At 51.4% G+C, this 66937-nt stretch overlaps 7 protein-coding genes across 16 annotated transcripts in view; 3 read left to right on the top strand and 4 right to left on the bottom strand.

The window, feature by feature from the left end:
• LMAN1L (lectin, mannose binding 1 like) overlaps positions 1-197 on the top strand; it is a 9660-nt gene extending 9463 nt beyond the window's left edge. Inside the window, exon 15 of the mRNA XM_061181427.1 lies at positions 1-197. This exon is cut by the window's left edge and continues 17 nt beyond it. Within this exon, the coding sequence (XP_061037410.1) occupies positions 1-197 (197 nt within the window).
• A 76-nt stretch (positions 198-273) lies between these two features.
• Positions 274-3642, top strand: CPLX3 (complexin 3). The gene is made up of 3 exons (XM_061181907.1): positions 274-437; positions 1616-1703; positions 3418-3642. Exons 1-3 carry the CDS (start codon positions 274-276, stop codon positions 3640-3642), a joined length of 477 nt encoding a protein of 158 aa, XP_061037890.1.
• A 4175-nt stretch (positions 3643-7817) lies between these two features.
• Positions 7818-14739, bottom strand: ULK3 (unc-51 like kinase 3). 3 transcript variants are annotated; one of them, XM_061181905.1, is made up of 16 exons: positions 14570-14739; positions 13746-13886; positions 13541-13661; positions 12881-12985; positions 11968-12111; positions 11706-11788; positions 11008-11163; positions 10731-10836; positions 10505-10545; positions 10185-10287; positions 9984-10048; positions 9819-9897; positions 9703-9743; positions 9289-9336; positions 9046-9112; positions 7818-8925 (listed from the first exon to the last, which is right to left on the bottom strand). In XM_061181905.1, the coding sequence occupies exons 1-16, from the start codon at positions 14669-14671 to the stop codon at positions 8909-8911; spliced, it is 1419 nt and encodes a 472-aa protein (XP_061037888.1). In that variant the 5' UTR covers positions 14672-14739; the 3' UTR covers positions 7818-8908. The 3 variants fall into 3 exon arrangements, with proteins under 3 accessions (XP_061037888.1, XP_061037887.1, XP_061037889.1); XM_061181904.1 differs by having other exon boundaries at positions 9703-9897; XM_061181906.1 differs by lacking the exon at positions 14570-14739 and having other exon boundaries at positions 13541-13584; positions 13746-13825.
• Positions 14740-15381: 642 nt separating this feature from the next.
• Positions 15382-37594, bottom strand: SCAMP2 (secretory carrier membrane protein 2). Of its 2 annotated transcripts, XM_061180058.1 has the most exons (10): positions 37417-37594; positions 25572-25640; positions 25035-25133; positions 24353-24481; positions 22938-23055; positions 22279-22407; positions 21423-21582; positions 20198-20299; positions 17166-17283; positions 15382-16909 (listed from the first exon to the last, which is right to left on the bottom strand). In XM_061180058.1, the coding sequence occupies exons 1-10, from the start codon at positions 37471-37473 to the stop codon at positions 16775-16777; spliced, it is 1116 nt and encodes a 371-aa protein (XP_061036041.1). In that variant the 5' UTR covers positions 37474-37594; the 3' UTR covers positions 15382-16774. The 2 variants fall into 2 exon arrangements, with proteins under 2 accessions (XP_061036041.1, XP_061036039.1); XM_061180056.1 differs by lacking the exon at positions 24353-24481.
• A 4477-nt stretch (positions 37595-42071) lies between these two features.
• Positions 42072-49391, top strand: MPI (mannose phosphate isomerase). Of its 5 annotated transcripts, none has more exons than XM_061180049.1 (8): positions 42072-42117; positions 42602-42729; positions 43663-43863; positions 44924-45065; positions 45401-45583; positions 47302-47475; positions 48163-48371; positions 48680-49391. In XM_061180049.1, the coding sequence occupies exons 1-8, from the start codon at positions 42102-42104 to the stop codon at positions 48896-48898; spliced, it is 1272 nt and encodes a 423-aa protein (XP_061036032.1). In that variant the 5' UTR covers positions 42072-42101; the 3' UTR covers positions 48899-49391. The 5 variants fall into 5 exon arrangements, with proteins under 5 accessions (XP_061036032.1, XP_061036035.1, XP_061036033.1 ...); XM_061180052.1 differs by having other exon boundaries at positions 43647-43863; XM_061180050.1 differs by having other exon boundaries at positions 42101-42193.
• A 1156-nt stretch (positions 49392-50547) lies between these two features.
• FAM219B (family with sequence similarity 219 member B) lies at positions 50548-56219 on the bottom strand. Of its 2 annotated transcripts, none has more exons than XM_061180054.1 (5): positions 55993-56219; positions 55702-55789; positions 54918-54995; positions 54429-54477; positions 50548-52940 (listed from the first exon to the last, which is right to left on the bottom strand). In XM_061180054.1, exons 1-5 carry the CDS (start codon positions 56189-56191, stop codon positions 52773-52775), a joined length of 582 nt encoding a protein of 193 aa, XP_061036037.1. In that variant the 5' UTR covers positions 56192-56219; the 3' UTR covers positions 50548-52772. The 2 variants fall into 2 exon arrangements, with proteins under 2 accessions (XP_061036037.1, XP_061036038.1); XM_061180055.1 differs by having other exon boundaries at positions 50548-52937.
• A 7155-nt stretch (positions 56220-63374) lies between these two features.
• Positions 63375-66937, bottom strand: part of LOC133085046 (cytochrome c oxidase subunit 5A, mitochondrial) — a 10870-nt gene continuing 7307 nt past the window's right edge. For both annotated transcript variants that reach the window (XM_061181901.1, XM_061181903.1), the window contains 2 exons: positions 65867-65989; positions 63375-63540 (listed from right to left, as the gene is read on the bottom strand). In XM_061181901.1, the coding sequence (XP_061037884.1) occupies positions 65876-65989 (114 nt within the window). In that variant the 3' untranslated portion in view covers positions 63375-63540; positions 65867-65875. The remainder of the gene's footprint in view (positions 63541-65866; positions 65990-66937) is intronic.

Below are 66937 nucleotides of genomic sequence, written 5' to 3'. Positions count from 1 at the left end.
TGGCATTGAAGGAGGCACGTGGGGGAGGCGGGAGTGAGGAGCGGGCACGTGGTCCAGCCTCCTCAGCCCCGTGCATGCCCCCCGCCCCCTGTGAGGAGGGGTTTGGGGAGGTGGAGGCGGGCCCGGACAGGGGCGGGCGGTGGGCGGTGCAGAGCGTGGGGCTCCTGCCGCAGGCAGGAGCTGTCCGTAAGACCTAGTGCTGAAGTAGGCGCAGACGTGCCTGGGTGCCCGCCGCGTGGTACCCGGCGCCCGGTGCCCGGGCCAGCGAAGACCATGGCGTTCATGGTGAAGACCATGGTGGGCGGCCAGCTGAAGAACCTCACTGGGAGCCTGGGGGGCGGCGAGGACAAGGGGGACGGGGACAAGTCGGCCGCCGAAGCGCAGGGCATGAGCCGAGAGGAGTATGAGGAGTACCAGAAGCAACTGGTGGAAGAGAAGTGAGTGGGATCCCTTCCTGGCTCCAACAGCCCTCCCCACCCCCCAAGGGCCGCCCGGCCCACGCTTAGGGCAGTCTCAGACCCCGAGCCCCTCCCCTCCCCTACTTTTCTAGACGAGGTGAGAGGCAGGGATGCGCCCTCTAGGCTGCCCCCAGACCATCCCATCTCAAACCCAGAACCCCGCTCCACATTCGGGCCCAGAGGGAGTGGGGGAAGGGGAGATAGGGGCCTGGGACAAGGTGAGGGCACGTGCATTTCTGACGAAACAAGTAATCCCTTAATCCGATCTGGTCCCAGCCGTCTGTGTCTTCCAACTGGAGCTCTTCTGAGCCTGAGGCTCTGAGAAAATCGGTGCAGCTGAGGCGGAATCAGTCATGGAGACAGATCCTGAGATGGGGTCACTCATAGATAATTGAGGCTACGTGTGTGAGGACGACGCTGGGACAGAGAGGGAGCTGGAGTGGCGTTAGGGGCTGAACTCCACAGCTAGGCTGTTTAGGTCAGATCCTGGCTTCGCTTCTTTTTATCTGGGTGACCCTAGGCAAGTTACTTAACCTTTCTGTGCCTCGGTCTCTTCTTCTGTAAAATGGCAATGGTAATAAAACATGCCTTATATACTTATGAGGGTTAAATTACTTAATGCACATAAACTGCTTAGCGGAGCGCCTGGAACATGGCAAATCATTAAATGTTAGCTATTATTTCACTTAATCGTGGTAACAGTTTTGTGAGTTGCAAAGTCTTATCCCCATTTTACAAAAGAGGAAGGTAAGTGACTTACTCAAAGACATAAAGTGGTAGTGGATCCAGGACGCGAACCCATGTCTGTCCCGAATACTTTGCCCCACACGACACAACCTGTCAGGAAAGGAAAAGACCAAGTCGGAGACTGCGAGGGACATATGTCAGGGTCCGCAGAGACAGCCAGCCAGACACCCCCGCCCCGCTAGCTCCCGTCCAGCGACGGGTACGGAGGCGATAAAGGGCTCTGTGATAGCTGGCAGAGGCAGTAAAGATTAATCCCGGCTGGTCAGAGCGCCGAGCACCCAACATACAAGCCCGCGGGCAGGAGGGATGCAAACTGCGCCCAGGACCCAGAGACCCTTCCCGCCCCTTCCTCGCAGACCCCGCCCATTTTCTCAGCCCGGGCAGTGATTCCGCCCCCGGTGCCCCCACAGGATGGAGCGGGACGCGCAGTTCACGCAGAGGAAGGCAGAGCGGGCCACGCTGCGGAGCCACTTCCGAGACAAATACCGGCTGCCCAAGGTAAGCTTAGGAGCCCGGGCTGTTAGGCACCACCGGGACCCCTGAGCTCTGGGCTCCGGACTCCTTTGTCCCGCTCCCGGCGCCGCAGCTCTCAGGGAGTGTTTGATTAAATCATGGGTTCTCTCACTCGTTCATTCATTCACCGTTAACTGGAGCCCACCAAAGGCCAGGGCTTGGCGCTGAGGGGTAGTCCAGTCCTCGGGGAACTGATAGGTTTGTGTTTCTGGAGCCAGTCCAGGCCCCTTCTCTCCTCCAACGCCCACTCACCCAACCCAGAGTCAGGCCTAGGCAGATGGAGAGTTGGAAGGCAGTAGATTTTACCACAGGTAAAATCTCTTGGGGCTTCTGAACACCCAGAGAGGGAGGTGGGTAGAAAGAAGGCAGCACCTTCTGTGGGCCAGGCACTTGACCTTCACACCCTTACCTAACCCCTCAGTAACTCTGCCAGGTAGCTACTACCCACATCTGCAAATAAGGAAACTGAGGCTCAGAGAGATTAAGGGACTTGGCTAAGGCCATACAGCCAGCGAGTGATGGAACTGGGATCAGAGATCAAGCCTCTGCCTGCTGAGCCTGCACTTGCTCCCGGACCCCTGGCTGCCTTCCAGAGTATGAAGTCTGTCTGCAGAGAGCAAAGGAACCCCTTTGGTTGGCCAAGCAGCCAGGAGGATGTCTCCCCTAGGTATTGCAGCATCAGATGACCATGTAAGTGTTCTACTCCTGTTGCCTAAGGAGGGAACCGAGGCACAAGCCACTCCCAGTGCCCAGAATTGTGCTAGACTCTGAAGAGAAACAGAAGCACAGGCTACGGTACACCTGACCTTGATCTTGCACTTGAATTGGAAGATCAGATATGTGAATGTCACATTCACTCACTCAACAAATGTTTACTGAGCCCCTGGCTGCCTCTGACTCCCCACAGCACACTAGTCTTTTGAAAATCTCTCTAAGGGAGAGTTAAACTCAGCTAGGAATGGAGTCATTCCTCCAATGCTTGCACTAAGCATATAAGAGACACAACTCTGCCATCAGGGAACACTGAGTCCAGTAGGAGAGAGAAGACTTGGCTGTAACTGAGTAGGACATAAAGTGGAAAGCCCCAGGGCCCCCAAAGGGACAGGGAAGTGCAATCACAATCAGTAGGCAGGTGCTGTGCAAGGAGAGCACAGATGTTGGACTCAGGGACATAGGTTTAAATCTAGCTCCCTCACTTCCTAGTGGTGTGACCTTGGGCAAGTTACTTAAGTTATCTGAGCCTCAATTTCCTTTTTTGTAAAATGGAGCAAACAATACCTACCTCACAGGGTTGTTGTGAGAATTAAAAGCACTCAGCTCAGTGTCAGCCACAGGATAGGTGTTTGGTGAATGGAACCCATCACTGTGATTGGTAACATCCTTCAGTGTAGTTAATGATAGTCAACACATGACTTAGCTGAGTCTGACTCGGAAGGATTTTCATGTTGTCATTACTCACTATGCTAGTGTCTTACCTTCAGCATCTCAGAGTGAAGTAAGGTGGTGTAAAAGTGCAAGGTCTCCATATCCAAGCATCCAAAGCTTGATCCTGGGATGGGGGAGGGGGACTGAGCTCACTGGAACATGGAGCTCCAGAATCTTGGGGCCTGGAACCCAGTCCAGGCCTCCTCCCTGCCACTCAACTCTGGGTTCTCACAGACCTCCAACCCCACCCCACCCCTTCTCCTCTTCCCTTCAGAACGAGACAGATGAGAGCCAGATCCAGATGGCAGGTGGAGACGTGGAGCTGCCCCGGGAGCTGGCCAAGATGATTGAGGAGGACACAGTGGAGGAGGAGGAAAGGGCCTCGGTCCTTGGGCAGCTGGCCAGTCTCCCTGGCTTGGACCTTGGCTCACTTAAGGACAAGGCCCAGACCACATTGGGGGACCTCAAGCAATCAGCTGAGAAGTGCCACATCATGTGACTACTTCCTCTGGGGTTGCCCACTGGGGTGACCAGAGGGCTGGCCCCACATAAGTGCTAACAGCATGCCTCAAATTCCAGGGACCCATATCCCATCTTGGCTTTGTTTCCCTGCCCCAGGCCAGCCCCAGGACCCATCTCATCCATGGCTCCAATCTGCCTTCTGCTTTCTCCCTCTCCACTGGGAGCAAAGTCCCCATTCCTCACCCTACCCCTCAGGACCCACCCTCCCTACTCAGCCTGGGAAGGCCTCCCAAGATTGTAAGAATAGGCCTGACCCTCTCTGGCCATGGCCCCAAGTTCCTGAACATAGAAGCACACATAGAGGGACACACAGAGTGACACAGAGACCCTGGCATGTGCAGAGGGATATGCCACAGATGCATCCTGGCACACGCAAACACAAACACAGGCCAGCTCCCCTGGGTGCCTAGCTCCTCTAGACACCGACATTCAGATGCGCTTAGAGAGGGGCTTGAGGCAGACACCCTCAGCAGTCAGGAGGCCTGAGTTCAAGTCTCCACATTTATTCTCCTTAAAACCCAGTGCCCTTTCTGGGCCTTATTTCATCATCTATAAAATGGGAATGGACTGGGTGATTTCTAAGACTTTCTAGCTTGGCCTCCCTGGCCCCTGAGAGTCAATCCCACACCCCTCGTTGGGTAGGGCAGCAGCTGCAGCCATAGTCTCAAGCGGCTGCCACTGTGGGCTCTGGCTCTTGGAAGCTGAGTGATGCTGTGTGAGGGGCCGAGTGCCAAGGATGAAGCTGGCACTGAACAGCAGCCCAGGTGGCTCCGGGCCTTCTCTGAGCCCAGGGCCCAGCCAATTTCTGTTCTGTTCCTGTAGAACTCTCTCTGGATTCCATAGCTGGATTTCCTCTCTCAGCTCAGTGAAAAATAAAAATTCCAGATGACCTGCCTATTCTCCCACTTCTTACTGCCCTCCAGGAATCTTGGGTTTCACAGGCCCCTAACCCTGCCCTTGGAGGGGTGTCCTCTGCCTCCTCACCCACAGCTTCACAGGAGTGCCATCTCCTATAAGATAAGATATTCAAGCTCTGCCCTCTCAGGGCCCTGAGCTGGGGCGGGGTCCCCGCACTGACTGAGCACCAGGTTCAGCCTGTGGCCAGATGAAATAGATCTGGGCTTTGAGGAGGCTGTGGCAGCCATCTGGATGGGCGGCACCTCAGGAAGGCAGGGCCTCTGGGTCACTACCTGAGACTGTAGGAGGGGCTGAGGCTCAACCACAGCTGTCTCTGGCACCTGTGCCTATATCCCCCTCCACACCTTGGAAATGGAAGGTGTAACAAAAAGAAGGCAGGGCAACTGTGTTCCAGCCCAGGCACTGCTGTGTGACTTTGAGCAGGTCCCTTTCCCTCTCTGAACCTGTTTTCCCCCCTGTGAAATTAAGAGCCCCCACCCCTGCGCAATAATAATACCTGTTTCAAAAGGTGACAATTTGTAAAGCCCTTGGCACATGATGGACCATATCAATAAATGGTAACCCATTCTTTAAAAAAAAGTGAAGAGTCGAAATCTCATCCTCTCATCCTGCTCACTGGTGTGTGTGTGTTGGGGGGGGGGTGGTGTCCAGGAGACCAACCAGGAGGGTCCACAAGCAGGCCATCCCAGGGGCCGGAGAGGAACAAGGTGCTACAGGCTGACCCTGGTGCCCCCACTTGACACCAGCCTGTGGAGAAGCCAGCCAAGATTTACAGGTGGAAGAGCCATCCGAGGGTTTGGTTTCAAGGGCAAAGCTTCTGTTAGGGCTCCTTTTTAAAATAAGAATGAGGAACATAAAACCTGTGCGATAGGTAACGTGGGGAGGGACAGGTGGAGGAGAGAGGACGAGGAGTTAGGAGGGTGGAGGCAGGGAAGGACGCAGGCCCAGGAGCTGGGCAGTGCTGCTCAGGCTGTCACGCTGGGCCTTCTCTCTTGAGCATCCCAGGGGAAGGGGTCTGGGCCTCTGAGCTGCTCCTAGGCTGCCCCCCGGGGTAGTCACTGGACAAAAACCCCTCCTGATCTTCCTGGAGCTGGAGGAGACCAAGTCCCGGCCCCAGGCTGTGTGTGGGGGGCGGGCATGGGCCTCCTTGGCAGCGTCAGCAGCAAGGCTCACATCAGCACTCCACCCTCCGGGGCCTTCTGCCTAATGGGATTAGACAGACCCCTTTCCCCTCAGTGGGTTGCAGGACCAAGAGCAAAAGAGGCAGGAATGCGGGCCATGGGGAGGCTGGGGGGTGAGCACTCACTGAACCCTCACAAAATGGGCTGGTTGGGGCCTGGGGTTAGGGAGCGGGAGGTTCCTTCCTCACAGCCTGAGAACCCTGAGCAGCTCTGGCCTGTCTGCACGTCCCTGGAATCGGGGTGGGGGGGGGGTAGCGGAGGCTCTGGGGCAGGAGCTGGCTCTGGGGCTCAGGCAGAGATGGGCACAGAGGGCAGGCTGAGGGGTCCCAAGGCTCTGCTGGCCTCCCCGCCTCCCGCTTCCTTCCCCTGCTCTTCTCCCAGGGTTGGTCCCTTGGGAGAAGGGCCCAATGCTGGCTGGGTTTGGGGGACTTAGTGGAGGTAGGAGGACAGGGCAGAGTGAGCGCCCAGATGCTGGGGGGGCGGTGGGCAGCAGGGGGTGGAGGGGGCCTGCCCTGCCTTAGGCACTTCCTTTTTTTTTTTTTTTTACAGACCTAGTTCTAACTGGTAGTCGAGAACCATAGCTACATCACAAACATTACTTGGGCACTTTCAAAGTTTTAAGGGTGAGAGACAGAAACAACTCTCGCTCCTAGGAGAAAAAACATATTATTAAAAAGCAGATTACCATATTTCCCATAGGCCTCTGTCATTCAAAGAAAGCCCTAGGGAGCCCCACCTCCTCTGGCTGGGCTGCCTCCCTCCTTAGCAGGTGGCTTAGACACATCTAAATGTCTTGCCCGGGAAGGGCCCTTCCCCAGGGCCTCCTCCACCGGCCTCAGCCTCCCAGGCCTTTCCTGTACCCAGTGCCCCCATGGGGGCCCACTCCTCTCCACATCCACATGTATCATAATACCAGGCCCCTGTTCCCAGCCAGCCAATGCAGACATCACAAACAAACAACTGGGGTCTGAGGGGCCAACCTTTCGTCCCATCATCCTTCTATTCAATTAGTCTTTCACAAACCCTGTCCTCCTCATTCCCACTCTCCCTCCCACCCATTCTTCTCCATTCACCCACCCAGCTGGGCCATTCATTCTCCTCCTTCCTTCCCCTCATCTTACTCACTGGGGCTTTTTCGTCCAGCCCATTCCCCATCTGAAAAAAGCATTTATTGAATTCTGTGTGCCAGGCTCATGTACGGTGACTCATTTAATCCTTAACATTCCCACGGGGCATTTATCTTCATCCTCGTTTTACTGAGAAACAGGCTAATCAATGGGTCCCAAGCTTCAGGGCCAAATGGCAAGGCCAGAATTTTAGCTATGCCTCCTGCCCTCTGGGCCACTGCTCTACACTGCCTCCCAACAGTCAGGCTTCAGGGAAATTAGGTCCCTCCTAACGTTTCCTTCCCTGTACAGCAGCCCTTTAAGGTCTGCATGGAAGGCTGAGCAGCCTTGGTGGCTGTTCAGGGGGTGAGCTCCCCTTCCCCTAAGTCCCCAAAGATGCTCCTGAGTGCCATTCAGGCCAAGACCGCATCAGTGGCTGGGGTGAAGGCTGCTGGAAACCACCCCAACTTGGGGGGCCTGGGGAGCTGAGCATGAACACAGGACACCCTAGAAGATGCCCTTTCCCCGATCTAGCTCACTGCCCACTTACTGGCCCAGGGTAAGAGGGGGTAGCGGCTGGGGTGAGGGAGTGTGCAGTGCAGAGCACAGAGGGTAACAGGACTGCACTCTTGCCATTGAGCCCTCTTCCACGTGCAGAGGAAGGGCCTTGCCTGGGCTCCCAGGCCTGTGCTGGTCTCCTGGGTGGTGGAAGGACTGGTGGCTGGTCCACCTGACTTTCCCGGATCTCCCAGGGGCTAAGGGCAGGAGGCAGATGTGGCTCTCACTCCCCCACCCTGGGGTCTCCCCCAGCCCTCCCTCATGTCACCCAGCTTTTCCTGGGGCTCCTCTAGTCCCAGCCTGTGAACAGGGGTTACCTCCAGTTTTTCCCAGGTCAAGAAGAGAAGAACAAGTTTAGAAAATAATTTAATAGAAAAACAATGAGTTACATTCTTTACACCCAGCCTCCTACAGGGAAGGCAGACAACTCTTGCCCCAAAGAGGCATTTAAGGGCAGAAGGGTTAGAAATCACTAACACCCTCTCTGACTTTTTAGAAAAGAAACCCCTAAATAACTCTAGGTGTATATATTCTTTCCAGATTAAAGTCACTTTGTTCTCCTGAAAGCCCACGTAGTGGGTTGAGGAGATAGTAGCAGTCCCATTGGAGAGATGGGGAGACCCAGGCCCAGAAAGGGGAAGGAGCTTGCCCGGGGTCACACACTGGAGTAACAGCAGTGTCAGACCTAGAATCAGGTCTCCTGAATCACTGGGTCCCCTGGAGACTGACAGGCCAGGCAGTCCCCATGCCTCCCCCTCCTAGGCCAGGACCAGCTCTGAGGCCAGTAAGGGCATTCCCCACAGAGGGATGAAGGTGGGAGGGATGACTGAGGACCCCTCCCCTTGTACCCCCCAGGCCAGGGCAAGAACAAGGCATGGGTTTCTCAAATTTGCCCCACCTCTACAAAAGATATTATTTTCATGCATGAAGGATTATCTTAAAATACTGAGAGGGTGGGCAGGGGTCAGCTCCCAGGAAGACTGGTGAGTTCTGCGGGGCTGAGTGCATATGGTGGGATGGGTGCTCCCTGAGGGGTCTTGGAGTGCCCTGCTCCAGTGCAAGGAGGGAAGTGAGTTGCAATAAAGGCTCCCAGGAAGGAAAGGGGTGGGCACAGGGCACAGCTGCCTCCTGGCAAGGAGGGGAAAGAGAACAAGTGTCCTGCAGAGGGCTCCCTGCTCGTCTCAGAGCAAAAACAGAAATCAACAGGCTCAGGGCTCAGCAACCACCAAATAACAAAAGTCACGTGAAAGAAACACTCTTCTCCCAGAGTCCTCCCCACCTCAGTGCTCCCAGTACACAGAGTGGGTAGGGGGTTAAGAATCTTTCAAGTGGTGCTGGGGATGCTGGGATGTGGGGCGTCCCAGAGTTGCCCATCCAGGAAGCCTGCTCCGCAGGGTGGCAGAGGGCCACAGAATTCGGAGAGTCAGCTGGGGCGAGCATGTCCCCAATTCCCAGTGACCTGTCCAATCATCCTGCAGGGTCACTGCAGAGTACAAGCTGTGGAGGGGAAAGTAGGGAGTGTCAGTCTCAGGTCTCTGGCAAAAGAGGCAGAATCCAGGGCTGCCCCAGCTCTCACCCCTCCTTGCAGGGAAGGTCAGACCCCAGGGCAGGACTCACAGCTACGAACAGAGTCCGACAGCCCCTCTTTGTCCAGGGTCTCAGCTTCCCAATGAGACTCCCTCATCTGCGGAACATAAAGGGCAGAGACAGTGATGGAGAGGCCTTCAGACAGAGACGAGAGGGAGACATACACAGCGGGGAGTGGGGGACACACAATGGGGAGCAGGGGACAGACAGCCACAGGCAAAGAGGAACAGAACACATATAGCTTCGCCCCAGTGTGGGCCCCCATGTGCCCACCTTGACCTGCTCTTTCAGGTATTCAGCTCGAGCCATGAGATTCTGAACCTGCCAAGAGAAGACATGCCCATGGACGTGGGGCAAGGAGAGGCCTTCAAATTGAGCTCCTCCTCACTCCCGATGCTCTCCAGAACCCTCTGCCTCATTAGAACAACCTGCCTCTGAGTCCTTATCTGCTCCTTCCTCCAGGAAGCCTCCCGATTGCTGCTGAGTTCCCAGATCCTGCCTGTCCCCTTGCCCTGACCTGAGCACCCAAGCCCTGATGGAGTGCGAGAGGCCACCAACTTATTAAGTCTGTGTGGTCTAACTCCCAGACTTGGAGCACCCTGAGGGAACCCAAGGAGGTCCCCACAAATGGGAGCGGGGCAAACGGGGAAGAGGAAGCCCCCCAAGCCTCCCAACCCCAGTGGGCACCTCAGTGTGAAGCAGCTCCCGCCTCCGGCCTGGGGGCTCCGCTGCAGAGAGAGGGAGGGCACGTGGTGAGGGCAGGGCAGCCAGGGGCTGAGGGGAGTATGGTGATGGGGCCTCACCTGCCAGCAGTAGAAGCAGCTCCCCGAGGCCGTGCTGGTACAGGGCCAGAGCATCCTGCTCCCCGCCAGCCTCGTCCTCCTGCAGCCACAGGGACACCAGGTCATTTAGGGGCATGACTTGGATTCCTCCCTGCCCTGCCCGGACCCCTCCCACTGGCTACAAACCTTAGCCATGGCAGCTGAAGCCACTTCCAGGGCAGCTAGGAGGCGTGGCTTGTCCCGGGCCATCTCTGGGATGAGGTGCAAAGGCTCAGGGTGAGGGGAGCAGCCTGCTTTCTCATCTCAGGATGCCTACCCCAACCTGCCTCCCCCTCAGGCTGGAGGGGAGTTGCTGGGAACTGGTGGTCAGCCAGGATTGGGGCCTACCTCTGAGCAGGTCTCGGGCAGAGGTCCCCTGCCTCAACAGGGCCCGATTGGAGGAGGAGACGATGACCTTGAGCTCCTCAGCCCGGGACACGTACTGTCCTACCTGCAGGAGGGCAAGGGGCCGAGGAAGGGCTCTCGCACCTTGCCTGCCTCGCCAGCACCCACCTCCAGGTTCTCCCTCAGGGACCGCCCCAAACTGTAACGTCAGAGGTCAACTGAGGCTGGCCTGACCCCCTTCCCAGGGAGAGAGGTTCCTCTAAGAGCCAATCCCCAGAGGCCCTGGGATCCCTCACCCATTTCCTCAGGGGACTCTCATTCACCTTTGCCTTAATTGCCTCCTTCCGGTGGGTGTCCACTTCATCTGCAGAAAGTGCGGGTTTATATGAGGAGTCTAGAGCGAGGAGACGCCTGCCCCACACCAAACCCTCTGGAATCCCCCAAAGCACTAAGTTCCAGATTTACCCTCTGCCTTGTCTCCCACAAAATTCTGGAAGGGGAGCTGCTTCTGGAAGACCCCACCCCTGCTGCACCCGGCCTGGCACTCACAGTGCAGGGCAGGCACGAAGAAGTCCAGAGCCTTGCAGTAGAGAGATAAGGCGGCCGCGGCGTCCCCCTCCTGGTCCTTCTTCACGGCCTGCACCACCAGGGTGGTCTGGGGGACGGACAGATGAGAAGTCATGCCCACCTCCCATACTCACCACAAGGGGCAATGCCCTGAGCCCACCCTCTGCCTCTTGCTGGGCAAGTCACCTGGTCACCACTGAAAGGGGTAGATGAAACCCCCAACCTGCCCTCAGCCCACCCATCTCCATTGGTTGCTCACTGCTCGTGCCAGGCTCTCCCCACTGGGCATGTGCTCCAGGTCCACCCAAGGGTGGGCAAAGAAGTCCTGGAAGGAGATGCGGCGGCTGGGGTCCCGCTCCAGGAGCCGCTGCAGCAGGTCCCGGCATTCCTGGGAGAGGGCGGGACGCAGGGGGAGCTGCGGGGGTGGGGGAGGTACAGATCACACTGGGCTCCGGCACCTCGGCCCCCAGCCCCAGGCGCCGGTCAGGACCACCCTGTCCTGGGACGTCCCAGAGATACACATTTGACAGATAGAGAAAGTGAGACCAGGAGGAACAGTGATGGGTCAAAATGTCGCAGTCAGTGAGAGCCAAGCCTCCTCCCCCAGGGTCCCGTCCACGCCCTCACTGGAACCCGTAGCCGTCATGGAACCCTGTTTCCAGATCCTTTTCCTCTCTCTGGAATATGTTTCTGGGAAGGCTGGGCCTAGGTCTGCTTTGGCCTTCTCCCCATGGGGGGCCTGTAGCGGGCTGTGGGGCAGTCCCTTTGCTCCCTGTTGTGGCTGATCTGGGTCCCTGGAACTGAACAGAGCCGACTTCCAGGCTAGAGTGTGCCCCAGCTCCACGAAGGTGGCCTGGAGCCCACACCCCAGTCTGTGCAGGTGGCAGTGAGGTCTCCTACCTCAGGGCCCTGACTCTCTCCGCCCCGCAGCAGGTGCTGAGGCCCTGCTAGACCTACCTCAATAACCCGGTTGCTCCGGATCTTCTCTTCCAGCTCCGAGAACGACCTGGAGGCAAAGGGGGGCTGCCCGAAGAGGGCTTCTGTGGAAGGGAGGCAGAGGGGAGGCTGGGAGGGGATAGGGTCAAGCCTGGCCTGGCCCACTCCTGGGGAGCGGCCCCAGACCAGGAGAGTCAGCGTTCTCATTAAAACCCTTCAGGAGTGGCCCAGAGAGGCCTTGCAGTGCAGGCCTCCAGGTGGGGGCAGGGGACAGCGCTCTCACCATACAGGATGACCCCCACGGACCAGAGGTCCACACGGGCGTCGTACTGCCGTTGACACACCATCTCGGGAGCCATGTAGAGGGGAGAGCCACGGAGCACGTGCTTCTCATCCCAGGGGGACATGTGCTGTGCAAAGCCAAAGTCTGCAGGCAAGAGGCCAGGCAGCAGGGCTCAGATTCCAGCTGCTTCTGCTCCTGGCCTTCACAGCCTCACGCTGGGCTCCAGTGCAGGGCTCCTCCCACCCCCTAGACTCACCAGGATTCATCCCTACTTTGCTCACTTTCCTACTTTGCTCACGCCGTTTCTCTCATTATAAACCTGGAACACACTCCTACCTCTGTGGGAGCATATATCCTACCCATCCTGCACAGCCTCCTCAGCACCTTTTTCCCAGAAAGCCCACCCTGATCACACCAGCGATGTGGATAAGGGTCCACTAAGGGGTTAGAACTCTCCGTCACTGTCCCACCGAGCTCAGTGGGCCTCTCTGGCCTCCAGTTTCAGGTTAATGGGCCTCTCTGGCCTCCAGTTTCAGGTTAAGGGGCCTCTCTGGCCTCCAGTTTCAAGTCAGTTCTCCTCCAAATTTTATCAGGGGCCACAACCACTGCTTTCCCACCTCACACTCTCCAACACTGCCACCACAGATTGAGTCATATTTTGAGCCCCAATCTTGGTGACAGATAAAGTACTAACCCTGGTCATGCTCTGAAACCTGACTCTGGTCACACACTGAGCCCTGACCCCATCCATGACACTGCTGGAGTCAGAGCATGGGTAGCCTGAGAAAGGCCCTACCTTTTGGTGACGGGGCCCATCCCTGGACCTCCCAGTCTGTCACTGTTTGATGACTCAATAGAGGGCTCCATGAGAGCCACCCTCCAAACCTCCATGCCTTTTGTTCCAGACTCACACCTGCCAGTTTAAGGTGGGGCTTCTCCAAGGAGCTCAGCAAAATGTTCTGTGGCTTCAGGTCCAGGTGAGAGACGTTCCGTTCATGCAGGAACTGCAGGGCACTAGCTGGGGAGTAGGACCCATGCAGAGAGACAGGTCAGAGAAGCCCATCTCCCACACCCTCTCACCTCCCCAGCCTTATATCTGCCCCTTCAAGCCTGCACAACCCCAGTTTTGACCTGGCTGGTCTACCAAATGCTTTACATACAAGCACCACGCTCCCCCTTCTGCTAAGAATTTTCCCCACCCCCACCTCAAGTGACCTCCTTCCTCCCTTGTACCCCTTCACAAGTCTCCCCTCCTCCTAGAAGCTTCCCTAGATGCCCCAGCCCTTTAGGTCCTTGCTCTCTTCCTTAGCAAAGCACTTGGGTCTTTGGTATGTTCTATGAGGTCTTTGCATTACATTCCACGTGTGGAAGCCTGTAGTCCCCACAGATGGGGCTCCTCCCCATCTCTCTCACAGCATCCTTAAGCCAGGGATGGGCACATAGGAAGGATGGGCCCTAAAAATCCAAGCTGGGATGGGAGACGACTGCTAAGAGCTCTAAGCCTGGGGCAGGGGTAGTGTGAGAGGGCAGAGATCATGGGAAGGGGTGTCAGGCTGGGGTCAGAGGCTTTTACCCAACTGCTGCATGAAGACCCGAGCCACCTTCTCAGGCAGAATCCTGCGGGTATGGATGAAGCGAGACAGGTCACCTCCTGCACAGAACTCCATGATGAGGTAGATGTTGTCACTGTCCCACTGTGGTTAAAGGCAGAGTGGAGGCTTGAAGAGAGTGTCTCTTCTCCAGCCCCCTTTAGGGGTAGCCCCATCCCAGGCCCACACCTGGAAGTCTTTCAGCTGTACGATGTGGCGGTGTCGAATGCCCTTGAGGATCTCAATCTCTGTCAGGAGGTTTTCCACAGATGCCTTGTTCAGACTCTTCTTGGCCACGCACTTTATGGCTACCACCTCACGAGTATCCTTCTGTGGGGAAAGGAGATTTGAGGGCTCTGCCTTGAGGGTACCAGGGACTATGTGCGGCCAGAAGGGCTCTGGTTCCCTCTGCCCCTCTCCCCCTCACAGGGCCTACCCACCCACACTAGCATCCAGGCTTCCCAGCTGCCCCTTCTCAGGCCAATGAGGCACCCGGATTCTGGAATCCCGGCTTCCCCACCAGCCTGGTGTTCTCTGCTCCACAATCCCTTTCATTGTATTCTAGAGTGCCCCTGCTAAAGCATGTTATTCACTGTTCTAAACTGCCCACTCTGCTTCCTAAGTGGGTCCAGCTTTCTAGAACCCTGCCCCAGACTCCTCCTAGCCCACAGGTATCCCCCCTGTTTTGAGCCTGTTCTTCAGCCACGGACACCGAGGCTCCATCGAGGTCTCCACCTGTCTCTTCACACAACAGGGGTGTGTGTATGTGTGTTTGTTTTGAAGGCCTATTGGTGGCGGTCACCACCCACCTCCTCCACGGAAGGTCGGCCTGGGACAGGGCAGGCCGTGGGCCCCTAACGGCTCTCACACCCTCTCTAACCCTTTCTAGTTTCCCGGCCCGGCACCCGCCTAGGCTTGCTCAGGGTCTGGCGGGCACCGGGGCCAGGCCCTCAGAAGTTCTTGTGCCCCCGATTCCTGCCTCGCACAGAAGCCCCGGGGCGCCCCGCACCCACCTTGGCGTAGGCCTTGTACACCGTGGCGTACGTGCCACTGCCCAGGCGCTCGGTGAGAATGAAACCGTCCAGCCGCGGGGGGCCCCAGCCAGGGCCCGCCATCCCGACCGCCCCGCGCCCGCTGCCGGGAGCTTCCTGGTTCCCGGCGCCAGGTTCCGGCCAGGAGCCCAGAACGGACAGCGCGCGGCTGTAGGACAGAACTCCACGCTGCCCCCAGCGGAGCCCGCCGAAAGTGCAGCGCGGCGGGTGGGGCGGGGCGCCGGCTCCCCACCGCCCCCGAGCCCCGCCCCCTCCAGGTGCTCCAGGGGCTGCTCCTGGGCGCCTCCACCGCCTCCACCCGCAGTGGAAATCACATGACCCGCCAGTACCCGCAAGATCTGTTTGGGGATACTGAGGAGCTCGCGGGCCTAACGGGAGTTAGTGGAGGCCAGCAGACGAGGTCACCTGGGGAATCCCATCCAGGCTCAGACAGCAACCTAGAGATCGCCCACGTGAAGGGGCGATGAGAGAAGCCCGGCTGAGCAGGTGTGTAAGACGGGCAGGGAGGGTTCAAAGAGGTCCCCTGCCCCCAAGACCAGCAGCTCTGAAAGTGAAGTACTGGGACAAGAAAGTACCATGGAAGACAACAAGCAATCTCAGTATGGGGCTCACCCCCAGGGATGAGGGGCTTGGCCTGTCACAAACCAGCCAGGGAGTAGAGTAGCCAGATGCAGCATCTTCACTGTCTCCTCTCGCCTATGGCTGGTGTGCCTCAGCCCCTACCCTATGGGCCACTCCCATCCTCCCAAGTCCAGCAGACACGACGACCAGTGTTGTCTGAAAATGTCTTGTTTTTATTTAAGGACAAAATTGAGACATAACATATACATTTGTACACGGAGAAAAACATACCAGAAATGAGTTTATAAAACCTTGGTCACTGCCATTATCATTCAGTGGCTCTGGGGCTGTGTAAGCTGGCAGCCTGAGGGCTGTCTCTGGGTAGCAGGTTGGCCAGCTTTTTGAGAAGTCCCCTCAGTCCACCCACCAACTCCTACCGCCTCTGGTGGACAGGGTACAGGTTTTAACCGTGAACTCCTAAGCACCCATCACAGTGACACACCTCCTTGGGAATCCCCAGGACTAGTGGAAGGTGACCTAGACTCTACTTGGGAGTATGGGAGAACCCTAGAGGATTAGTCTGGAACCCTCAGAAAGGTGGCCTGAAGGATGCAGTTCTGAACTGATTCCCCCTGCCCTCCCTATGAGTCATACAAGCTAGATATTGCTGATGGTGGGGGGCAGGGGTGGGGTAGAGTCTGAGGCCAAGGGAAAAGGCAGCTATCTCTCCGGAAGAGAAGAAATCAAAACAGACAGGACCAAATAAACCACAACCAAACAGTCAAACCCACCTTCCTAGAAGACAGCCAAAGGCTGGCCAAGACAACTTTGGGTCGGCGTCCTCTATTCCTCTCAATTCGCAAATCCCTACCAACCCCATTGCACATTCAGTAAGTCTAAAGAGGGAAGGGCCCCAGAGGGCACACTGGGAGGGTGCAGGGGGCCTAAAGGGCTATGAAACTGTTTGTGAGAAACATGAGGCAGGAAAGAGGCTGGGGCAACCAGGCCAGAGGCTCTGGAAGCCCGGAGACCACCCCAGTGATCTGAGGAACAGAGTTCAGACTGCAGCTCATCTAAAGGGGAGCCCTTAGGAGGCTACCCAAGCCTGGGCAGGAAAGAAGGGCAGGACTGTGGGAGCCACGGGCTGGGTCTGTGACACCAGATTCAGGCCAGGCTTCCTGGGAAAAGAGTGGAATCTCAGGACTCCGGCAGAAATAAAACTCCAGCTGGGGTGGGCCCAGGGCAGCCAGTGACCCCAAGTGTTTACATGTGTGTCTGTATGTGTGTAAGTACATGTGTATGTGTGTAGGGAGAAGAGAACTTCAGTCCCGCTGCTTCCAGAGACAAAAAAATCCTACCAAACCACCACCAGAGAAGGAAAGACAGCTGTTTTTTTTCCTCTTGTGTAAAAAACAGTCCCCGTCCCTCCCTCCACTTTCCTCAGGTGGAAGGGAGAGCTGGTTGCTGAGGAAGGAGGAAGAGCCACGGGCAAGACCCTCCCCAGGTCTGTGCTGGGCATAACCACTGCTTAAGGCACCCACGGAAAGTGCAGCTCAGAAGGCAGGTGAGAGAAAAGGCCAGGGCAGAGGAAGAGAGTCAGGAGGACTAATTCCCCTGGAAGGCTCCTCGGGCAGCAGATGAGGCGGCGCTGCGGAAGGTCCTGTTACTGAAGATGCCCTGGGAAAACTCCTCTTGGGCCTGCTGGAAGCTGGCCCCCGTCCGGCGGTACAGGGAGTGCACCTGCGGAAAGAGGCTGTGGTGAGAAAAGCCCCGCCTTGTGGGCCACCAGGAATCAAGTCATCCAGGTTATATTCCCAAGGGAGCCACCACAAACCCCAGCCTGCCTGACCTCCCACCCAGAACCCTGGAGGAAGCTGCTGGACCTTTGAGGACCCAGGATGCCCAACTGCTGTAGTGATGAACACCCCCATGGAGAAGGCAGGAGAGAGGTGCCTGCTTCCTTGGGTTTGCAGCTGGCCCAGCACCCACCACTCACCCGCTTCAGGAGGAAGAGTGAGAGCACAGCACAGAGGGTGAAGAAGCCAGCCACCACCATCATGATGATCGACACAGCCAAGTCTTGCTTCAGTATAGACAGGGCTGCGATCCAACCACTGCAAGGGAGGAAGAGGCCGGAGGGGGTGTAGTGGGATTGGGCCCCAGAGCTCCCCGTGAGGGGCTCTTCTCCAAATGGCCACTGTGTGCTGAACACCGCCCAGGCATCTCCCTGCAGCACAGAGCCCTGTGGGCCAGAAACCCTTGGCCTGTGAGAGGCCAGGCCTCTGTGAAGGCCATCAGGCCCCACACTGCCCATTGGGAATCTTTGGGCCATGTGAGGTCTGGAAGGGAGGATGTGGCTGCTGCCTTCACAGTCAGGAATAGCCCTGGGTAGAGTCTTTTCCTGCTGCTCTGGGGGTTAGGGGGACATGGAAAGCCTGGCTGCTCACTCCTGAGGGCCCTCCCTCTGGGAAGGAGGACCACTGGCCAACCCACTACATTCATCCCCTCACCTCAGCTCCTCCCACTGCAGCTCAGGGACAGCCCCTCTGCCTCCAGCCAGTCATGTCTCCTTCCTGAGCCCCAGTGTCCTCATCTATAAAGGGGATGTCCTCACATTTTCTGATTTAAAAACTTACTACAAAGCTATAGCTATCAAGACAGTACGGTACTGGCAGCAGGACAGATGTATAGATCAATGGAATAGAATTGAGAGTCCAGAAACAAACCTATATATTATCGTCAACTGATTTTTTTTTTTTTTTTTTGGCCGCGTGGCATGTGAGATCTTAGTTCCCCGGAAGCGCGGAGTCCCAACCACTGGACCGCCAGGGAAATCCCAATCGTCAACTGATTTTTTGAGTGTGCCAAGACCACTGAATGGGGAAAAAATGGCCTCTTCAACAAATGGTGCAGGGACAACTGGATATCCACATGCAAAACAATGAAGGGGGACCCTACTTCGACCACATACAAAAATTAACTCAAACCTAATAATAACTAAAACTATTGGATTTCATCAAAATTTAAAACCTTTGTACATCAAAGGATACTATCAAGAGTGAAAAACACACAGAAAGGAAAAAATTTATATCTGATAAGCAGCTACAATGCTGAATACATAAAGAACTCAACAATAGACAACCCAATTACTAAATTAGCAAACGATATGAATAGACATTTCTCCAAAGAAAATATACAAATGGCCAAACAAGCATATAAAAGATGGCCAACATCACAATCATTCAGGAAACAGCAATCAAAACCACAATGAATTACCACACTTCTCGATTGGCTATAATAGAAAAAAGGAAAAAAAAGAGGAAAATAACAAGTGCTGGTGAGGATATGGAGGGACCAGAACTCTCATACATTGCTATTGGGAACGTGAAATGGTTCAGCCTCTGTGGGAAACAGTTTGGCAGTTCCTCAATAAATTACACACAGAATTACCATATGACCCAGCAATTCCACCCCCGGATACATACCCAAAAGAACTGAAAACAGGTACTCAAAAACCTGTACACAAATGTTCACAGCAGCACTACTCACAACAGCAAAAAGGTGGAAACCCAAATGTTTATCAAGCGATGAGTGGATAAACAAAATGCAGTATCTCCAAAAACAATGGAATATTATTTAGCCATAAAATGGAATGAAGTAATAACATGAACCTTGAAAACATTATGCTAAGTGAAAGAAGCCAGGCACAAAAAAGCCACATGTTGTATGATTCCGTTTATATGAGATGTTCAGAATAGGCAAATCCAGAGAGACAGAAAGCAGTTCAATGGTTGCCAGGGGCTCAGGGAACAAGGGAACGAGGGAATGAGGAATGACTGCTTAATGGGCATGGAGTTTCCTTATGGGGTGAAACAAATGTTCTGAAACTAGACAGCGGTGATGTTTGCACAACACTGTGAATGTACTAAATGCCACTGAATTGTACATTTTAAAATGGTTTAAGTGGTAAATAAAATGATAAATTTTATGTTATGTGTATTTTACAATCAATAACAAAAAAGGGAGGGGGGATTATATCCACCCAATCGGGGGGGTTCTGAGGTGAGATGAGAAAGGCACTGGGAGGCTGGAGGCTGCAGAGCTCATCCAGGCAGGGCAGTGAGGGGCTGAGCCAGGACCAGAACTCAAGCCTTCTGGCTCCCAGTCCGGGGTATAAACAGCAGTTATTAATCACAGCCTTTTACCAGGACCTCACTTAGGGTAATGAGTAATGAAACTGGGTCACCAGTCAAAGAGACAAGGGGCCAGATTAGAAACAGCAAGGTGAGAAGGAAGAGGGGTGGGGGGAGGGCAGCGTGCACTTGCTCCGAGTGCGAGCTGAGTCACCCCTCCCCACCACTCTGGACTTGCCAGCTCCACTGGAGGGAGGGGACCAAAATAGTACAGCCCTTCCAGGCTCAGGCTTTCAGCCAAGTGCCAGCCTGACCTTTCTGTAATGTTCCCTGTGCATTGGAGCAGAAAGGAAAACATCAGCCATCGGCTTTTCTTTCTGAGACTAATTCTGAGCTGAAGACTGCAGTAGCCAGGACACTCAAGCCAGCTGTGCTCAAGGAGAGCAGCCAGAAGAAGCCGATCCACGAGGGGCAAGGGCTCCATCTCCTGAGATGACAGGGCCTCTGGAAAAAGTCCCAGTTCACAGTTTGCAAAGGCCAGGACACCCATCAGCAGCTGCCCAAACCTCAGGGCTTGTCTGGGGCCTGTGAGAGTAGCACCAGCCTCTAGGAGGGCGTGGCAGGAGAAAAGGAAGAGGAGGCCACCCAGGGCAGGACACAGCCCTGGTAGCCTAAGGATTCAGGCCAAATCCACTCACAATGCCCCAGAAAGTGGTGAGCAAGGCAAGACAGTGAGTGTAGGTTACCAGTGAAGAAGTGGATGGGGGCACGAAGGCACACCTCCGCTGACCCACTGTCCCCTCTCCCTGCCATGGTGGAAGATGGGTCATCTGCGGGGGCTTTCTAGGAGCAGAGAAACAGGGCACAACTCCCTCTGTGCTGCCCCAGCTCTCACCTGTCCCCCAAGCTAGGGATGCCGACCAACTGGATGATGTAGATCCCTATTTGACAAAAAAATACAAAGAAGAACACGAAGAAGCTGAAAGAGTTGTCGGACCTGTGGAGAGAGGGGGAAATGAGAAGTCACAAGAGGGTTTGGGGCTCATTCCTCAGCCTTCCTCACTTGCTATGACACCTTCCTCGCTAGGAGCCAGGAGGTAGGATGCTAGTAGAAAGAGCTCCAGCGGGCCAGCCACACTGTCCATAAGGACACAGGCACTCACCACCATAATCAAAAAGGGTTTGCCTTCCACTGCCTTCCAATTTAAGGGGTCAGTGCTTGACTCCTTCCTCAAAGAACTAATAAAGTTGCTCACCCCAAGGACAATGTAAACAGCCTAACAGTCCATTTCCTGGAGTACTTATTTGCATCATAACAGGGAAGAAAATCTAAGCCTGTTATAAAAATGATAAATCTTTTATAATAAAACTGTAGTCCTGGGCAGAAGAAAAGGTATTTGGGGAGTAGGGAATATCAGACAAAACTGGTGTTTTGAGTACTTCCATCTCGGTGTCCTGGAGGGCTAGAATACAGTGAGAGTGCAGGTTTTACCTGCTGAGTGCATGGGAGGGTTCAGCCACTTGCCCCGCCCCCTCTTCCAGGGGCCTGCTGGGCTCTCTGTCCTGAAAGCATCAACTCTGAGGCACAATTCTAAAAGCCCTAGGGGGGTGTGAGGTGGATTCATTCATGTCCACAGAATCGACTCTAGGTCAACTGGTCAAATACTGGCACTCAGCGATGCTCAAGAGTTATTGGGGAGGTGGGGGAGGAGCAGAAATGAGCATGGAGGGGTAAGCCACTGAGAGCTTATCCGACTCTGTCAGACTCTGTCTGACTATCAGAGAAGTCCCACTTCTATCAGAGAAGCACACCCTCTTCCCAGTGACTAAAATCCCACCGAACCAGACAAACTGGGAGCAGGGGGAAAGCAAGAAAGGCTCCTGATTTCCTCTCTAGGTCTCCTGTGTCTAGTCCAAGGACAGGGCCCAGAGCAGACCTCAGGTACAACTGAGGAAAACAGCTTTCCTGTCTGCTCTCACTATGGGTGGAAATGGGAAAGTGAATTTCCCCACCAATCCATTCTGCTCTAAGACTGGGATGGGGCCCCAGGGCTTATGGCCCTTGGCCTGCAACCGGGGATGCCAGCCATACACTCACCCCTTGCCCCAGCCCCACTCACCTAAAAGCCTTGTAGATGGGTCGGTACCAACAAAGGAAGGCACAGGGGGTGAAGATCACAAACCACAAGATCGAGAGGCCAAAGTCTACTCCCTTGGAGGTGTCGACTAAGAACCAGGCCAGGCAGGCAAGCAGGTTCAGAAACAGAGTCACTGAATGCACTGGGGAAGGAGAGGGGAGAGAGAGAGAGGCTTGTACCAAGGTGACTGAAGGCTTCCCCAACAAGGCAAACCACCCCCTGCAGAGGAAATGAAGTCCAGGCTATGAGGGCAGCTGCAGAAATACTAGAGGACCTCGGTCTGTACACCGGCAGGGTTAGCTCCCAAATCCTGGTTTTCTGCGACCTTAAAACCAAGGACCAAACCAAGTTCCTAAGAGACGAAGGGACAGCCTAGGTATCTGAGGAGTGGCAGTGGAGGGGCAGATGCAGACCCAAGGGGTGACCCATGGGGAATGAAGTCTTTCTCTCAGCAACTCTTTCCCCTGGTCCTGCGCAGCCCACAATGGAGCTACAGGAAGTCTTTTATCCTCACTCTTAGGAGCTGAGGGGACTGTGGGGAGGGGAGGCCTTCACCTAAGGAGGGTCCTTTAGCGCAGTGAGCTCTGCAGGAACTCAGAAGCCTCCAGCTAGTCCCACCCTACCTGATCCATGGTCTGGACTGGCCCTTGAGGGGAGGTTCCTAGGACAGGCAGCAGACTGTAGAAGGCCAATTATGTGGGCAGAAGGCACCCCCCAGCCCAGCCCAGCACTGAGAAAGGCTGGAGCCCGCCAGGGAGGAGCAGCCAGAGCAGAGATAGGGCTCTCGAGTCACAGCCCATTTCACCCTGGAGCTCAAAGGGGCAGGAGCGGGACTCACACATCCAGAGATAGTAGAGCATCTTGCATATCCGCTGGTAGTCAGCAGGGATCTCTGTGGAGAAATCCTGATAGAAGCAGGGCTTGACAGGGCACCACACGGGCAGGGGCGGCCAGTTGTTCTCTCTCACTGTGTGGAAAGAGGTGAGGAGGTGAGCCCAGCCTCAGCAGCAGCTTGGCGGAATGCACACACCGGCCTCGTTCATGGGCCAAACCAGGGCTCCCAGAGCGGCGCCAGCAGGCGGGGCTCGGGGTCTACGGATACGGAGTGGGATGGGAAAAGGGTGATGGGACACAAACACCTATGGGCTCACTCCAAGATAATGGACCCCAAATGTACTGGGAAACACAGAGCTCAACAGCCTAAGTGATTATTTTCAGTAACAACCAGACCATAAGCGCAAAGGGTCATCATCACGAGTAAGGAGTCCTGGGACCAGTGCCCCCACTCTATCTAAGAATTCTAGAGCTGGGAAAGAGTGCAGAAATAATCTATATCCATTAGGACTACATGGCAAGTCTCCTGACCTCCACCTTACTTGGTATTCCCCAGGGCCAATGCCATTCTAAGATGAACAAGAGCTCAGCAAAGCTCCGAGGCTGCCCCAGAACAAGAGGGCTCGGGGAACTCCCTGAGCCAAGCACGGCGGCCTCCCTTACTGTGTAAGTTGGCCACAGTGTTCTGCAGCTCCCGCTCCTTGCGTTCCAGCTCAGCTGCTTTCCTGTCCAGTTCTTCCTGCTGCCGGAGCAGGCTCGCCTGGGCTGCAGAGGCCACAGCCTGGAGGGAACAGAGGAGGTGGCGGGTGGCCAGACACAAGAGACAGTGAGACAGTGTCAGCATGAGTAGAAGTCAGAGGGGCCTTGCCCCCATGCAGGGAGAGCCCACAGTCCTAGCCCCAGGATGTCTTGGGTACCTGAGACCACCATAGAGAGGCCAAGGTGACCTGCCCCCTACCGCCTCTATACCACCTCTGGCTCCTTAGCCATTACCAGGGCTCTTCTCTCCCCTTCATCCCTGAGCTTGAGTTAGGGTTAGGGTTATTTCTCATATTGGAGTCCAGGCAAAGTTCAGTTAAAGTGATTTCTGGAGTAATGGCAAAGGGAAAAAGACCTCACTAGAAACTAGCCTACAGCCAGAAACCCAGAGACCCAACCTCACTTGAAGAGTGTGGGTGGGTGGGTGGGTGAGGGGGGGTGTGTGTATGTGTGTGTATGTGAAGGGGAAACAGTGCAAACCTGCCAGCAGCGCAAGGGGAAGGGAGATACTTGAGCGCAGCCTTGGGTACCCAGAGCCTCGGGGATCTATGTTTAAGCACTACCCCCCCACCCCACCCCCAGGAGCTGCCCAGAGGTCCACCTGAACTGTTACCCAGTATAACCCAGGACAGCCCTTTAGGCTTGGCCCTGCTTCGCCTGGCTTTCATGGCATGAAGAGTCCAAGCTTTATCCCTCTCCAGGCAGAGCCGGGCCTCTGAGTGAGGCAGCTAGGAGACTACAAGTGAGGCTGAATACAGCTGGGCTTGGGTCCGGTGTTCCAGCCCAGGGCCCTGCTCCCCCTGTTGGGACCTGGTTCCTCCTGAAGTCTACAGTCCTCTTTAGGGAGTAGGTATCAAACAGGTCATCTCACAGGATAACAAGGCAGGCATACCTGTACATACGTAGCTGCGCGCGTGCGCTCTCTCTCTCTCCAAAAGGCGTTCTCCAAAGAGCTAAGGCTGCCTTCAGGAGGTAAACTTCAGGCAGTGGGGGCGGAAGAATTGACCACCCGAGACCACGTGGAGGGGCTTAGCCTCCTCTCCCAAGTCTGCAACTTCAGCTGAGTAGGACCAGGTCCCTACGGCCCACCACCCAGCCGAACAGGAAAGTCACCCCTGCCTCTAAGCCTTGCCTCACCTCCACAGGGTTCTAGGGCCATGGGTGGGGCTCAGGGGCTCAGGGGCCCAGGCAGGGCAGAATGTTCAGAGCAAGTCCAGTCAGACGGTAGGAGCAGCCTGGGGCCCACTAGAGTCCACAGCCCAGCTTGGGCAGGCTCCAGGGGCCTTGCCCTCACTCTTGCTCATCTATACTTTGCCTACCTTCGGAAGGTTTCGCATGTAGCTGTCTCTGAGAATACTATCTCCTCCTAGTAGCATCTGCCTCTCTGAGAGCTCGCTCACTGCCAGGAATCTGGTAGGCAGGAACTTGCTGGCCTGTCTAAGCAGGAGCTGCAACATACAACTCCACTGTGGGCCATGCTCACCGGGGGCAGTGAGGAGCGTGGGGTAGGGCAGTGAGGCATGGAGGGGAGTGTCGGGCACAAAGCAGACAGATTCATAGTATTTGGTGAAGGGAAAAAGGAAAACAGGAAGGTGGGCAGGAATAAATGAGGTTAAAAAAAGAAGAAGGAGGAGAGAGAGAGAGGGAGAGAGGGAGAGAAGAGAGATTCTGGGCCCTGCGTAAGAGAGAACAAACCAAAGGCCCAAGGAGGATGTGGAATGGCACAAAAGAGGCAAATGCTCTCTCTGACACCAAGGACCCTGGCCTGGTGAGTAGAGCTTATTTTGGGTGGTGGAAGTAGGGTGGGGGGAGAGGATATAGGTTGGCAGAGCAGACTCTCCATCTGCAAGTGACCAACTTCCAAGAGATGATCCAGAGGGCCCTGAAAGGGGAGCCAGGGATGAAAGCCCTCTGCCCACCCCTCAATCGCAGGGCTCAGCCACTGGTCTGGGTGTGTCCCTTTCTAGAAAGGAGCGGTCACAGGGATCTTGTCAACAGTACCTGGGGGGTTGGCTGTGTTGGCTCCACTGAGGGCTGGAGAACTGCCGGCTGCGAGGGCCCAGGGAGCTGTGTGACAGGAACCGTTGTCGCTGCATTTGTCTGCATGGGGCAGATCAGAGGAGGGAGGTGAGTGGGCCTCCACTAGTTGGCCATGTGGGGACAAACCCACAGCAGGGTGAGTGATATGCCCCTGCCTGTGAGGGGCACTCCCTCTGGGCCTGCCCTGGGCCTCCTTCCGCAGCTTCTTGGCCAACGAGCCTCAGGCTCTGGGTGATGTGATGCCTAACCCAGACCCTTGCTGGATCCAGAACTCCCCAGCATTGCCTGGCCCTGTTCCGGGAGGGGCCCAGATCATAGATCCCAAGGGGAGAATGGATGAGTTCCTCATCCTTACCCCACCCCCCTGAGTTCACATTAGGACTGTCCCTTTGAGAACTGCAGCTTTTCTGTTTCTGTCTCTGCCAAGTCTCCTTACCCCAGAGACGCCAGCACCACCCAGAGGACCCAGGGACTCAGAAAGAGGGCATGCTCACCAACCTCGGAGAAGGGGTTGAATTCAGCCAGGCCTCCTTGTGGTGCACTGGTCAGCTGGGTCACAGAGGGATCCTGAGAAGGTGAAAAAGAGCCATTAGACGCTAGGGAAAAGGGAGAACCTTGGTGAAGAAGAGGGAGATCACCATCTCTCGGCCCCTCCCAGGGACACCTGGCTGAAGTGAGGTTGCTGATGGCCCTTCCTAGTACCCTGGAAAGCCTCTCCCGAAGGCTCCTGTGCCCAGCCCCTGCCACACCACAGCTGCAATCGCTTCTCCCTTTCTGGAAAAGGAGCGGTTCAGCCCAGATGACTTCCCGGAAGAGACCCAGAGCAAGGTCTAAACTCTGAAGCGTGCGAATAGACACCACACATGTTCCTATTAGTGCCCTTTCGAAATTCAAAATGGTTAGAGAATTCCCTGGAGCTCCAGTGGTTGGGACTTGGCGCTTTCACTGTTGGGGCCCAGGTTCAAGCCAGTGAACTAAGATCGGGGAACTAAGATCCCACAAGCCACGCAGCACAGCCAAAAAAAAAAGAGAGGGCTTCCCTGGTGGCACAGTGGTTGGGAATCTGCCTGCCAATGTAGGGGACACGGGTTCGAGCCTTGGTGCGGGAAGTTCCCACATGCCGCGGAGCAAATGGGCCCGTGAGCCACAATTACTGAGCCTGCGCGTCTGGAGCCTGTGCTCCGCAACAAGAGAGGCCGCGGTAGTGAGAGGCCCGCGCACCGCGATGAAGAGTGGCCCCCGCTTGCCACAACTAGAGAAAGCCCTCGCACAGAAACGAAGATCCAAAAAAAAAAAAAGGAGAAAAGAAAGAAATTTAAAATGGTTTATAGTATTCACCTCCAGGGAGGGTTTGTTTTTTTTTTTTTTTTGGAGGGGAAGCAGGTGGGCAAGGCGGGTAAATGAGGTGGTGGGGATGGATACGTACTTTTCACTTTCTAACCTCTCTGTACTGTTTTATTTATTATTTTACAGAAAACATTTATTCCTCTTATTTTTTAAAGGACAGTTTAAGATTCTGGAACAAAAACATGCTGCTGGCTGCCAGTGCTAATTTTATTAAATCATGCACACTTGCTACGAATACAGATATGAAGGACTCAGATGAAAAGCCAAGAAATTGTTTTGGGTTTTTTTTTCCCAGATTCTTTTCAGAAAATGCAAAAATGTCCTCAGAACACAGCCTTTTCCCGAGTTTTCAATCTTCCCTTTCCCATCTGATCTCTGCCGAGGCCAACCCTTCATGCTGAGGGCCTCACGCAGGGATCTCCACCACCCTCTCCACCATAGCAGCTTCCGTGCTGGCCTGAGGCTGGGCTGTCTTCATCCTGCCCCTCACCCAACAGAGCTCCTGTACACTCCCCTCCCCTTCCCCATACAAAATAGTATGGGGCTCAGGTCCAGCTGGACAGAGATGCCTCTGGGGGAAACAGCTGCCACCACACTCTGCCAAGGTCCCCGTTATAAGGCCTCACCTAGGCTCCCCTGTCTGTACACCTCACCCCTAGTCCCTCACTACTGGTCCGGATGCTCCTGTCCTTCATGCCCAGCTTCTCCTCCAGCAGGAAGCCTCCATAGATTGGATTCTTAAACACAATGTTAACAATAGACAGACCCTGAGAGAACCACCCCTCAATTTTTAGATGTGGAAACGGATATTCGCCACAGTGCAGTACTTGTCCTAGGTCTCAAAATGGGAGCTGGCTCGCTATTCTGAACATTTATAGACCCAGGGGTCAGCACCAAACGTGCCTTTTTCACACACACTAACTTCCTACCAAGGCCATCAGCTCCTAGAAGGTGAGCCTGTGTCTGCAGGGCCCCAGGGCCTAGCCCAGCCCCAACTCACTTCCCGTCTCTGGATGGTCCTTGTCCTCTGCACCTCACCCAGTCTCCTCTGCAAAGAGGCAGTGTGGCTGTGTCCTTTCTGCTGGACACCATCCCTGCCTGGTGGCTCCTGCAACTTGGACAAAGTGACAAGGTGAGGCTTGAGAGGCCACCTGAAGTTGGAGGAACTGGCCTTGAGGTTATTTGTTGGCTGAACATCTAGCAGATTTCTCCCAGAATTACTGAGCTGCCTTCCTGCACGAAAGATCTGGGGCTCAGTATCTGTTCCCCTTTCAGACTCTGCAGACATCAAGCCACAGCAGAGAAAGTGAGCTGAAGTCACTGAAATCAGATCCACTGTCCAAGGAACTTGAGTCTGTCACTACAGGACAAGGACAGCAGGGCAGCTCTGGCAGCAGTTTCAGGAGCCAGCGTACATGCCTGGCTGTGGTACGCATGTTTAATAGGCAGCCTCCAGAGCCATGAAGAGACGTCATTTCCTTTACCAAGGTCAGCCAGAAGAGGATTCTGGGAGGCAGGGGGACTGACTACCCTATCCATAGTGATCCCTCCTCCTTTCTCTAAAATCTTAAAAAAATTGGCCCTGGACCCTCAACAGGCTCACCACAAACAAATCCTGTCTCCTCTAGTAGGCTATAAACTCTGCAGCCAGGTGTTTCTGGATCTAGTTCATATTTCTGGCTCCCTAGTGCTTGGTGAAGAGAGCCTGATGCAAGCAGAAGCTCAGGTAATGTATGAGAGTAAGTGCTAGATGCTGTAGGCCCTCCTCTGCTTTCTCCGGGAGGTACTGCCCAAATGCTAGGGCACACAGAAGGGGAGGGCCACTTGCATCACAGCAGCAGCCCTGGGGCCCAGAAGCACCTTGCCTGGGAAAAGGAGCCTGGAACACTCTGGGAGACACGGGTACTTTCCACCTGAGGAGACCTAGGCTCTTTCTGAAAGATGTATATGGCTTCAAGAGAGGCTGAGGCCTGGCGAGAAAGGGAGGGAAGAAGAGGGACACACAAGGGAGCAGACGTTTACTGAGTGTCTACCATGTGCCAGGCTCATCACACAGCGATGCTACTGTGGAATTCTAGTCATCCCAGAACTGGCCACTGTGTCAAGCCACCAGAAAAGAAGGTTCTACCAGGTTCTTTTTCAACCTGGTTCCTCGACAGAATTAAGCCCCACTGCCCCAAGGCATCCACTGTCTGCAATGACTTGACTTCTCTCCTGCGCATCTACAACAGTCCTGGTTATGTTCCATCCTTGGGAGAATGGAGAAAACACTAGCTCCACTCAGCTTCTGTGTTCCACAGCTCAGCTGAGCAGCACTGGCTGAGAAAAGCTACAACGCACCTCCTCATTCAACCTCACAACCATCCTGTGAGGGAGGAGTATGCAGATGAAGAAAGCCCCAGCTCAGAGAGGAGAAGTAGCTCATCCAAGACCTCAGGGACTGTAGTGGCTGAGCCAGATTTTGTTTTTGTTAGTTAGTTAGTTAGTCAGTTAGTTAGTTATTTAGTTATTTATGGTCGCGTTGGGGTTTTCTCTAGTTGCGGCAAGCGGGGGCTACTCTTTGTTGCGGTGCGTGGGCTTCTCATTGCAGTGGCTTCTCTTGTTGTGGAGCACGGGCTCTAGGGTGCGCGGGATTCAGTATTTGCGGGCCGTGGGCTCAGTAGTTGTGGCTCGAGGGCTCTAGAGCGCAGGCTCAGTAGTTGTGGCGCACGGGCTTAGTTGTTCCGCAGCATGTGGGATCTTTCTGGACCAGGGCTCGAACCCGTGCCCCCTGCATTGGCAGGCGGATTCTTAACCACTGCGCCACCAGGTAAGTCCCTGAGCCCAATTTTGAATCCAAGTCTGTCTGTCTCCAAAGACACTAGTGGTAAACCTGAGTGGGCAGTGCGTCCCCAAAGCCTGGCTTGGGGGCTGACCAACGGAAGGTGTTCAGTCAACGTGGGGTTGAGGGGTCGAGGGATGCTGACAAGGGCACCGTGAGTGACTGGGACGACTGCTTCTGCTCGGCTCTTTATTCCCGGACTTCAGAGCAGTCTTTCCTGGCGAACACCCCTGGTAGGACACAGGCAGAGAATCTTGCAAGTAAGGACCACACTGACTGGCCTGAATGAGGACCCTCAGATTTTACTCCAAGTCATAAGTAAGAAGTCAACAGCAGCAACCTTCCTTCCCACTCACCCAGCATCAGCTGGCTCATAAGTGGGTCAAGTAGTTATTTAAAAGCATGGTAAAAGCTAAGTTTCAACTACAAAGAAGTAACCTGACACTCCCTCAGTGCCCAAAGGACTCAAACTGCTTAATGCCCTTTACTGAATTTATAACAAACAGAATGCTCCTGATCTCAGTTCTTTTCATTCAGCAAGCAGTCACAAACAGTGTGAGGGACACACCAAGAGGAAAAGGACACAGCTCTTGCCGTTCTGGAGACCAAAATCTGGTAGCTGAGACACGTGCACACAGCACGAGAGTAAAAACGGGAGGGGAGGGGAGGGGAGGGGAGGGGAGGGCAGGGGAGGGGAGGGGAGGGGAGGGCAGGGGAGGGGAGGGGAGGGGAGGGGAGGGGAGGGCAGGGGAGGGGAGGGGAGGGGAGGGGAGGGGAGGGCAGGGGAGGGGAGGGGAGGGCAGGGGAGGGGAGGGGAGGGCAGGGGAGGGGAGGGGAGGGGAGAGTAGGCCCAGGCGGGCTTGGAGAAAGGCACGGTTCCAAGAGGAGGGGAGGAAGGGGAGCAAAGGCCCAGTCAGTAAGCTCAGGCCACCACAGCTGCGGGGCAAAGGAACACTCTGTGGAGCTGGGGTGTGAGGGACTGAGAAAAAGAGGCAGCACAGCTAGGCTGCAACTCTGCCGGGGAAGGGGCTTGAAAAACACACTTGCTTTCACTAGTTTGGCAACCCCTTTCCATGCATCTCCAAGGTCCTGGCTATGCTCGAGTTTACTGTGACTCTTCCTTGTTTTCCCACCCTACACTCCACCCAGGCTCCCAATGTGAGATTTATTTCAGGCTCCGAATAAACACATTAAATAAATACCTCATGGACTAAAAGAAACTCGGCCACTTTCTCCGGGAGGCAGAGAGTCACCAATACTTTGGAACCTCTGTGAAGTCCTATTTGCTTCAGCAACAAGGCTGTGTGTCATAGAACAAGAAGGGGCAGTCATCCCCAGATCGGCTGGCTGGGTCCCAGGCGTACAAAGAGCCACAGTTAACCTTGGTACTCTCTGAGCCAGAGCCTGAGAAGCCATCCAAAGGAAACATGATGAAAATATGTAAAAATCTGTATCTGCAAATGTATTCATTGCACCAGTATTTACAACAGGGGGAAAAAAGCAGGGAATGACTTAAATATCCAGCGACAGCGAGCACAAGTACATTTTGGTGCACATCCCCTCAATGGCCTAAACAGCCACTAAAAATCACAGCTATGAACACAGGGCAGCAATAGAGAAAAGGCTTGATTATATGAATATCAAATGACGATTCTGTCAGAAGTACTCATATAGAAAACACATCAAAATAACAATGGTTGCAAAAGACTGGTAGAAATATGGATGATTTACTTTGTTTTACAAATTTTCTATAATGGGATTATATTATGTTTATGATAAACACACACGTACACCACGTACACACTTATTTTTAAAAAGAAAGCCTGAGGGGGGCTTCCCTGGTGGCGCAGTGGTTGAGAATCTGCCTGCCAATGCAGGGGACACGGGTTCGAGCCCTGGTCTGGGAAGATCCCACATGCCGCGGAGCAACTGGGCCCGTGAGCCACAACTACTGAGCCTGCGCGTCTGGAGCCTGTGCTCCGCAACAAGAGAGGCCGTGATAGTGAGAGGCCCGCGCACTGCGATGAAGAGTGGCCCCTGCTTGCCACAACTAGAGAAAGCCCTCGCACAGAAACAAAGACCCAACACAGCCATAAATTAATTAATTAATTAATTTTAAAAAAAGAGAGCCTGAGAACCCACCAAATAAGCAACACGCACCTTGGGGCCTCCCTCCCTGCCACAGCAGTGATGTACAGAAGCACCCAAAAAAGTGAGTCTAAGTCCCTGGCCTGGTGTCGAGGCCCTCCCTGACCTGGCACCAGCTCTCCTTTCGGCACAGCCTGTCCTCAATCAAATGGAGCCCCCGCCATCTCCTTCCACCTCAGTCTGTTTACTCCCTACACAAACCATTCCACACCAGCACAGGGCAAGGGCACCAAGAAAAAGCCTTGGTTCCTGCCCCCAAGAAGCAAATAGCACAGAGAACACAACAGAAGCCAGGGTAAGAAGTGACAGCACGTGATCAATGCTGAACAAGGTGCGGGCAAGTGTAATAGGCTCGCAGAGGACGGAGTGAGGAAGCTGTCTGGAGACTCAGGGAAGGCTTCACTGAGGTGGCATCTGAGCTGGATCTTGAGAGAGGAAAGAAATTTAGCAAGCACTAAAGAGGGAGAGAAGAACAGCATTTGCAAAGACACAGCATCTTTAAAAAGAGCTTGCGTGTGTTCAGGGAGAAGGTTCTGGAGGCAGTGGGGCGAAGTGCGTATATAGAGAGAGGAGCACCAGGGACCCAGCCTGAAGAAGAGGTCAGGCCAGACTGCAGGAGTTCAGACTTCACCCTGTGGGCAACGTGGACAACTAGAGATTGTGAGCAGTGATCACCTCTGCCAGCAGTGAGGAGAGTGCGATGCGTGGGGAAGGAGGATGGTGGGAAGACCAGCTGGGACACAAGAATCCATGTGGGTGATAATAAGGCCTGAACTAAGGGATGACTCTGGAGATGGAGAAGAGGGTATGGGCTCCAGAGACCCTTCTCAGGTAGATGGCACAGGCTCGGCCACTCCCCGGGATGGTCGAAGTATGGAGTTACTGCAGGACAAGACGGGGAGGGGAGGGGAGGGTGCCACTGAGCAAGGCGGTCATGGGAGAAGAGGAACAGGATTTTCAGGAGCAGGTGTGTGGGAGTGGGGAGAGGATCTAAGAAGGTACTGAGTCGCACTGGAGAGACGTATAAAATGTATCTCGGGACTTCCCTGGTGGCGCAGTGGTTAAGAATCCACCTGCCAATGCAGGGGACACAGGTTTGAGCCCTGGTCCGGGAAGATCCCACATGCTGTGGAGCAACTGAGCCCATGCGCCACAACTACTGAGCCCACGTGCCACAAATACTGAAGCCCACGCACCTAGAAGCCACCACAAGGAGAAGCCCACGCACTGCAATGAAGAGTAGTCCCTGCTCACCGCAACTAGAGAAAGCCAGCACGCAGCAACAAAGACCCAACACAGCCAAAAAGTAAATAAAATTAATTAATTAATTTTTAAAAAATGCATCTGGGTGGAATGGGTAGAAATGTCCAGGTGAGAGTTGGAAGTACTGGTTTGAAGCTCAGGAGAAGGGTGAGGGCTAGAGTTCTAGATCTGGGACCGCTGGTATGCAGATGCTATTCTGAAGCCATAAAAGTGGGAGGACTTACTTGGAAAGGTATACAGTGAGAACAAAGTCAAGGACAGAACTCCAGGACACCCTTAAAGGTATGAGACAGGAAGACAAAACAGACGGAAGGAGGTGAGAGTTACCAGTGTAAAGAGGCCAAGGACAGAGATAATTTCAAGAGAGACTGGCCAAACGAGCTTGTGCATCACAAGCAGCAGACATATCGTGGGCCCATGGCTCCCAGAGAGACCACAGGATCCAAGAGTGAGGAGGCGCCTGGGGCTGCGGGGGTGACAGTGCGTGGAAGCGACTTTAAGTTCTTGGCGCTCCTTCACCTGAGATACCTTCTCTTACCATATGCCAGGCTTTCTGCTCTCAGCTCAAGCCCTTCCTACCACGGGACTCTGCCTCGTTCCTCCTCAGATCCCTCACAGATCCTTTTGGCAAGTTTTGACTGCCCTTTACGCACCACGGCATGCTGTCATGATCAGCGAGCATTTCTTAGCTCTCCTGCCAGATTACAAGCTCTGACAGGCCATGTGCCCATTTATCTTGGTCACCTGCAGAGGATCTTGGAGCAGCAGTGGCTCAGTGATGTGCAAAAACATGTCAGCATCTCAAAGGAGCACTGCTGGACGGGTCACACCTTGCTAATTAATGTGCACGGCACTCTTTTCTTGAAGAAGCAGCAGGTACCCCTTGTTTGTCCTGGTTAAATATTACCATTTCTCTGAACCCAGGATCATCCTACACCAAGTGGCTCCAAAGAAAACTTAATAGTGTAGGGTCAAAGTTCAGCTGTGTCTCTGGCCTAGTGCTTTCGAACACTCAGCCTGGCTCCAGGCGCCAACCATAAAGTCAGGGACACCTCTCTCACCCCCCGCCCCCATCTGGGCAGCTGTCTGGGATCAGTTAAACTATATGAACCTTGCCATTTTCAAATTTCTCGAGACAATGCTCCTGTTCCACAGGAAAGTTCTACCAGGTCCAACTGGTGGTTTTGAGAATTCCCAAAGGTACAGTCAAGCTGGAGCCCACCCTCTCTGGGAAGTGACAAAGCCCTCAGTGTCTGTGCAGGGAACTTCATGTAACTCTGTTCACACCCAAATCACGTTTCTGCCACCACTTTCTCCTCCCACAGGAGAGAAACGTTTTAAATCCTTGGAAGCAGCCACACCACTGAGATTATCTTTTAACTGCAAGGAGGCAACGTGTGAAAGTGATATGGTGTGATTTGGCAACTCATGAACGCTGAAAGGCTTTCTCTGTTCAGCACCACCAGCTAGTCCACTCCCCCTCCTTGAGACCAATGCCGACTGCCTGGGGTAACCTGGCAGATACGCCAAGTAGGAAAGCAGCCCAGGCATTTGCCTGGGTGAGCTGCTTGTTAGTGGACTGCTGAAAAAGAAAACGGGGAGTACAATGCCTACCTGTAGCCCTCAACCTCTTCATCACCCAAGACTTCCTGACAAAATTTTGGCAACAGACATGCTGGAAAGAAGGACCTGCATACCCAGATGGTACAAAGCAGATGTGCCATAATTCACAGAGGGATTAGGGAGTGCCAGTGGAGGTTGGGAAATCAGCCACACTTGGCTTGCAGTTTCCTGCTTCCTCCTAGGAGTTTGGTAAAACCTCTTCTGCACTCTTGTGACAACTTTCCACTCACAGTGTTACTGTGCAGGAAGTTTTCTAATAATCCCACTATAACTATACACAAGGAGGGGATCATAAAAACCCATGCCCACAGTTCGGGGTGGGGATGAGAGTAGGGTATACCTAAAGAACATTTATAAGGAAGTCAACTTAAAGGCGCACCAGGAGCTTCAGGGGATATTACAAGAGTTAGCAGAAAAAGGATTCTGTGGTTGAATAACTTTGAGAAAGGCTGGGTCAAACAAAGTTGAGCAAATATCTTTATTGTAGCATTTCTCGGAGCCTTTAACAAACTAAAAAGCCTGGTCAACTTTCAAGAAAAATGATTCCTAAACTTATTGGACCACAGAACCCTGAGCACCTTTCAGGACTGGTATTACTCAGAACACATGCTGCATTACAGTACCATCTTAAAAAGCACAATACAATCCATATTATTCCAGCGCCATCCACTGAACAACAACAAAAAAGCTTACCTAATATTAATTTGTTGGCCTCAATAACGCCAAGGCAGTTTAAAACCTTTAAAACAGCACTGTCCTGAGAATGAGACCTGGATCTGAGTCCCTTCCTGCTTCAAATTAGCTGGTGACTCTGGTATGTCCCATCCTCCCTGGGTTCTTGGTTTCCTCATCTCTAAACTGAAGGAGTTAGAAGAGATTTCTGAGGATGTTCCAGCTCTAAAAGTCAACCATGGACTCCGAACACTAAGTATATTTTTGTAAACCACCATGGAGGAAAAAAAAAAGACTCTGCTCTGAAGGCCGGCTAGGTGTGACAGTTTCTGAACCTATCTCCTCTCCACCTGCTCTCTCCTGAGCTCTCTGCCAACACCCTAGGTAAATGAAGCTGGGTTCACACCCAGTCACCCAAGGGCTGCACCCTCCCAATGTCCCAGCTCTGGCAGTCAGGGAAGCAGACACTACCATCACAAGGAGAGGGAGGGCAGCTCTCCAGAAGAAGGAGATCTGGGGCCTCACACCCAAAGCTCCTTCTCCCCACACAGCTGTGCGCCAAGAGGAAAAACCCAGCCCAGGGTCAGGAGGAGCAGAATCGCAGCCAGCCAGCTCTCTTCTTCCCACACAGGCTTCCCCTCCAGCTGTTGCTCTTTACAGGACCACAGCTGCTTCCTGTCCTGCCATATCCTGGGGCTGCCTGATGGACAGACTGTCTTGCTTGAATGCAGAAGTTACTTCTACCACAGTTTGCACAATCATTTCTGGGGTTGGAGATATGGTTTAAGACTTTCAAGCTGCTATTTATACAGGGCAGAGTTTAGGCCAACTATTTGTCCCACTGCTAGCACTAAGGACAAGCTCTCTGCATCTTTGGACAGCTGACTGCCTCTGTCAGATGGCAGCAGACATTTTATTTCTGATTCTGACAGGACAAAAAAAAAAAAAGGAAGAAAGAAAAAGGCACATCATTACACAGCACACATACCAAAAGGTTACTAGATCCTTACTAAAACTCAAACTCCAGTATCATACAGAAGTTTTATAACTAAAGCAAAACAGTTACCTGAAGACACTGGCAGAAGAAAAAAATGCAAATGTTCTTTCTTTACTCAAATAGAGATGACTGCATTACATAAGAGATAAAGTCCTCCAAATAGTTCAAGAAGCATTAAGCTACATGAGGAATGTCAGGAATTTCCTGAGGTTACAAAGCTATCAAAATTTGCCTTGAGGGCTCCCAGTGGCTAAGTCACCTTGAGACCAAGAAAGAGACATAAAATTTTTACTCTCAGACATTCATTCTAGTCTCCTTCGTGTTTGTCTAACCCCTGAAGGGATTCAAGGTGGGAAAGTTCATGCTGTGAGTTGCAGGAAGGACCCCTCCAAGAACTTCCCCTACACCTGCAGGAAACTTAAAGTTGCCAATGACCAAAATAAAGTACAAGCAGGATGAGTTCATGTGCCTGGTGACATCCTGACAAAGCAGAAAGCTCAGGGCTCATAAATCACCAGTCAGCACAAGCAAGCTTCCCTAGAACTGGTTTTGAGCAGATATGAAACAAGAGGCATAGGAACTTTGGAGCTAACAGGAGTTCCAATCCTTCATCATGGAAAAGAATACCCTTGTGCTCTTAGCTCAAAGGCAGAAGAGTTTTGGCTTTAAATAGGAAGTCTCTTTCTTCCTCGGTCGATTGCTCAAAAGGTCAGGCCAGCTCATAGGTCAGTGCATCTCAACTACCCTGCCACCATACACAGGACCATCAGACCAACATTCCTTGCACTTCAAGACCCTCGGAGGCTCCTCACTTATCCTCCCTCCCTAACCTGGGCTCTCTCATCTAGCCAAAACCCAGTCCAAACTAGATCCATGGCCAAGGTGTGAAATTGTTATCAAGGCCGTATTTCAGCTTGGGTTACCAGCCTTCCTTTCCTGACAAATTTCAGGGGCTCTCCTATACCTTATAGACTAGTTGGCTGTGTGTATGTTGCAGGGGGTGGTGTTCTTGGGATTTTCTCACATTTCTCCATCCCACTAGAGGGTTCCACCTCCTCATTATGTTGCTGTCACCCCCTCTCCTAAAGTGACTCAAGGCTGGTGTCTCTCCAAGACTGCGGGATGTGGTAGCCACACTTCCCCCTCAGGTAAAGTCGCTTCTCTCCCTGAAGCTGGGGGGTCTCCCTGATCGTGTATGCGCCAGTCCCCTTCCCCAGCAGTGTCCAGTGAGAGGGGCTACGTCCCGGGAGCTCGACAGTCCCACCTCTTCCCGGAGTACAGCACCCCGCCCCCTCCGCTATTCCACCTGCTGCTAGTCCCGCCTCCCAGACGCTACGATAGGCCAGCCCTCAAAGCCCGCTCTCCCATTGGGCAGACGGCCCGTCCCTCCTACGCCACGTCTCCTGGCTCTGGCGAAGAGGCCCGGGCGGCGGCCTTTGGCACTAGACAGCGCTGTAAGATGAGGGCTCTACCTGGAAGGGGTTTACGTCCACTGGGTCCGCGAAGGGGTTGGTGTCGAAAGACGACATGGCGGTCGGGGACCGATGGGGAAGCTCCAAGAGCGCTTCTGCCTCCGGGCACCCAGACCCAGCGGCACTCTGCGTGTACACCCTCCACTTCCGGGAGCGAGGCAGCCGTTCTGGCGCAGGCGCAGCGTCCTCTCAGAGGGGCGTGGTCATGTGACATCACAGAAGTCCGCTCCGCCCTCCTGCCCAACCCACTGTGGAGCTGCTGGAGGGCGTTCCGCTTCCATTGGCTTTTTCGCTGTGCCTGTGCTTCAGGGGTTGGGGAGGCCCCGAGGGATTTGGGAGACAGAGGAGGGGCTGGAGCCGTTGCCAACTGCCTCTCGGTCAGATAGGTTCCAACATTGGGAACTCCCCAAAGTGGAGCTGGAAACTTAACCCCTTTGCTTTCTTGGAGGGCAAGTTTGGGAAGTACGCACTGGTTCAGGCAGGGGACAGAAGTTCGAGCCAACGGCGGGAGCGGGGAATGGAGTTCCTGACTCGAGAGGACTTCGCCAAGCTAGGAAAGGGTTCTGGTGGTAGGAGCCGAGCAGAGAGGTTCTTTTCGGAAGAACCGACCGTGCACCTGTCCCCCACACTAGCTGAGCCCTGCCTCTCTTAGGCCTTGCCCCCGGATGTCAAGTTTTATCGTTTTAGGGATGAGGATCCCTGAGCCCAGACAGGTTTAGGGCCTGAGCTGGGATTAACCTGCGCATCAAGCATTTATTAAGTGAATGAGGGAGTTCCGCAGTAGAGCCATCAAGCATGGGGGAGATGGCTGATTCACTCTCCGCAAACCCACGTTATTTATTCATATCTTTGTATATTTCTGCGGCCCCTGAATCCAGCCACTGTCATCCCTTACCCTGGACAAGTACAGGGCTGCTAATTGGTCTATTGTTGTTCATGTTGTAACTAGAGATCCATTTAAAGGGGGCAAAATTACTACGGAACTTTCTGTTTAAAATCCTTCAGTTATTTTCCATGAAGGCCCAAATTCTTCGTTTGGCCTCTAGGACTTGCAGGATCTGTGCCCCACCTATCAATCCTTCCCATTCCTTCTTGTGCCTATCCCACCACCACGTTCCACACCGCTGTGCATTCTAGCCCTCCTAGTGGCTTTTCAGTTCCTCAAACTTCCCTTGTTCCTCCCTGCCTCAGGGCCTTTGTACTGGCCTTTCCATCTTCCTGGTATGCTCTTAGCCCATGCCATCCTCAACCCCTAGTTAACACCTGCTTATCTTTCAAATCTAGGCGTACAGGCCCCTTGCTCAGGAGTGGTCTCTCTTCACCATAGATTAGAGCACTCCTCCCCCACAACGTAAGCTCTTCTATTACCCCGTGCTTTTCCCTCATAATACCTATTGCAGGTTGTAATTACCCACTTGTAAAGGTGGTTATTTGTGTCTGTCCCTCCCACCAGATTGTAATCTCCACGAGGGCAGAAGTAGCATCTGTTTTGCTCACTGTTGTATTTCTGGCACTAACATAGTACCAAGCAGGTGATAAGCATTTAGGAAATATTTTACTATTTCCCTCATCCACTTTTCTTAGGGTCCAGCTCAACATTTTTTCAGGAAATGTCCTGAAGTGGGGGAATGGTAGGGATCTATGTTTGTGTCCCCTTAGAAACTACTTACCCGTAACCCTCCCCCCCGCCCCCCCATGGCTACCCCTTTTAGGGCAGTATAAGGAAAACCTCTCGTGTTTCTCCTTTACTAGTCACACAGGACATTTCTGTGACCAGACGTGGAGTTTTTTTCCCCACACTAATCAATTTTCTGATACCAGCTGGGTGTCATTCAATTTAGTTCTGACACTATCTACCTGGAGTTAGGGTCAGATCCCACAGGTTAAGTAAGCACTCAGTCCCACAAGATTGCCTCCACTTCAGAGGCCAATTACAAGTCCGGGTGTCATGTCATCACCTGTACCTCTATAAATCGGGGTTCCCACTACCCCCTCCTTAGGTTCAATAATTTGCTAGAATGGCTTCCAGAACTCAGAGAAACACATTTACTGGCTTGTTATATAATAAAGGAGATGATAAAGGATTCAGATGAATGGACAGTTGAAGAGATACATAGGGCGAGGTTTGGGTTCTGAGCGCAGGAGCTTCTGTCCTTGTAGAGCTGGGGTTTGCCACCCCTCTGTTAAGGAGATGTGTTCAACGCAGAAGCTCTCTAAACCAGTAGTTCAGGTATTTTTATGGAGGCATCATCATGTAGGCGTGATCAACTATTAACGCGATCTCTCCCTTCCCCGTAAGATGGGAGGTGTGGCTGAAGGTTCCAAGCTTCTAATTGTGGCTTAGTCTTTCTGGTGACCAGCCCGCATCCTGATGCTATCCAGGAGCCCACCAACAGTTGCCTCATTAGGACAAAAGATGCTCCGATCACCCAGGAAATTCCAAGGGATTTAGGAGCTCCGTGTCAGGAACCAGGGTCAAAGACCAAGTATTAGAACAAAAGATGCCCCTAGTACTCTTACTGCTTAGGAAATTACAAAGGTTTTAGGAGCTCTCGCCAGGAGCCAGTTATTCTATCACAGTATCACAGGCAACACACAGAGATCTTTGCTGTCTGCAGCCTGAGAGGAGAGCAGTCCACACAACATGAGGCTGTCCTGCCTCCTCCTTGTCTGCCCAGCCTCGTACATTGCTGAACTGTTGAAGAAAGAATGGAATTTGATATCACCAACGTGAAGCTTTTCCACCCATCTATCTCTGAAGACCCCTGGGATCTGTCTACTTCCCTCTGAGAGAGACATCATACATTTATTCACTCATTAACTTGTTCAACAAGAGAGGAGGTATAACAAATTGGAACTCTATGCTCTTGGACCTGTTACCTCTCCAAGACCCATTTTTCTCATCTCGAAAATGGGGCTAATGACAGTACCTATCTCATAGGGTTGTCCTGAGAATTCTTGAAAAGGGCTAGCATAATCGTTAGTACATAAAAAATAAATGTTAGCTGCTATTATCGCTTGAGCATCAGCTGGGCACTGGCAGAAATGTGAAGCTGAATTAGACGTATGGTCTAGAAGGAGAGAGAGGAAAGTAGATCATCACTAGATAACAAAGTGTGATCAGTTCTATTAGAGGTAGACAAGCAAGAGTTAAGGGTGAAAGGTTCTAGGTTCTCCAAACACCCTAGTTTCCCTTCTAGATATATTTTTCTGTGTGTAGGGAGGGTGGTAAGGGGTGGGGGCTCTGTCCCAACAGTCTAAGTTCTTCCTTCCCTGTGCAGAGGTACTGTGAGGAAGGGACTCTAACTTGACTTCAGTGATGGTGATAGTGGGAGGTGCTCTAAGAACTCCCTATGCCTAGACTAATCCCTCATTCTTCTCCCAGAAGGTTCATATTGCTGGAGGAGTGGGGATGAGAGGAAGGAGAGGTATTCAAAGTTAGGAGGTATGTGAGATGTGCTGTTTGTATGGTTCATTTTCTTATTCCTTAGTGTATGGTGAAGCTTCCTTTGAAATGCAGGCTGATTTATCTGAGCCAGGGGACTCTTAGGGAGGTCGATGTCCATAGCTGGGCAGAACATTGCAGAGAAAACAGTACCCCTCTTTCCCCTGGACATGTGTGGTAGAGGCCATGGGAATCAGTGGGGGAGGAAAGAGGAGGCAGAGTCAGGATTATAGGCCCTTATTCCAGGTTCCCTGGAGCTTTGGCTGCTATGCTCCTGGGCCCCTCCAGCTGGCTGCCCTCTTCCTAGGTTGTTGAGTGAGGAGAGCCGTATGTCAGAGCCTTTCTCTCCAGGATATAGCAAGATTACTCCACAGCCAAGGCCAAGCCCAGCCTTCACAATGCAGGACTCCTGGTGACTTCCCTTGACTTCTGTGTGTGTGACTTGTGAACAGCTCAGCCTGGAGGAGAAGCTAGGGTTCTGAGTCCTACAGTACTTAGGGCAGGGAGAATCGGAGGAGCACCAAGCACTGCCTGCCTGCCTGAGTCCCACATCATCCCATCTCACCCTCCAACAAGCCTGTCATTCCAGCATTATTATCCCCATTTTACAGAGGAAGAAATTGAAACTCAGATTAAGGGCCTTGCGTGTGACATTTGCCATCATCATCAAGCATCAGTGAGTTCCTGATTAGATCCTAACAATTCTTTGCTCAAACCGGCTAATGAAAACCTGAAGTCGTGACAATAGCCTACAGAGTTCTGCCCATTGCCTTTCCTCTCTAACCACCTAACTTCCACCCTTCCTGCTCACTCTGCTCCAGCCACTCTGGCCTGTTTGCTATTTACTCCGTAAAATGCCAGGCACATTTCCACGTTCCCACCTTAGGGCCTTTGTTTTTCCTTCACAAGAATGTAAGCTCTACAAAGGCAAAGTAATCGTCATCTCGTTCTCGGATGTATCTCCAGCCCTCAGAACAGTCCGTGGCATTTAGCAGGTTCTAATAAATGAATACTGAGACCTAAGATTGCGGGCTGGAAACCTCTGGACTGGAGGGTATTCGTTCTGAGAGCTGGAGGGTGGGAGAGGGATTCAGAGTGCGGGGAGTGGCCACAACGGGCGCACGGGTCTCCGAAAAGGCGCTCGAGAAACTACACTTCCCATGAAGCTCTGGGGGCAGAGGGGCCGAGGGTGCTGCCGGGAAAAGTATACGTGGGCGAAGCCAGGTCTGGTGCTGCGAAGATGGCCGCTCAGAGAGGTGGGCTGTTGGCTGGGGTGCCAGCGAGCGTGTGGGTGGGTCGCGTCCTCGGACCCTTCCCGACCTGATATGCCAGGTAGAACCCACCCGCGGAGCTCTGCGGAAGGATGGGTGGGCGCCGGGCAGAGGAGGGGGCACCTGCGATGGGAATTGAGCCGTTATTGCAGCCCTCGAAGAAGGGTCTTGAGGGGAGGGGGCTGCGCGTGGGTTACTTCGAGACCCGGTGCGGTGGAAATAGATTCCTCCCACCCCCTCCCCGTCACCTTAACGCAACTATCTGCCTCACGTCAGCAGAAGATCTTTACTGCCCGTCTTAGAGATGGGAACATCGAGGCCTGCAGAAGGGTCTCAACTAACAACCTACAAACTCCTTATTTGACTCTATCCCCCAGACAGAACCCTCAGCTAGGGTGTAGTTTCCCCGGGACAGGAGGGTCAGGCCTCAGGAGTGGAGTGGAAACTGACGCTCTGTCTGTACCCCCAGTATTCCCACTTTCCTGTGTGGTGCAGCAGTATGCCTGGGGGAAGATGGGTTCCAACAGTGAAGTGGCTCGGCTGCTGGCTAGCAGTGACCCACTGGCCCAGATCTCAGAGGACAAACCATATGCAGAGGTGAGACCCGGGCTGTATTTTAGCCTACTTTACCAGCAGGTGGGATCAAGGTACTCCTCCACTCAAGGGGCCCCAGGCAAGTCATGTGAATCAGCTGGGAAGGGAAGACAGGAAAGAGAGAGGAGGCCTCCTTGCCTTTTCAGATCTGTGCAGGTTGATGAACCCACATGGTAGCACCAGAAGAAGTGAGGTTTTGTCATAATAGACTGGAATTTCCCAAGAACTGTCAGCACTTACTGACTTTTATTTTATTTTATTTATGGCTACATTGGGTCTTCGTTGCTGCGCGGGCTTTCTCTAGTTGCGGCGAGCGGGGGCTACTCTTCGTTGCGGTGCACAGGTTTCTCATTTCGGTGGCTTCTCTTGTTGCGGAGTACGGGCTCTAGGCGCGCGGGCTTCAGTAGTTTTAGCTCGCGGGCTCTAGACCGCAGGCTCAATAGTTGTGGCGCACGGGCTTAGTTGCTCCGTGGCATGTGGGATCTTCCCAGACCAGGGATCGAACCCACATCCCCTGCTTTGGAGACGGATTCTTAACCACTGCACCACCAGGGAAGTCCCAGCACTTACTGAATTTTAATTCATCCCGCCTTGACAATTAAAATTTTTACTTTGACTAAGTTTGACATTTTTAATAACCTAAAATATATATTTTTCCTGTCCATTTCGTAGAGAAAAAGCCAAAGCACAGGAAGGCTTAGCCTCTACTTCTGAGACTAGAATAAATGAATGTTAACCCCTCACAGAGCCACCTGAGAGTCAGAGCTCTGCTGCCCTCATGTATGTCTCTGATGGTATGAGCATTTATACCCGGTCTTGGGAGTCCCATTTCAGAACTTAGCTGCCCTGTGGGGAGCACAGGGTAACGGATTGGGGCAGGCCAGTGGGTGGTGCCAGGTTCTTCCTTTTTCCCTCCCAAGTTTCCTGTTTTTACAGCTGTGGATGGGGACCCACCCCCGGGGAGATGCCAAGATCCTTGACAACAGCATCTTGCAGAAGACCCTAGGCCAGTGGATTGCTGAGAACCAGGACTGCTTGGGTTCGAAGGTCAAGGACACCTTTAATGGCAAGCTGCCCTTTCTCTTCAAAGTGCTCTCGGTTGAAACGGCCCTGTCTATCCAGGCACACCCTAACAAGGTACAGGATCAGGGTAGGGCACAGAGGTCAGGGTAGAGAAGAACTTATGTCAAGGCCCTCCCACAACTTTTACTGCTGCTTTTACCCTGCCCATGCCAGGCTCCAGCCCCAAATTAAATCCAAGCCTGTCAACTCCCAATTTAGCTCTGCCAAGCTGATTGCTGGTGACACATGTGGCAGCTAAGTTTAAGTGGACAGCTGACCAGCCTGTGCCAGGGGAGCTTCTCCACGCTTGTTCCTGGGCTCCCCTCAGCCAACCCAGGTCTATTCATATCTGCCATTTTTCCACCTGGCTCTCTCAAAGAGTTTACCTTCCAAGGCAGGGCAAGTACCCTAGTCATTGCCTCAGCTCCACTCCCATGTCTTTCTGCACAAGCCCGTGTGTCGCAGCCTAAGCATTTGTCTGTCCAAACTCCTCATTTCTAGATGAGCAAAGTAAGACCCAGAGAAGAGAGGGATTTACCCAAAGTCACACAGCTTGTTAGTGTCAGAGCTTGGCTTGGTGTTTGGGTTTCCTGATTCGCAGTCCTCTTTTTTTTTTTTTTTTTTAATATTTATTTATTTATTTATTTATGGCTGTGTTGGGTCTTCGTTTCTGTGCGAGGGCTTTCTCTAGTTGTGGCAAGGGGGGGCCACTCTTCATCGCGGTGCGCGGGCCTCTCACTATCACGGCCTCTCTTGTTGCGGAGCACAGGCTCCAGACGCGCAGGCTCAGTGACTGTGGCTCACGGGCCCAGTTGCTCCGCGGCATGTGGGATCTTCCCAGACCAGGGCTCGAACCCGTGTCCCCTGCATTGGCAGGCAGATTCTCAACTACTGCGCCACCAGGGAAGCCCTCACAGTCCTCTTAAAGCCTGCCCCACCTCTCCCCCAGAGTTGGTCCACGTGCCTGCCTTGGGTTGGCTAAGCCCTGAGTTTCTGAATTATGCCTTGACTGGGCTCAGTGCCAGAGGTAGGAAGCTGACTGGGGAGTGTCAAGAGCAAGGTCTGGGTGAGATTGGTGTCTTCCTAGATGATGGCTGCACCTTAACCATTCTCCTCTTCCCTGGCTATGCCACAGGAGCTGGCAGAGAAGCTGCACCTCCAGGCTCCACAGCACTACCCCGATGCCAACCATAAGCCAGAGATGGCGATTGCCCTCACCCCCTTCCAGGGCTTATGTGGCTTCCGGCCAGTTGAGGAGATTGTGACCTTTCTGACAAGTAAGTTTGGGCAAAATGCTGAGAGCATGCATATTGGCCTAGGATGCATGGGCAGCCCACGGCAGAGCTGGAACAGTGGCAGAGAACAGAGGCTGAATGTCACAGGAACTGAGGGGCTGGTTGGCCTCATGAATTCTTGACACTCCGAGGGCAGGCCCATGAGACCAGGCTCAGGTGTGATTGCTGAGGGTTGGTGGTGAGCAGTCGCTTTTCACTGCAAAGCTTGCCTGGCTCCTTGGTTAGGGATGAGATGGGGAGGCCTCCTCCAGCTTCCCACTTTTGCCGGTTCCATCTTAACCATTCCTGATATGGGCCCTGGCCTGACCTTCCTGCAGAGGTGCCCGAGTTCCAGTTTCTAATTGGAGATAATGCAGCAACACAGCTGAAGCAGAGCCTGAGCCGTGACTCCCAGGCTGTGGCCTTTGCTCTGCGGAGCTGTTTCTCCCACCTGATGAAGAGTGAGAAGAAGGTAGTGGTGGAGCAGCTCAACCTGTTGGTGAAGCGGATCTCCCAGCAAGGTAGGTGTCTCAGGCCTGGGTGCAATGCCCCATCCTGGACCCCTGGCACAGACACTAGGCTGTGGGGATAGGGTTCTCAACCCCTTTGTTCAAGTAGAACACCAAAACGGGCCTGACTTAGATGGCCTGTTAGTGACTTAGCATTTCTTTCCCAGTCTTTGTGGAACAAGGCCCTAGGTTGAATGCTGCTTCTAGCTGCTCTCCATGGAGGGTTTTATACTTTGGGGCTAGAGAGCAGGAAGGAGATGAAGGGATCCTGTCTCTCCTCCAAAGGCCTGAAGTCCAGAGCTCTCAATCAGTAGATCTTTCCTTAAATACCTGCTCTGTGCCCAACCTTGTGCTAACTAAGGAGAGTTCAGGAAATGACTGTGATGGGTATGGTTGTGTCACCTTTGGGTTGGAGAGTCAATACAAGCAGTGAAAAACAAGGCAGAATGGACTCTCTGCTAGGAGCTTATATGGCACATGTGATGAGGCCCCAGCTCCTTTTCCAGGCAAGCCCAGAGCTCTTCTGGTTCTGTTTCTACCCATTTCCCCTACTACCTTTGACCCACAGGGAACTATTTATTTTACCCAAGCATAGCCTACGTTTTGTTTTGTTTTGTTTTGTTTTTTACTGTCTTCTCTGCTTGCATGCCTCTCCCTTTAGGGCTTCTTGCACTCACAGCAGAGCTGATTACTTCTGCTCAGAGCTCCCATAACACCCCGTTCATACGTCAGGTATAGCCCTTAACACCTGTGAGTAGATATCATCACATGCACACCTGTTAAAACTGGAGTTTTCTCTAGGCCAGGGACCTGTCTCCTTGACCTTCGTGTGTCCCCACAGTGCTTAGCACAGATTAGGCATTCAGCATGTCTCTGTATGAAGACTCGAAACAACCCTCCAATCCAGACCAACTGGTCTCTTCATTGTGGCACTGACACACTCTGCTTTTACTTAGAGACACCCTCCCCCTTCTCTCCACAGTCCAGGAAGCCCAGCTCACCACCCTCTCCTCCTCCCCCCAGTTCCCAAGAAGCCTTCCGCCACCACTCTAGCTCAGGCTGAGCTCATCTCCCCTGCTCAGCCTCCAGGACACATTTTGGCCCTTGGTTGCATCCTGCCTCATGCTATCTGGGGTGACCAACCATCTCAGTTTGCCTGGCACTGAGTGATTTTCAGTGTTAAGGGAAAGGCCTGGGCTAACTGGGACAGTTCGTCACCCCACATGGAACCCTTGGGTTATCTCCTAACTAGATTTTAAACTCCTAGAGCAGAGGTTGTCAACCAGGGGACACTGGCAGTCTGGAGACATTTTTGGTTGTCAAACCCAGGTTTGGGGTGCCAGTGGTATCTCGTGGGTGGAGGCCAGGGATGCTACTGAACATTCTGCAATGCACAGGACAGTCCCCACAACAAAGAATTACCTGTCCCCAAATGTCAATAATGCTGAGGTTGAGAAACACTGTCTAAAAGGACTACACTCTAGCCCTTTTAGTGCCTAGTAGAGTGGTGGGCATATAGATAGTCAAAATGGGGAAAACGGCCATCTGTGTAGGCTGGAATATCAAGGAATGCTGGCCCCCAAAGGGTGGGGGATGTGACTAGGAGAATATGCCCACCAGTTTCTGGATTCCTTGGGTAGGGTCTTCTCCAGGACTCTCCTTGGCCAAGGTGGGGCTGTGAACACCACTGAGGGTTCCTAAGTGGCCTTGGGGTGCTCTGTGACCCTCAGTGGCTGCTGGAAACAACATGGAGGACATCTGTGGGGAACTCTTGCTGCAGCTGCACCAGCAGTACCCAGGTGATATCGGATGCTTTGCCATCTACTTCCTGAACCTGCTTACCCTGAAGCCGGGGGAGGCCATGTTTCTGGAGGCCAACGTGCCCCATGCCTACCTGAAAGGAGGTGAGCCGCATTTCAGCAGTGAGCCCCACTGCCATCCGCCTCAGGCCTTGTTTCCCCATTTGGACAAAACAGGAGGGGGTGGTCGAGGAGACCACTTTTAAAGTCCCATCCAGCTCTGACCTCCCAGGGTTCCTGGGGTCAGCAGGGAAGTGACCAATAGGGATGATGAATGCCAGCTTGAGTTGGACACTGCTTGGATCCTCACACCACCCCTGTGAGGTCATGATGCTCTCATGTTAAGACCTATCAATATGTGTGGGAACCACAGTTTGAATCCAGGCTATATTGGATCAAGGCCATTGTTCTCTTCCCTGCCTTCACGTTTGTCCTGTCTTCGCAGAGATTTTATGTTAAAAAACACATTGCCGCAGAATGGTGTCACATTTTGACTGTTGGCCGTTTATCCACTCGTGGACAGGATTCTGTGGTAGAAGGGGAGAATACAAAGTCTCCAGAGGGTTGGGGCTCCTCCAGGGGATAACATGACTCCCCTTGACAATGGTGGGTGATGTGTCACCTGTTTTGGTATCTGTTATCTTAGCCCATTCTCACAGAAGACGCAATTCACACATTTTTACCTAATTCTACAGGGAGCTCATGGCACTCAAGTTAGAAGGCCCCGCCCTGGAGAGCCAAATTCCAAGGCATCCTTCATTAGCTTACCACATGACAACTGTCTGTCCCCAGACTGCGTGGAGTGCATGGCATGTTCAGACAACACGGTGCGTGCTGGCCTGACACCCAAGTTCATCGATGTGCCAACTTTGTGTGAAATGCTCAGCTATATCCCCAGCCCCAGCCAGGACAGGCTCTTTCCTCCAGCATGGAGTCAGGAAGACTCCTACCTCTCTATCTATGATCCCCCTGTGCCAGACTTCACCGTTATGAAGATGGAGGTGAGTGAGGGCTGTGGTGGGTGTTTTTTGTGTGGCATGAAGAACGCTGGTAAGGGCCACACTGTGGAGTATACCTGGGGCTGGGTTTCCTTTCCGCCAAGCTCACGTGGTGGGAGAATGGCCACAGGGCCTGTCTGTGGCTCTCTGCACCAGGGACCAGACAAGGGCCTCCGTGCTGACAAAAGCCTGAGCCGTGGGGGAGAAGGCGGCAGACTTCTGCCTCTCACTGTCCTTGGGGTTGTCCCGGGACCCCTGTGAGCTAACAGCAGCTCAGACCCTGCTTCATCTTGCTGTTTCTTTCTGCCCAGGTGCCTGGCTCCGTCACTGAATACAGGGTCTTGGCGCTGGACTCTGCCAGTATCCTCCTGATGGTGCAGGGGACAGTGACAGCCAGCACCCGCACAGCCCAGGCCACAATCTCCCTGAAGCGTGGCGGGGTGCTCTTCATTGGGGCCAATGAGAGTGTCTCACTGAAGCTCACGCTGCCTGAGGACCTGCTGATGTTCCGTGCCTGCTGCCTGCTGTAGAGGCCACAGCCTTCCTGGCTCTTCTCTGCCAGTCACCCTACATCCTGGCCAGCCTCACCTCCTCAGGCCCAGCCCAAATCGCTTCCCTGTTCCGGGCTCTTTGGGTACACCCTGAAAGAGCTCGGGTAGAAGAGCTTGAAGTCAGTGACTCCTGAGCAGGCCTAGGCTGAACTGTCTTCTTCCTGGTAGGAGGGGCCCACGTGAGAACTGAGGGCTGATACTCCCCTTGTATTCTTGCCACCCTTGAGCCAGGCTCTCCTGCACGAAGCGGCAGCTCTGTTCCAGCCTATAGCATTAGGCAGCTGGTGAAATCTATGATTAGCTCAGCATCAGTCACGGCAAGATAGGTAATTAATTTGGAAGAACAGCGTTCTGGCCCTGGGACTGCCCATTTTCCTCAGTGCAGAGAAGGAGGGAAAAGGGTAGGCCTGTGGACTAATGCTGCTCTGTCAAAGCAATTAAAGATCACCTGTGTTGAGGCCTGTGGGCTAAAGAGCACTCAGCCTTTTCCATTCCAGTCCCTGAAGCGGGCTGAAAGAGCCCTCCCTGGATGTTGTCCAGTTTTTGCTTTATTCCTGTTTCAGACAGCTTCCTGAGGTAGGCATGCTAGACTCCAGAGGCCTTTTAAAGGAAGGTGTGGGAGAGATAGCCTGCTGTAGCCTCAGCTGCAGAGCTTGCAGGCAAACCTTGGGCCCTCCAGCCCTGCAGACAGTGGAAGATGGGTCTAAAGAAAGGCACTGTCAGTGCAGAGGTTCTTCTCTCCAGTGCTTCAGTTGGCTTTAGGGCAGGGATCATCAGGCTAAGGCCAGCAGGCTGGATCTGGCCACGCCCTTTCATTTACATACTGTCCAGCTCCATTCAGGCTACAATGGCAAAGTTGAGTAGGTGCACCGAACTGTATGGCCTGCAAAGCCAAATGTACTGACTGGCCCTTCACAAACGTTGTCAACCACTTCTCTAGAGCACATTCAGTCACTGTAGATACAGGGACTAAAGGACAGGACAATCTAATTAGTGTTGTGAAGAGAAATCAAGCTACTTTGTTTCTACATTGGCAGGAAGTACCTATGAGGGCATCTACTCTCCCTGTGCCTACCCTCTAGAGGTGGGACACACCCAGGAGGTTGCACAGCTGTGTGTTTTGCCACTGACGTTTCTGACCAGCAGTCTTAGATGCTATCACCCCAGACTAAGCAGAGACCCAGGCTAGTGGCTCCTTCCTGTAGGTAAGGGATTAATCTCACACAAAAGAATCTTTCTGGGCTGCTGCCCACACTAGACCTGTACAATGGAATTCCAGGAAACTACCTTCAAAAAAGTTGTAGCCAATCTGTTCGGCTTTTTTTGGCTTCCAGTAAATTTTCTTCAGCTGAAAAAAAAAAACCCTGAGAAACAAAACAAAACCTGGGAAGAAAGGGTCTGCCAAAGGGAATTCATTCTAAAGAGAAGTGATATGCAAAGGCCTATTCCATCCATGGTCCCCAATGAGCAGGCCTGAAAACGACGCCTATTGGGAACAGGAGAAAGGAGAGGCAGTCCTCAGAATGGTTGGGGCTATTAGGCTATTTCTTCATTTCAGAATTCAAAAGGGGCAATGACCGTGGTCTAGGCCTTTGTTAAAAATCCTATTGCAACACAGAGACTCAGGCTCAACTAGCATGATTGTATTTATTCTCACAAACTTACAGAGCTATAGAAGCCTAAGCCAAGAGTTCTGTAGAGTAAACACCATACAGTACCACTCCCATCTGTGAGGTAAGCCTGAATACCTCCCTGTCTCCTCGGAGTGCTGTCACCTGCAAAACACCCAGCACTTTTAATTAAGGCAGTCTGGTTCTAGACACCTTGGTGCCTTTATTCGTGACATTAGGCTTTATTCGTGACATTCGTGGCTTCTAGCTCCAAGCAATCGACCATTTCTACCCTTCCTTGCTGTACAATGTTCCTGCAACTTTTTCTACGAAGGTAATGCCTTCCACACAGGGTCAACCAGCTCTGAAACATTCCGGGGAGAGGTGCAGCCAAATACACCAGTGTGGCTTTATAACAGCAACTACCGGAGGGCCTTGTTCTTGGGGTCCTGCTGCCATCCTCACCCCCAGCAGCTGTCAAACACTCAGGCTACTCTGTCCTAACCAAATAAAGCAACAGACTGGGCAAGTTCCCAAGTTGGGGCCACACCTCAATCCTGACTACCCTACCCCTTAGGCTGGGAACCCTGTCCACTCCCATTCAGTCCCATTTGGTTTTAGGTAAGGCCAAAAAAAAAGAGAACCACTAAAAAATTAAATTCCAGAGAGAGGTCTGGTATAGCAAGAGATGCTATCTACTGGGGGTCACAGGGGAGATTATGCCGGCCTTTTGGTGTGTTCAAACTGGGGACTGAAAGAGGCTGTATTGCACCCAGAGGTTTACTGTAAAGCCCAATCCTGAGTATCCACTATGAGGCCCATGCTGTGGTCAGAGGAATCTAGATGCAACAGAATGGCTTTCCCTAGGGTGAAGGGAGGCCCTCTGCAATGGCAAGATTATTTCCTCAGGTGGGGGCCGTGGGAGCTTTCACAGGTCCCTCCTCCTTATCCTGCCTATGAGCCTCTGTCTCTGTCAAAGCCCACATATCTGCACCAGTATACTTCTCACCCATTGCTGCTCCTCAAGTATAAAAAGTTAAACAAATAGGGGAATTCCCTGGCGGTCCAGTGGTTAGGACTCCACGCTTCCACTGCAGGGGCCTGGGTTTCATCCCTCCCTGGTTGGGGAACCAACATTGCCACAAGCCGCGGTGCGGCCGGGGTGGGGGGGAAAAAAAAAGTTAAATGGGAAGGCACCTAACTACTCCTGCAGCTCCCTCTGCTGGTAAGCAAAAAGTGCAGGCTTCCGGGGCGAGCTCCAGAACCTTCACCCAACCTTAGCTCAAGGACTGGGTGAAGATACTAGCTAAGACCAAGGTGAAGAATGGCAACCAAGGAAAGACAAATTTTGTCTACACAGTACAGCAATTTTTCTCTAAGGATGGACGGACCAAGTTTCTAAGCTCACCCAGACAGTTGGACCAGATGGGAATGCTCTGCTTCCAGGGATTCTGGAAGCCTTGATCAAGTTGTGCCATTAAGCAACCTGCTGTACAGTCAAACAGGAACAACTGGAAGAGGGCCAAAGGGCCCTGCTTTATGTTCCTTTGAAGGTCAAACAGGTAACCCATCTTGGAGCTAGGAAGAGGAGGAGAGCATATGGAATTTCTTGAACTGGATTGGTCCCAAATAGTTAAATTCTTTTTCAAAGACTCCCAGCTGCAAGCCATAAAGTGCTGTTCTCTGCCTCCACACAACACCATCCAGCACAGCCTGGGCGCAGAAGCTCTCCTTTCCCCTCTATAGGGCATGGTGACAAATACCACTCAAGATATCTGCAAGTTTTTCTCTTAGCCAACTTTGTCACTCACTGTAAGAACCAGAATTCCTCTGTTCCTTCCCTTACTAAAGTGGTTTCTCCAAACTCTACTCCAACAGCAGAGGAAAACTGCAGAATTCCACCTACCCCTATGGCCCAGATGGGGGCCTCTGGCCTGAGAAGCACCAGGTATGGGGTAACTGCGGTCACTGACTTTCCCAGAGGGTCAGTGTCTCCAGTGATTCTGGGGTTGACAGCAGTTCCCACTGCACTGTGACCAATGAAGGGCCAACAGGACTCTGCAGGCATGGTGAGCAGGGCCCATCTTAGGGGGTTCCCACATCTGTGACCGATGAAGGGCCAACAGGACTCTGCAGGCATGGTGAGCAGGGCCCATCTTAGGGGGTTCCCACATCTGTGACCGATGAAGGGCCAGCAGGACTCTGCAGGCATGGTGAGCAGGGCCCATCTTAGGGGGTTATGTCTACTGGAGGGTACAGAAGGAAGCATCCCTAAGACAGCACCAGCAGCAGGAGCATGTTGAGGAGGTCATAGGCTTGGGGGGAATGAGGTCCAAGTCCTCATCATCTGGAATCTCATCCAGGTGGTACCCATCCTGGAGCAGCTGCCGGCTCACATCCTGGTTCACCTGCTAAGAGCAGGAGAGGAGAGAACTATAAGCCAGGCTACAAGGCAGAAATAACTGCTGCCCAAAAGGCAGACCCACATTTCCTTACTATGCATGCTCCACCCTCAGGCCAAGCCCACACAACCCTGGATTACAGGAAGAAGTGCCTCACCCAGCAGGGAGGGACATCCAGGGGCCTGAGCCAGTACTATCCAGGCTGCATTGTCACTAGCCCCCAGGGAAGTTGCCCTCACTAAAGAATCCTGAGAAAGCTGATATAAATATCAGATTACAGATTATGTTTGAAAGTCAAGCCCTGACCATTCCCACTGGGAACCCAGGTTGGTCCCTATGAAGGCTGAAGAATATGGAACAATGATACCAGAACAATCGGGTAGAAAGGTAGAGGAATATGGGTTAGAGTTGAATGGGGTGGGGAACAGCTTTTTCTGCACTGCCAGTTAGACATGTCATCCTTTGATGCCAACAGAGCTCATTCCTTGCAAAGTGGAACCTGTCAGCCCGGCTTCACCAATTCCACTGAGCAGAAGGAAAATGAGACTGCAGAGTGTAGGACTTTCTCTGGTTCTTGGCTAATTTTTTTTTCTTTTTTTTTTAACAATCTTAGGCACCCAGATGTTCAAGGAGGATACAATTTTCAAACTGCCTGTATTCTCTGGCAGAAACTCAGGGGGCGGCCAAGGGTTTCCAGGAGAATAAAGAAGAAATACCAGTGGTATACAGTCAGGTCCCCAGCACTTCATCTCTGTCAAAGGCAGTAAGCCGCACATGCCAGAACTTTACGTCCCCATGTTTCTGTCTGGGCCAGTCACTCTAGAAACTGTCCAGAAGTCCAGCCCAGGAGTATCTATCTCTGTCTCAGTTCCCATAGATGGAACAACTGAAGGAACAGAAGTTGGCCTGGAAGAAAGCAAGCTTGGAGGAGAATGGCCAGGGCAGGGACAGGAATGCTAATCTCAGATAAAAGACAATCAAAAGAAGGGAGACTAGAATTACTGTGTGACACTGGAGGCAGGACTAGGACCACTAAGTCCAAGCTGCAAGAGACACTTCCAATTAACAAGGAAGACTTCTCTACGATCTACCTGAATTGTGTGTGCCGGTGGGGGAAGATAGGCAGCAAGGTTTCTTGAAGGTAGTACTCACTACTCACTACTCACTACCCAATTACAAGAAGCATTTAAACAAGCAGAGGATGGTAAACACTTAGCTGGGATTTATCAAGAGGATTCCTTTTCTAAGTAGTGGCCTGGATTAGAAGACTAGTGAGGTCATTTCCATCCCTAAGGGTCTATGGTCTCCTGGACTTTCAACAGCGCTCCTCAGACACCTAAACTTCTGCCGGGGGAAAAGGGCAGAGTAGAAGATTGGAGAACAGACTGGAAGTCTAGCACAGTGCCATGCACACAGCAGGAACCAGACAAGCATTTGGCAGTGGCAGTGACACTGCCTGCAGCCTGGCCCCACCACAGAAAGGTGCTCTGGACTTGCCTCTGCAGAGGAATACCCGGAGGAGTATCTGGATTCCAGCTCCCCATCACTAGGAGAAAAGGAAGACAGTCAGTTCGGGGAGATGCCCGTGGAGCACAGCTACAAATGGCAAGGTGCACAGCATGCAAAGGGGTCTGGAGGACTTGTGAAGCAAAGACCACACACCATAGAACTCAAACCCATAATCTGCCATGAGTATAAATGGCTCCTTCCATTGGCTCCAGCAGGGACAGGGTCACTGTCACTAACAGTGCAGACATAATAGGGCAGGATGACTCCCCCAGACAAGGTTGGTGCTTCAAATCCAAGAGCAGCAAGATCACCTATGAGTCCTCTAAGCAAGCCATCCTGGGAAGAGATAGTGCTCTGAAGCAGCAGCCCTGGAACATGCACAAAAGGTCTTGGAAGAGACAGGGAATAAGCGAAGCAAGTGATCTGAAATTTTACCCAAGTCACTCCCCAAGGGGTATTTTCAAGGAGGGCACTCACCTGTCAGAGTCGAGGGACACCAGGTTTTCATCTGGACTCTGACTAAGTGCAGTATAGCCCTTGTTAAACTTCACTGACCTGAGGGGAGATGGGGGGACAGACCAAGCATAGATGAAATGCCAGCATTTCACAGGGAAAGCCAGAGTCCTCGCCCTTATGGGAAAAAAAAAGAACTGCACTACTCCTGACTTGCCTTCTGTCTGGACAGCCACCACTGCCTGCCATGTATCTGGCCACAGCTCCTCAGAACGTGCACGTCCCCACACCACTCCCCCTGCTGCTCCTGAGCAAAAGCACACCTCCTCTTTCATGAAGCAGGAAAAGCCCCATCTCCCCACCTTATTTAACCAGAGAACAGAAAAACCAAAGTCCTTAGACAAATTCCTTCACCTGCTTTAGCTCTTTGTAAAAGAGGCCCTGGATAAGGTCCCATCCAGCCCTCAGAGTTCACCGTTCTGTTAAAAAAATACAGCCCTGGCTGTTTCCACACTGCTCTCCATCCTCACTCCTGGGGACCCCAGCCACTATGCTCCCCCCTAATTTAGACAGTGAATGATCCTAGGCACTGACGAAAACTCTTATTCCAAAGCTCCTTCCCTGACGCCATCACATCCTGGAAGGGAAAGACAAGGTCGTTCCTCTTCCCCTTTTAAAACAGTGAACCGGACAGGTTGGCCTCAGAGGCATCACTAGCTGGGCCTTAAGCGTGGGTACTCTGTCTCCCAGACTACACTAAGGCCTTCTCTGGAAACGCTTGCACAGAGGAGGTGGCGCCTGCTGAGACCTTTTCCCTGAAGAGTCGGGGCGGTTCGGCGCGGCCCCCAGCATGCGTTTTCTCCGCAGAACTGCCTTAGCCAGGTCCCGGTGCTTCTCTGGAAGTCAAAGGGACCGGGTCAGTGGGCTGTTCCCCATTCCGCCGTGCCTCCCAAACTCCAGGAGCCCGCTCTCCGAACAGACTTCCGGGTGCGGGAGCGGGCTGTAGGACCCCCTCCGGGGTCGCCCCAGCGGCGCTCCGGAGCCCGCCCGGGACGCGGCAGCCCACCCAAGCAGAGACCCCTCATCGGGCCGCACTCACGCAGCTTGGCCTGACTGGAAGGCGCGCGCGCCACCATGTACGGCCCCCGCTTCTCCACAGCCGCCGGGGTCCGCTCCCCCAGCCAGGGGACTCCAATGCCGCTTCGCTCGGTGGGCGGCCCCGCAGCTCCGGTTCCGCTGGGCCGGGGTGCCGGCTGAGACGCCCTCACCTCAGGCCCGCTGGGCTCCGCGGTCGCCATCGCCTGGCCACGCCCCGCTGAGTCGCGGAGCCCCGCCTCCTGGCTAACCAGCCGTCAGCCGGGAGAGAGGCGGTCCCTCCTCGAGCAAGATGGCGGCGCGCAGATGTGGGCCGTAAGCGCCCGAGCTTTCTGGTCGCGCCTGCTGCAGGGTTGGCTCAATTGTTCCGCCCTTCCGGGGGCTGGATTGTTTCAGTCCCTCCTTTCTAGCACCCTGCGGTGCTCGTAGTTGGCCTGAGCCTGGGGATGTCAAGCCAAGTCATGTCTCTAGTCGAAATTAAATATCGATATTTCCGAGGGGCTGCGGGTGCGCGCCCTCAGACTCAGAGCCCGTTAGGCCTTGGCGCGCACGCGCTCCCCGCAGTGTTTCCGCACAGGTCCTCTCGCCACAGCCGGAGCTCCCCAAGGGCGGACCGGGGAGAGGCTGGATTGAACCGAAAAGAGCGGTATGACAAAGGGAGGTATTAGCTCCCGTCTCTACAAAAGGAAACAGGCTAGAGAGAAAGGTTCAAGGACCTTGTGGAGGTCACACAAACTAGAGGCAGTGCCTTGGTAACGCCAAACCTTCGTTATTTCCAACACCACGCTGTGCCCGAGACCTTGGATGAGACCTGACCTTCTCTAGGCCTCAGTTTCCACATTTTAAAATGGAACCAACGTCACTACCTGTCTTACAGTGATAAACAAGGACAAAATAGGACTTGGAAAGAAGAGCAAAAGTGCGTTGTGTTTGGGACTTCCCTAGTGGTCCAGTGGTTAAGACTCCACGCTCCCAATGCAAGGGACCGGGTTCCATCCCTGGTCAGGGAACTAGCTCCCCGATGCGTGCCAGGCAACTAAAGATCCCACAGACAGCAACGACGATCTGGCGCAGCCAAGTAAATAATAACTAAATATTAAGAAAGAAAGAAAGTGCGCTGCGTTTGTGTGCGTCGGGGCATGGAGCTGTCATGGTTCTTGACGTTTCTGGACCCCAAGGGATGTGCTTGTGGCTGGCTGGAAAGTAGCTCCAGATCCTTGTAGTAATTGTCAAATCTCACGAGGCTGTCCCAAGGTGAATTTATTAGCTTCCACAGGGTAGGTCAACAGTGTGCAACTTATGAACCCCCAGGGCCACCCAGAGAGTTGAGCGGGAGTATGCCGCAGACAGGATAAGAGGAAAGGACTAAATTTTTTGAAAAATCAGAAGCACAAAGGAATGCTATTTTGGTAGATTCCACCGCTGTTTTTGAGCTCCAGAAACAGCAATTTCATGTGGCTCAACTTAATATTTAATACTCCTGACCTCCCAATGAAGCACTGTTACTCCCATTAAGCAAATGAGGCTTAGATTTGGTCAAATTCACCAGTTGAGTGGTAAACCTGGAATTTGTTGTTTATTATGTTTTTATATTTTTTTGAATTTTATTTATTTTTTTATACAGCAGGTTCTTATTAGTTATCCATTTAATACATATTAGTGTATATATGTCAATCCCAATCTCCCAATTCATCACATCTGCATCTATTGAGATGATCATACAATTTTCATCCTTTTATTTTGTTAATGTGATGTTCATTAAGTCCCCTACATACAACCAAGTTCTGTTCTGAGAACGTGTTTGTAAGTCCAATTTGTTCATAAGTCCAACAAAGCTAGCCTAGGTAGCCAACTAACACAATTGGCTATATAGTACTGTACTGTAATAGGTTTATAGTATTTTTCACACAAATAATACATAAAAAACAAACACAAATATAAAGAAAACATTTTAAATCTTAAAAGTAAGTACCTTGAAAAGTATGCCAGACACGTGAACTAACTCAAGTGATTGGACATACGAACGCACATTCGCATCTTTGAAAGTTCACAACTTGAGGGTTCGTATGTAGGGGACTTACTGTATCATGTTGATTGATTTGTGGATATTGAACCATCCTTGAATTCCTGGAATAAATTCCACTTGATAATATTGTATGATACTTTAAATATATTGTTGAATTCTGCTTCCTACTATTTTGTTGAGGATCTTTGCACCTGTGTTCATCAGGGGTGAATTTTTTATCCTGCTACTTCTTTCTGAGGTTCTCTTTCCCCATCTCACCAGGTTTCAGATTCTACCTTTTGACTTTTCCTATTATTGGTAGAGCACAGATAACTGACAAATGGAGCCTATGAATCTGTGGGTCTTTCTGGGTTTCCAGGTCACCAGCCCCACCTTAATCCCCACATTAATTCATGTCATCTCCCTCTAGGGAAGAGATATTTCCCGATCCTCGTAGCATCCTCATATGGTACTGTCATACCTACTTCACATATATATAAGGAAAGTGACAGTCACAGGGATTAACTGATTTGCCGAAGGCCACAAAGCTGTATAGGTAAGAGTTGAATCCTTATCTGCCTCAAAGGCCTGACCTATTTTTATACGTCAGGTGTATGTCTTTAATGTTATGGACTGAATTGTGCCCCCACTCACCCAAATTCATATGTTGAAGCCCTAATCCCCAATGTGCCTTTATTCAGAGCTAAAGCCTTTAAGGAGGTGATTAAGGTTAAATGAGGTCATAAGGGTGGAGCTGTAATCCAACAGGACTGGTGTCCTTATAAGAAAAGAGACACTAGGGAATTCCCTGGCAGTCCAGTGGTTAGGACTCTGCACTTCCACTGAAGGGGACACGGTTCAATCCCTGGTCAGGGAACTAAGATCCTGCATGCCATGCAGTGTGGCCAAAAAAAAAAAGAGACACCAAAGATGTGTGCACACAGAGAAAAAGCCCTTGTGAGGACACTGAGAGAAGGCAGCTCTCTGCAAGCAAGGCAGACAGTCTCATCAGAAACCAACCCTGCTGGCACCTTGATCTTGGACTTCCAGCCTCCAGAATTGTGAGAAATAAATTTGGTTTTTTGTGTGTGGGTTTTTTTTTTTTTCTTTTTTTTGGCCGCACAGCTTGCGGGATCTCAGTTTCCCAACCAGGGATGGAACCTGGGCCACGGCAGTGAAAGTGCCGAATCCTAACCACTAGACCACCAGGGAACTCCTAAATTTCTGTTCTTTAAGCCTGTGGTATTGTTATGGCAGCCCTAGCACACTAATACAAATGACATTCTCCAAATTTTCAGAATTTACTTCCAGAGCTTAATACTTGCTCTAACATACTTTTAGAATTAAAATGCTGGGCAGAAAGCTAATCATAAATAAAAGCATGACCACAGCTGTGGTGAGCCAAGGCTACCACAGAATGACATCACTTTTTTTTTTTTAACATCTTTATTGGAGTATAATTGCTTTACAATGGTGTGTTAGTTTCTGCTGTATAACAAAGTGAATCAGCTATACACATACATATATCCCCATATCTCCTCCCTCTTGCATCTCCCTCCCACCCTTCCTACCCCACCCCTCTAGGTGGTCACAAAGCACCAAGCTGATCTCCCTGTGCTATGTGGCTGCTTCCCACTAGCTATCTATTTTACATTTGTTAGTATAGATAAGTCCATGCCACTCTCTCACTTCGTCCCAGCTTACCCTTCCCCCTCCCACTTTTCTTTGTTTTGAACAAACTTCCCCAACGTAGGAAAATTATGCAAAATTGGGCCAAATGAACTTGCCTTTGCAAAACATGGAAGATGGACTCCATGTGCTGCTAAGCACAAGCGCCCTGGCATCTGAACAAACAGGAGAAACTGCATTGGCAGCTAGCAAAGCTTAGGAAAGAATGGCTAGGCTTAAACCATTTTCCTAAGCACCATGATTATAAAAATGATTATAATGAATAAGACCTAATCTTATTAATCTTTCATTCTCATTATAAGCCTGCAAAGTAGCTCCCATTTTCAGATCATAAAACAGAAGCACAGGAAGGTTAGCTAACTTATCCGTAGTCATATAACTGCTATATCGAATGGGATTTGAACATAGGTGTGAATACAAACCATTTTCTCACCCTATTTCTACATTGTGTTGCCTTCCATCGGCTGATGGGTAGATGTAAAAAAAAAAAAAATGCTGGACATACTAACATCATGTCCCTCTTGAGGCGATATAATTGGAATTTCACATCATCTGTGTAGTTTCACATCCCTTACCCATGTGGGATACATTCCAGGACCCCCAGTGGATGCCTGAAACTGGGGATAGTACCGAACCCTGTAAAGACTATGTTTTTTCCTATACATACCTATGATAAAGTTTAATTTATAAATTAGGCACAGTAAGAGATTAATAACAGTGTAGTGTAATGAAAGTTATGTGAATGTGGTCTCTCTCTCTCCCTCAGAATATCTTATTGTACAAATTTAATGTCTTTCCATCTTAACTAAGGGCTTATCTCACTGTGGCTGTTAACTTTTGCAGTTCAAAGTTCAACAGCAAAACTAGCACAAATTTTTTTCCTTCTCCACGATAAAACAGACTGGAGTTGTTCTTAGACCTTAGCACCCTCAGCATAGGACTTTTTTTTTTCTTTCCTTATTAAGTCAAGAACTTTCACCTTTTCACTTAAAGGAAGCACTTTTCAGGTTCTCTTTAGCATATGCAAATTGCCAGCATTACTACTCTTGCACTTTGGGGATATTATTAAGTAAAGTTATTTGAACACAAGCACTGTAATATCACGATAGTCAACCTGATAACTAAGACAGCTACTAAGTGACTAATGGGGTGGATGGGATGGAGAGGGAAGGTGAAAGATTTCATTATGCTACTCAGAACAGTGCTCAATTTAAAACATGTTTATTTCTGGAATTTTCCATTTAATATTTTTGTACCTCAGTTTACTATGGGTAACAAATTGCGGAAAGCAAAACTGCAGATAAGGGAGGGGACTACTATATCTTTGCCAGAAACGTTTAACTGGATTTTAATATGAGGAAACAATCAGGAAGATGCAGATGCAGGACATTCTACACCACTGGCCTGGCCTCTTCAGAAAAATCAATTATATATATTTTATGCCAAACTTCTTGAAGCATGTTAATGGTACTGTGGTTATTTAGGAGGAAAAGGCCTCTCTCTTAGACGTTGCTTAAGTATTTAGGGGTAGGGGCTTCCCTGGTGGCGCAATGGTTAAGAATCCGCCTGCCAATGCAGGGGACACGGGTTCGAGCCCTGGTCCGGGAAGATCCCATGTGCTGTGGAGCAACTAAGCTCGTGTGCCACAACTACTGAGCCTGTGCTGTAGGGCCCATGAGCCACAACTACTGAGCCCACGTGCCACAACTACTGAAGCCCACGTGCCTAGAGCCCGTGCTCTGCAACAAGAGAAGCCACCACAATGAGAAGCCCGCACACCCCAACGAAGAGTAGCACCCGCTTGCCGCAACTACAGAAAAGCCCAAGTGCAGCAACGAAGACCCAACGCAGCCAAAAATAAATAAATAAATAAAATAAATAAATTTATTAAAAAAAAAGTATTTAGGGCTAAAGTGTCACGTCTTGAACTCACTTTCAACTGATTGAGGAAAAAAAGTGTGTATATATACTAGAACGAAACAAATGTAGCAAACCATTAATCGGTTTGAAATTTTTCAAAACAAAGAGTAGGGAAAGAAAAAGCTAGAGACCCCATTCTGTCAGGGTAGAAGCCCTACCCATCATCAAGCTGTGACTGTGTTCTAGCTCTACCTAAAAGTAGACCATATTGTTAGTTTCACATCTCTACTTCTTAAAAAGGGGGAAAGTGGGATGTTTTGGTAGGGAATCAGCCTTTTATAAAAGGTCATTTGTGTTAAATGTTACCAAAACTGATTTTTTTTTTCTTTTTTTGGCCACACTGCGTGGCATGCAGGATCTTATTTCCCCGACCAGGAATCGAACCCATGCCCCCTGCAGTGGAAGCGCGGAGTCTAAACCACTGGACCGCCAGGGAAGTCCCTGAAAACTGATTTTACTAACATTTCCTTACATGGCTTTAGGAGAGAAGACATCTAAATTTCAACCTAGTATTAATCCAATTCGCCTGATGCTGCAGTCTGAACTGGCTGTATTATAAGTCACTCAAACCTAAAACCTCTTTATCCAGCAGCTGGTTTCTACTATTATGGGGCTTCTAAAGTAAGACAGGATTTGTGTATTTTATTCTCTCAAGTAAACTTGGACTTCCCTGGTGGCGCAGTGGTTAAGAATCCACCTGCCAACGCGGGGGTCACGGGTTCGAGCCCTGGTCTGGGAAGATCCCACATGCTGCAGAGCAACTAAGCCCGTGCGCCAGAGCCCTCTAGCCACAACTACTGAGCCCGCGTGCTGCAACTACTGAAGCCAGTGCGCCTAAAGCCTGCACTCCACAGCAATAAGAAGCCTGTGCACTGCAATGAAGAGTAGCCCCCGCTGGCTGCAACTAGACAGAAAGCCTGCACGCAGCAACAAAGACCCAATGCAGCCAAAAAAATAAAAAATAAATAAAATTACTTAAAAAAAAACGAAACTCATTTACTCAGTTCTTTAAGCAGAAAGCCTCCAAATCTACCCCAGCAAAGTCTTCGATGTCCAAGGCTAATACTGTACTGCGAGGGAAGAACAGGTAGGGAAAAAAAGAGGCACTAAGGGCCTGGCTATTATCAGCACATCCTCAAGACTATCTTAATGACCACTTTAAAACTTTATTTCACCCATTTTAAAATATTTATTTATTTATTTATTTTTGGCTGTGTTGGGTCTTCGTTTTTCTGTGCGAGGGCTTTCTCCAGTTGCGGCAAGCAGGGGCCACTCTTCATCGCGGTGCGCGGGCCTCTCACTATCGCGGCCTCTCTTGTTGCGGAGCACAGGCTCCAGACGCGCAGGCTCAGTAGTTGTGGCTCACGGGCCTAGTTGCTCCGCGGCATGTGGGATCTTCCCAGACCAGGGCTCGAACCCATGTCCCCTGCATCGGCAGGCAGATTCTGAACCACTGCGCCACGAGGGAAGCCCTATTTCACCCATTTTTGGGAAGGTACACAATTTGATCTATCCCCAAGGACCATGGTACTAAGTCCATGGTACTTGCTGGCCTGTCAACAAGAAAATTCTATATGAATGACTTCTAATTTTTAGCTAATTTACCAGCCAGTGCACCCAAATATGTTTATGTAGCTGACTTTCATGTTGGGTGGTTTCCAGAGAATTGAAGCAGTTCTCTCAGCATAGAACGCGGCAACCAGTGAAACCAACGACCCTATAATAGTTCTTTTTTTTTGCTTTTCAATGCAAACACATGAAACGATACCTAATTTCAGTTCAAACTCATTTCCCTTTTATTAAAGTCCAAGTTACATTACATGGTTTGGTACTCAACAAAGGAAAACTTGTTCAAATAAGGTAATATGTTTTCATCAGTATTTCCAGGTGATTGTTTACAATCAAGTAGCATTATCAATAAATCCTTAGGAAGCCCATCTGTTAAGAGAAAACATGAAAAATTAGCTAGGAAATAAAGAAAAGGTAGAAATCTTACTAAAAATAACCTTTAGAGCAACAGCCCAAGAATATCACTGCCTCTGTGTAGTCTCTTCTGCTCTTACTTAATCCTGCCTGCAATCAACACACCAGGTACTAACTGCTTAGTTTTTTGTTGTCATACACTCGGTAATTATTGGGGTAGTCTTTTCCAATCAGAAAAGTATTGGGGAGTTGCCCTCTTAAAAAATTTTTAAGTAAAAGAATACAGTGTTACTGCAGCTACAAAATATCCTACATAACAAAGATCTTCTGGACTCCTTGGAATAATACTTGATAAATGAAAGCCCTTCCACGTTTTACAAAGATGTGCTCTCTGGCTTCAGGGAGGAGGAGGAGGTGGTAGTGGTATAGGGGTAGACAAAGATAAAATTAAGACTCCTGCTCCAAAGCAAGCTGTGAAAAGAGACCTCAAAATTGGATTACAAAACCTCAGGCATTTTCTGCTCACTCTGTCAGCAGGAAGATTGAATGTAGGGATTCTTTTTGAGTTCTAAGATTTTTTTTTAACTTAATTTAATTATTTATTGGCTGTGTTGGGTCTTTGGTTTTTTTTGTTTTTGTTTTTTAGATTCCATATATATGTGTTAGCATATGGTATTTGTTTTTCTCTTTCTGACTTACTTCACTCTGTATGACAGACTCTAGGTCCATCCACCTCACTACAAATAACTCAATTTCGTTTCTTTTTATCACTGAGTAATACTCCATTGTATATAGGTGCCACATCTTCATCCATTTGCGTTGGGTCTTTGTTGCTGTGCATGGGCTTTCTCTAGCTGCAGCGAGCAGGGGCCACTCTTCATTATGGTGCAGACTTCTCTCTGCGGTGGCTTCCCTTGTTGCAGAGCATGGGCTCTAGGTGCGCGGGCTTCATTAGTTGTGGCTCGCGGGCTCTAGAGCACAGGCTCAGTAGCTGTGGTGCACAGGCTTACTTGCTCCACGGCATGTGGGATCTTCCCGAACCAGGGCTCGAACCCATGTCCCCTGCACTGGCAGGTGGATTCTTAACCACTGCACCACCAGGGAAGCCCTGATTTTTAAACAAGTGCTTATTAGGTGTGAAATTAGATGTTCACTAATGGTATCCTAACCTGGCTCTTTATCTTGTGAGGAGTCTGATACTAGCTCTTTAAATAATTTGGGGTCCACTTTTATTGAAACTTTTATAAGATAGTTTAGTTCCATCTTTTAAAAATAAACTTCTTCTTACTCTTAGGAAGCAAATCCTCTATTTAAGCCTCATCATTTACCTCTGTGAAGTAAGAGTATGGCCTTAGTAAATGCCCCAGTACTGCAATGCAAAGGATGTGTGGCATAGTAAAAGCAATGGACTCTGGAGCCAGACTGCCTGGGTTTAAATGTGGGTTCCTCTACTAGTTGTATGACCTTGGACAATGTGCCTCAGTTTCCTCATCAGTAAAATAGTAAAATGGGAATAATTATAATAATAGTAAGTACCTCACAGGACTGTTTGAGGATTAAATGAGTTAATACTTATAAAGCTCATAAAACAGTACCTGACACATAGTAAGAGTTATATACACTATGTGTGTTCATTAAATAAAATAAATATATGACTTTTTACTTATATATTTTCTGTTTTACAAAGGATTTTCTGCATACTTTTCACTACCCAGGCAATCCTGTGGCTCGTTTTATTACCTAATCTGTCATAGAGGACAAGGTATCAAATAAGCTTTTATTATCAATGAATATTACTTAACTATCATATTCCAACTTGGGCACACAACAGAAGCATCAAATCAATAAAACCCTGCTATTAAAAATAAACAGATGTATAAAAGCATGCATGATGAACACCTTGTATGTAGTAGATTACCTTTAGTTGTGGGAGGTTAAAGGGCTGGAATTAGGGAAGAGGTACAGAGAGGGCTTCAACTCTATGTGAAACTTGTCATTTCTTGGGGGAGGGGGAAAACTAAAGCACACATGGCAAAAATATTAATATCTCAAAATCTGGGTGTGGTTACACTTATTCCCTATGCTATTCTTTATGCTTGAAATATTTTATATAGATTTTAAAATAAGGCTTTTACTTGCCTTTACGCCAGTAAAAGAATAATTATGACAACTAGAAACAACAATTCTAGCTCCTTAAATTAATCATCATAGGTTCTCTCTCAATCTCTAAGCTCATAGCCTCTAACAAGGCCACAAAAAGGTCTTACTCTGAGAATACTGAAATGCCACTCACTCACCCCTCCCTGGATTCTTTCCTGCCTTTTTCAGGTATGTAGCTTACCCATGGGGTTTACACTTTGTCAAGGCCCAGTTCCTCTGGAGTGGAGATTCCCAGTTCATTTAAAGTTGGTCTAAGTTCCTGGATGACATAGGGGTAGATTTCCTTATGAGGTCCTGCTTTGTCCTGATGGCAAAGAAAATAGTCACATTTAGCTCTGAAAAGCTGTCTCTATTAACAAAATGAACTTGAAAATGATTTTAATCACATATGCAGAGGCTAGTAGCAGAGAATACAAGTCACCTACTTTTAAGTTAACATATTTGTTCAAAAAAGACAGCAACTTGGGACTTCCCTGGTGGTGCAGTGGTTAAGAATCTGCCTGCTAATGCAGGCGACACAGGTTTGAGCCGTGGAGCAACTAAGCCCGTGCACCACAACAACTGAGGCTGCGCCCTAGAGCCCGCAAGCCACAACTAATGAGCCTGAGTGTCACAACTACTGAAGCCTGCGCGCCTAGAACCTGTGCTCCGTAACGATAGAAGCCACTTCAATGAGAAGCCGGCGCACCTCGACAAAGAGTAGCCCCCACTTGCCGCAACTAGAGAAAGCCCGCGCGCAGCAACGAAGACCTGACGCAGCCAAAAATAAAAAACAAAACAAAACAAGACAGCAACTTATATAGGCACTATTCAAGGTAGGTTTTTAAGACACCTGGAGACTAACTAAGACAACTGGACTAAACCCAAGGGAAAAAACATTTTAAAGCCTTGAGTTACTGGAAAAGAAGGCGGTGATGACAGAATTTTGTGAAGGCAATTAAACATGCCTAGCAGGCAACAGTAATAATTAAATTATCACAGAAAAAAGTTTTTTGATTTGCCTCAATTTGAGACCCTAACTGAATTAACTACTGGTGCTGAATGGATTGATAGCCTACAGAACCCTTAATTATCTTACCCATTTTAGATAAAGTAATATCATACTTTCCCTCTTACAGACCTTGAATTTCTTTCTTATAGAACACAATGTCTTTTCACTGAGATCCACACTTAAAGAATACTTATTTCCAAGGCAAGAGAGTTTTGATGAATACTCGCCATAACATACAATCACACCCATATTGTCATAATA

The sequence above is a fragment of the Eubalaena glacialis genome, chromosome 2, assembly GCF_028564815.1.
Source record: "Eubalaena glacialis isolate mEubGla1 chromosome 2, mEubGla1.1.hap2.+ XY, whole genome shotgun sequence".
Taxonomy (NCBI): Eukaryota; Metazoa; Chordata; class Mammalia; order Artiodactyla; family Balaenidae; genus Eubalaena; species Eubalaena glacialis.
This window is presented reverse-complemented; position numbering and strand designations above follow the sequence as displayed.

Coding starts and splice junctions, on each gene's coding strand:
- CPLX3 (XM_061181907.1), top strand. CDS start 274: ATGGCGTTCATGGTGAAGACCATGGTGGGCGGCCAGCTGAAGAACCTC. Junction 438..1,615: donor AAGCAACTGGTGGAAGAGAA/GTGAGTGGGATC, acceptor GTGCCCCCACAG/GATGGAGCGGGACGCGCAGT. Junction 1,704..3,417: donor ACAAATACCGGCTGCCCAAG/GTAAGCTTAGGA, acceptor TCTTCCCTTCAG/AACGAGACAGATGAGAGCCA.
- ULK3 (XM_061181904.1), bottom strand. CDS start 14,671: ATGGCGGGCCCTGGCTGGGGCCCCCCGCGGCTGGACGGTTTCATTCTC. Junction 13,662..13,745: donor TACAGCTGAAAGACTTCCAG/GTGTGGGCCTGG, acceptor CTTTAACCACAG/TGGGACAGTGACAACATCTA. Junction 11,164..11,705: donor GGAGCAACCGGGTTATTGAG/GTAGGTCTAGCA, acceptor CCACCCCCGCAG/CTCCCCCTGCGTCCCGCCCT.
- SCAMP2 (XM_061180058.1), bottom strand. CDS start 37,473: ATGTCGTCTTTCGACACCAACCCCTTCGCGGACCCAGTGGACGTAAAC. Junction 25,641..37,416: donor TGGACGTAAACCCCTTCCAG/GTAGAGCCCTCA, acceptor TCACCTTCTCAG/GATCCCTCTGTGACCCAGCT. Junction 16,910..17,165: donor CACTCTTCCTCCTGAAGCGG/GTGAGTGGTGGG, acceptor CTCTTTCCGCAG/GTGCACTCCCTGTACCGCCG.
- MPI (XM_061180049.1), top strand. Junction 45,584..47,301: donor GAAGCGGATCTCCCAGCAAG/GTAGGTGTCTCA, acceptor TGTGACCCTCAG/TGGCTGCTGGAAACAACATG. Junction 48,372..48,679: donor TCACCGTTATGAAGATGGAG/GTGAGTGAGGGC, acceptor CTTTCTGCCCAG/GTGCCTGGCTCCGTCACTGA.
- FAM219B (XM_061180054.1), bottom strand. CDS start 56,191: ATGGCGACCGCGGAGCCCAGCGGGCCTGAGGTGAGGGCGTCTCAGCCG. Junction 55,790..55,992: donor TTCCAGTCAGGCCAAGCTGC/GTGAGTGCGGCC, acceptor TTTGACTTCCAG/AGAAGCACCGGGACCTGGCT. Junction 52,941..54,428: donor CCGGGTATTCCTCTGCAGAG/GCAAGTCCAGAG, acceptor TCCTGCTCTTAG/CAGGTGAACCAGGATGTGAG.